This window comes from Pinus tabuliformis, chromosome 7 (assembly GCF_031772625.1).
Source record: "Pinus tabuliformis cultivar Carrire ecotype Pingquan chromosome 7, CPIR1, whole genome shotgun sequence".
Classification (NCBI taxonomy): Eukaryota; Viridiplantae; Streptophyta; class Pinopsida; order Pinales; family Pinaceae; genus Pinus; species Pinus tabuliformis.
In genome coordinates this window covers 236,881,791-236,953,879 of record NC_142293.1, presented here as the reverse complement: position 1 = coordinate 236,953,879, position 72,089 = coordinate 236,881,791, and the positions used below count along the sequence as shown (strand labels likewise).

Sequence of the window (72,089 nt, the reverse complement as noted above, 5' to 3'; positions counted from 1 at the left end):
TAATCAACTGTGGATGTGATCCCTCGTAGGAAAGGAAATTCAAAGTGACTTTGATTTCACATTGATTTGTCAAAACATCCACACAAGAAAAGAGATTCAAAGTGGCACTGATTTCACACTGATTTGTCAAAATGCAGGCAAGAGAAAAGGAAAATTTGTATTCAAGAATGCTCTTAATTTCATATGTACATGCACAGACATATTGGTAGAAAATATTGAAGGGTTGCCTAAGTAATATTTTCCATTCCACTACATTCTTTACAGCTTGTAAATAAATAACTCGGAACAATTCATTACACTACTTGTTATCCTTTATTAATCAGTGATTAAGCTTTTGATATTGAACTGGCTAAGATTTTTCTTCCTTCTGTGAAATTGTGTGTTCTATAATGCTTCTTTTCCATTCACTATGTATAGCATATAAAGTGTGTCTAATGGAGTAGGAAGATTGGAAAGTCTTGTGATCCTTGAACTATGTTACAAGGCAGAAACCCAACGAGTCAGGGTAGGTGCATCCCCACAAAGGGGTCACAAATACCAAAGTTGGTATTGGCTAGTGCATTGAGCTAGAAAATTTCCTTTACCCTTGTATTAACAGTGAATCTGGAGAGGATTCTAATATTATCTTTATAAGATTTATATTAGTTAATATTGATGAATAAAATTCATGAGACATGAGCTAGGATGTCCTTGCAAGGTGGTTGTTGATTATTGGAAGCTATGATGGCCATTATGTCAGGCTCGGTGGTCACACTCCCTTGATCGTGAGCACGATTGTGATCAAGATGGAAGACTTCATAGTCTGGATTGATTGTTTAGCAGTGATAGTTATTAGGCTCATTCACAAAAGCTTCTATTTCACTAATCCTTTTTATAGAGTTGTCAGATTCAATTTCCAAAGGTTTTAATTACACTATAGAGTTGAGTTCTGAGAGAGTTGTGATTCACGGTGTTAAGTATAGCAGCTATGACACTTGAATGAAGACAAGCATAGTAGATGTATCAGACTTTGTTATAAGCTTACCTACATATTATAAGGGACTTGGTTGGCTTTTTTATAATTTTATAAACAAGTTCCATTTGTGGAAATGTGAAAAAAATAGTGATATTGCCACCATGTGGCTCTTGTCATATATGGTTTTATACTTTTTCAAAAAATTCTCTAAGAGTTCACAATGCTAAGATTCACTAGGACCTTAAAAAGTTTTATTATTTAGTGAAAGACTCACCAAGATCTTACAAGATTTTATAATTGAGTAAAATATGCGCCATGCTTGGTGAGAGATTCGCCAAAGAATTATATATACATATTATATTATTGATAAAATCGCCTTCCATTTTTTGTATATACCATGGATATTCACCCATTTATTATACATATAAATTTAGGGGGGGTTCTTAAAATTTTCCCTGCTTCCTAACCTTCAGTACACACCAACCTTGTTGCAATTAGTAGATAGGTCTATTATTAAACCGGATGGTGTGTTGGAAGATGTTTGTGTATCCTTAGATTCTTGGGAATATCCTATTGATTTCATGGTCTTAACACCCAAGAATAATTTAGGAGGACATCCATTAATTCTAGGAAGGCCTTAGTTGGCTATAGTTGATGCTTTCATCGGCTGTAGATCAGGTGATATGTTTATCTCAGATGGAAATTCCACAAAGAAATTTACATTATATCCCCCTACAAGAACAACAATAGATACAGAAACTGAAGAATGGATAGAAGATGAAGAATATATACAACCTATTTTCGCTACTGGACAAGTAAAGGAAGAAGACTATCTTTTAAATTTACTGGAAAATAATGAATCTTCCTCACATTATGATTGTAATCAAAATGAGTATCTCTCATCTAAACAAGTATCATTGCTCTCCATGGAAAAAATTGGTAATTCCTCGATAGAAATGTTTCTAGGAAAAACCTTGAATGTAAATGAAAACCTGGAAGAAATGCAAAAGAATCAATTGATAGAAATTTTGCAGAAACATTCTTCCGCTTTTGCATGGGAATACACTGATATGAGAGGGATTGACCCTAAAACTTGCAGACATCATATCTACATTGAAAAAAATGCAAGACCAGTTAGACAACCTCAGCAGAGAATGAACCCAAATCTAAAAGAAATTGTTAAGGAAGAGTTGCAGAAACTATTAAATGTAAATTTCATCTATCCAATATCTGACAGTTAGTGGGTTTCAACCCTAGTAATCTTTCCTAAAAAGAATGGAAAATGGAGAGTATGCATCGATTACAAGGAATTAAACAAAGCAACATTAAAAGACCACTTTTCGTTACCTTTCATAGACCAGGTCTTAGACACTTTAGCAGGAAAAAAATATTTTTCCTTCTTGGATGGGTTCAGTGGATATAACCAGATTCAGGTAGCCCCTGAAGATCAAGATAAAACCACGTTCACTTGTCCATGGGTAACTTATTCTTATCGGGTACTTCCCTTTGGATTATCTAATGCTCCAGCAACATTCCAAAGAGCAGTCCTCGGTATTTTCTCTAACCTTATTCATGATTCTGTGGAAGTGTACATGGATGATTTCATAGTCTATGGGGATTCTTTCAATGAAGCACTGGAAAATTTAGAAAAAGTCTTAATAAGATGTAAAGAAACAAATATCTCATTAAGCCATGAAAAATGCTTCATGATGTTTAATGAAGGAATTGTTTTAGGTCATCATATTTCAGGAGATGGAAGCAAAGTAGACTCATCTAAAGTTGAAGTCATTTCTAAGTTATCAGTGCCAAGTTGTCAAAAGGATGTTAGAAGTTTTCTCGGTTTTACTGGATACTATAGAAGATTTATAGAAAAATTCACAAAAAATGCATCCCCACTCTTTAAACTACTCACCAAATACTATGAATTCAGTTGGGATTCTGAATGTCAAGTTGCCTTTGAAACTTTGAAAAAGGGAATTTCTGAAGCGCCCATCTTAAAAGGACCTAACTAGAAATTGCCTTTCCATATCTCAACAGATGCTTCAGATTCAGCCTTAGGAGTTATGTTAGGACAAAAATATCTTACTCCTTATGCAATCTATTATACCAGTAAAAATTTAACTCCTGTAGAGTTAAATTATAATGTAACTGAAAAGGAGTTTTTAGCTGTGGTTCATGCCATTAACAAATTCAGACATTATATGACTAGCTATGAAACCTTTGTTCACACAGACCATTTTGCCATTAGATACTTAATGAATAAACCAGTCACCAATGGAAGAATAACTAGATGGTTCCTACTTTTACAAGAATTCAACATAGCCATTCTAGATAGGCCGGAAAAACAGAACACATTTGTCGATTTTCTATCTAGAATACAAAATGAAAACAACGATTAACCCGTAGAAGATAAATTTCCTGATGAATATATTTTTGCAGTATCTACTAAATCACCTTGGTATGCAGATACTGCTAACTATTTGACCACAGGAAAAATGCCATTTCATTTATCCCCTAGAGAAAAGAGAAGAATAGTCCACAATAGCACATCCTATTCATGGATACATGAAGAATTATACAAGACAGGACCAGATCTCATCATCAAAAGATGTGTTCGGGAGGATGAAATAACGGAGATACAATGTAACATTAGCACAATGTAACATTGGAGTAAATGAAGATTTATGTAATTCTTCACTTGCTTCTTGGAAAAATGATTGGTTGCTTGATTCAGGAGAAACCTGCCACATGACTCATAGAAAAGATTTTTTTGAAGATTTCACTGACAATGTTGATGGAGCAGTATACTTTGCATACCAATCAAAAATCAAGCCATTAGGGCTTGGCACAATCAAGCTTAAACTGCTTGATCTTCCAGACTTTCTTCTGCATCATGTTCTATATCTCCCACAGCTCAAGAGAAACTTGTTGTCCTTGGTCCACATCCGCCTGCAGGGTCACTCCATTCATATGTTTGAAGCCAAGCTTGAGGTAAGAAAAGCATTTGACCACTCACTTGTCATGAGGGGAATAGAAGAAGAAAGGCTTATCAAGCTGCAAGGAACCTCTGCTCGTGCACAACATTTCTCATACAATTCTCATCATGAAGAAGGTACACTTCCATCAAGTTTATTATGGCATGCTAGATTTGGACATTTGAACTATGACAGTCTCCACTTGTTGAAGAAAAATGGTGTTGCTGGTTTGCCTACAATTCGTAGGAAACTTAAGCAATGTGATGCTTGCATTCTAGGAAAGCACAACAAATAGTCTTTTCGTGATTCACATTCAAGAGAACATAGAAAACTTGAACTCATTCATTCAGATTTATGTGGTCTAATGCCTGTTCCTTCTGCAAATGGAAATAAATATATCATCACATTTATTGATGACTACACCATAATGTGTTGGGTTTATTTATTGAAGAACAAATCTGATGCTTTTCAAACATTCAAGAGTTTTCATAAATGGATTGAAAATGATGCACAATCTCATATTGGGTCTATTCGCACTAATAATGGAAAAGAATACACATCAAATGAATTTGAAAACTATCTTCGCAAACATGGGATCAAACATCAAACAATTGTGCCTTATAATCCCCAATAGAATGGTGTAGCTGAAATAATGAATAGGACAACCTTAAATATGGTACGATCCTTGCTCTTCTTCAAAAATGTAAAGATAATGTTTTGGGCTGATGTTGTTCTATGTGCTGCATATATAAAGAATAGATGTCTATCTAATGATATTAGAAACAAGACTCCTTATGAAATTTGGTATGGACATGTTCCTTCGGTAAAGCATCTCAGGGTCTTTGGTTCCACCTGTTATGCCTTGATACCAAAGGTACATAGAAACAAAATTGGTGCTAGAAGTCGTAAGTGTATCTTCCTGGGGTATTCAAACACCTCCAAAGCATACTGCCTCTATGATGAAGTAAATAAGAAGTTTGTTGCATCTAGAGATGTAATTTTCCTTGAATCATCCAAAACTAACAATGTTGTTGAGTGGAAACTTGATCGCTTGGATAGATTCGCAAAAGCAAAATCATTTCAAGAATTTGATAATCAGATTCCAAATATTGAAGGGGGGATTCCCATACTAGATCAACATGTGGAATATTCTTATGAATAACACTCTCCCCAGCATGAAACTCCAACAACAGATGATGTTTTAAGTGATGTAACTGATAGGATTGGGAGACTCATTCTTGATTCAGTCCCAACTCAATCAACGGAGCAGCCTGGACCATTTGAGAAAGGTCCCCCAAAGTGGCTGACAAAGACACTTGAAACTGTTCATCCTGACGAAGTTGGAAAGACAGGAACCAGAAATTCAAACCGGCAAAATGGAGGTGATGTAGATGACTCTAATTCACCTGTTGATATGGATGTTTCTTATGACTGTGAATTGAACTTATCTACAAATTTTGAACCAACTTCCTTCAAAGAAGTTGCTTCTCATGATGAATGGAAAGAAGTGATGCAAAAGGAGTATGATGCCCTCATAAAGAACGGCACTTGGGAGCTGGTTGATCCTTCATTAGGAACCAAACCAATTGGTTGCTAGTGGGTCTACAAGAACAAGTATAAAGATGATGGCTCACTTGACAAGCACAAAGCTAGGCTTGTGGCAAAAGGTTTTGCACAGAAGGAAGGGGCCGATTATGAGGAGACTTTTGCCCCCACAGCAAAATGGGCTACCATCCGGACACTCTTTGCACTAGCAACTCAGAACGGTTGGAAAGTCCATCAAATGGATGTAAAAACTGCTTTCTTGAATGGAGATCTAAAAGAGAATGTTTTTATGTCCCAGCCTGAAGGATTTGCTGTGAAAGGACATGAACATAAAGTATGAAAACTTGTGAAGTCCTTGTATGGCCTCAAACAAGCACCATGAGCCTAGTATGAAAAACTAACTGAGCATCTTCTGAAACTCAATTTCAAACATTTTGATCTTGATGATACAACTTTATTTGTCAAGAAAGTTGGCAAAACAGTTGTGTATCTTGTGGTATATGTAGATGATATTTTGATGACAGGGAACAATGAAAGCTACATTGCATCCATAAATAAGGAATTGGGGAAAAGTTTTGAAATGACTGATTTGGGATATGTTCATTACTATCTTGGCATTGAAGTAACCCAACATCCAAAGTCCATATTTCTTTCTCAAAAGAAATACATTGGAGATCTGTTGAACAGGTTTGGCATGACAAAGTGCAATCCTCTTACTACTCCAATGGAACAAAACTTAAAGCTCACATCTATTGAAGGAAAAGAATTTGAGGATGCAACAAAGTATAGACAGCTTGTAGGAAGCCTCAACTACCTAACTACTACTAGACTAGACATTGCGTTTGTTGTTGGAATCCTCTCCAGGTTTATGCAAAAGCCTTGTGAGGGACATTGGTCTACTGAAAAAAGAGTTCTAAGGTACTTGAAGGGAACTCAAGACTTTGGAATCAAGTATACACAGGTGGATGACTTCAACTGGATTGGATACTCTGATTCAGACTTCGATGGAGACAAAGAAACTGGGGTATCAACTTCAGGATATGTTATGAGTCTTGGATCAGGAGCTGTCTCCTGGAGATCATGCAAACAATTAGTTCCAGCAGATTCCACAACAGAAGCAGAATACGTGGCAGCAACTGAGGCAACAAAAGGAATTGTGTGGCTCAGGAAAATTCTTGAAGATTTGCAGGTAAAAAATGTACAATCAACTCCACTCATGATTGACAATACCTATGCAATAAAGTTGGCCAAGCACCCAAAATTCCATGATCGAACGAAGGACATCAATACTAAATATCATCTGATTCGACATCTTGTTGAGGCCAAAACAATCCATCTCCGTCATTGTTCCACAAATGAGCAAATTGCAGACATCTTCACCAAAGCGCTTGGGTGAATTTATGTAAATAGATAAATTAGAAATATGAAGAGTCATCAGGAGATGAACTGAACAGTCTCTCCTTGCTATATATATTGAAGACCTACTTTATGGAATAAACACACGAATCATTTTTGCCTTATGGAGTTACTGCGTGGCCTGACAATTAGTAAATGGACATCGACTCAGGCTTTACCAAAAGCCATTAACAAAGGAGGAATTTGTTAAAATGTTTTAAGAGAATTCACAACTGAAAATGGTCAAGAAGAATTCTTCTTCTTTTCCACCTTAGAAAATTTTACTCAGTTTATTCTTAAATATATCTATATATATAGATATATATATATATATATATATATATATATATATATATATATATATATATATATATATATCAAAGGTATAAACATGAAAACCAAGATGCCATTGGCAAGTTTATACAAAAAAATTAGAGTGAAAACCAATTTCTATTGGCACTCCAAATTTTCCTTAAAAAAAAAGGTAATAATCATAAAGCCCCTTTATTTTTCTTTCACAGCTACAAAATCAACAACTTTCCACAGCTTGGACAAATTTCCACATCTCGGACAACTTTTCGTAGCTACAACAAGTTTCTGTAGCCTAATAAATTTTTAAGCCTATAAGGACACTTGGTCATTTGGATTGAAGGACAGCTGATAGAACAAAGTACCTGCAGGAGATCAAAGGACAACAAATAAGGTTAGCAAAAGAGATCAAAGGTATGTGCTACTTTAATTTAACAATAGGGAAGGTTATATTGTATATATGATTAAGAAGATATAGTACTACCAAATATTAAAATGCAATAATTATAACCTAAGGGTGATGGTTGCATAAAAAAAATATCGTTTTCCACAACTTAAAAGTCATGTCACATCCCCATTCCAAATCCACCAAAGTAATTACCAAATCATCACTTTAAATACGCCTAACAGTCAGATTCATTCCTATAACCCTTACGATAATTCACCTGTTCTTCCCTATTCTTACACTCCTCTGAACTTTCATAGCTACCCCATATTTCCGCCCCTTAGCAAACCCTACCAACTCCATTTTCTTGTCAAGGTGACCACTCTTCAAGGAAAAGCATCCTTTAGAATGGGGATAATTATTCGAATTGATCTAGCAGGAAAGAAATTCTTGGAGGGGTACCCACAGACTAAGGAGCTGTTGCAAACGAAATAATGGTTGTGGTTCATTGAAAAAATCAATGGTTTTCACAGAGAAGTAACCAAGACATTTTCACGTTCATTTGATGGGACTGAGGTTGAAATAGGAGACATTAAGCTCACCATAACAAAATCCATGATCGTGGAGGCTACTGAGCTACCAAGGAGTGGGTAAAAATGGTTTAAAAACAGAGGAATTGATGGCAAGGATTGGAAGGTCTTCCTCAAAAATCTGAACATGGACACTACTGTCTACAAGAAAGGTATTCCCAACACTGCTCTTAAGAATAAATGGAGAAACTTATTACTTGTGCTTCAAAAGTTTATCACTTGTGAGGGTAGGTTTGGGCAAATGTATTTTTATCATGTTAGGATGATGATGCATTTCCTTGAAGATCACCAGATGAACCTTCCCTACTTCCTCCTAAATAGTCTCAAGAAAATGTCTACAAACGTTCAAAAGAAAATTCAGTGTTTAGAAAGCACCATGTATCATCATGGCCTAGTAAAAATATTGGTTGAGTTTCATCTCCAAAGTATAGGGGATAACTGGGAGAGTTTCCTAGTGAGGAACCACTTTGAAGAAAAATCCCCAGAAAAAGAAAGCAGCAACATGGACCCGAGAGGGAGGAAGAGAACCATAGAAATCATAAAGGAGAAGGCACCCTAGACTCAGACAGAAGTATCAGAAGAAGAGCTGCCGATAGTGAATATTTTGTAGAGAAGGAAAAGGGGAAACCCTAGAGGAAAGGAAGCCAACAGAAGTAAAGAAAAATTCTCACAAACTAAGCCCCCCCTCAAGAAGAAAGATCATAGACTAAAAGAAGAAAAGTACAGGGAATACAAACCTCAGGATTGAGGAGGAGTACAAGGCTAAGCACAGTTCCGCAGACAATCTAAAAAACTACAAAGTACATAGACCTTGAGGGCAATGAGCCAACAAAGAATGAACTAACAGAGGATGAGCTAATTGGAAACCTTGAAAGTTCTCCAAATAGGTCACTGATATCATCACCGAGAGTATCACCACAACCATACATCTCACCTCTAAGAAGCCCAATGCATAGTCCGGGTATTGACCATGTTCAACAGGAAATATATGACTATATAGAGTCACTGGAAAGGAAAGAGACAGCAACCAAAGAAACAATTCAGAGTCCTGGAGAAGGGAGCAACCAGGTAAATGAACAATCAGCCTCAGACATCTTAAAGTAAGAAATCTTTGAATTAGAGATGTTGAACCGGTATCTCAAAATAAGAATCAAGCATTGAAGACACAAAGTGAGATCCATATTGCAAAAAGTGACAATCGCATCCTTCATCTGAGCTTGTGGTATAAGAAAAACAAAAATCTCAAGAGGGAAAACAAAATTATGCAAAGAGAGATTATCAGCTTAAAATACAAAATTCTCATGAGGAAACCTAGAATGCCAATAACTGCCAAAAAGAAGAAAACAGTGAAAATTGGAGGTGATAAGTAGAAGGCATAGGTGACTGACAAGGAAGAAGTGTATGAGGACATACAAAATCTCCAGTCTGGGGGAATGTAGAGTCCAAAGATTGTCCTACCATGACATCCCTTTTTTCCTAATACTTCTCTCTTTTCCTATATATCTACCACCTAAATAAAGCCATATCCACCAGGTTTTGATGAAGGTATGTAATAATATGTCTTCTTATTCATGTTTGACTTTATACCCTATTGTTTTGTTAAATAATGAAATTACCTATTGAATCGGCCTATTTCCACAACTAATCCAGATTTTTGTAGCTGCCTCCATTGTTTGCTAGGTTCAGAAGCTCTAGGTTAGCAGTGAAGGATGCAGATGGATAGAGAATGGTTTCCTCATGGATTCCTTCCTATCCACTTGAAACTGTTCATTAAGATAAGCGCAGGAGACCACGATCAAACTCCAAGTCAACTGCAGGATTGTCGCCGAGACAAAATCCAGGTTCAATCAAAATCTTATCAATTTGCTTTCGGAATAGAAAATTGAAGATTTAGCGATATAGTTTAGCTAAGATAAAGATATTAGGCTTAAATTACTCATATTATTATGCTAGAGACCTGTTATAAAAAATTATGGCCGCATTGTGATTACGGTTTGCGCCGAATGATGTAATTTTGAAACAGTGTGTGAATTTTGTTTGCCAGCAGTAGAATTTGGTTTGTGTGTATGCGTTGCATTGATTGAATATTGTGAACTGATATGTGGAGGGCCCCTACAAATGGTGACAGGTCTTAACCAATTTCAACTCAATTTCTTTTCATTCCTTGAATACTCTATTTTGTGTGAAAATGCAACATAATGAATTCGTTAATGATTCATTATTTGCATAAGTACTTGTTGAGAATACAAATTATGGAGCTTAGTGGAAAGGAGTTGCCTTCACTAAGTGAGCCCGCAAGCAAATTATGGCGCAAAGTCTATTTTTAGACATATGGATCATGGTCTATGAGCTGCAGAATGTTGTTTATGGATGATTGGTCATGTTAGGAAAAATGTATGGACTTCTATTTTTGGGATCACAGCAGGAGTGATCAAAGTCTATTTTTAGACTGGCAGTCAAAAATAGAAAAGTCAAATATTATTGTCTCATAATAATATTTAGACTATAAACTTTATCTTATTCTCTTGGAGCACTTTAGTTTGAGCTACAGATGTGGCACATGCAGCTGTCAGAAGGAAATACGCTTTCTTTGTGGGTTAGTTGAGTTGTTGCATGCAAGACTTCAGTTAGAACTCAAGCAGTTGAGTTTGGTGGAGTTGATTTTGGAGTTGATGGAGTTGTGTTCAGTTTGACTTGGTTAAACTAGTCGTAATTAGTCTAACTGAAAATAGACTAATGATGAGTTGTTAAACTAATTATTAACTCATAAAGCAACTAAAGAATACATCAGTTAACTCAGTTGCATGTCAGTGCATGTACAGTTCAACAGGGACAGGTGTTAGAGGTTGAGATTGCTATCAGTTGTGACTATAGTTGTGCATGAGGATTTGCACAAGCAATGTATTGAGTATGCCAACGAGTATTGCGTTGATTTTTCCCAGTAGAATAGCCTGTGCTCACGTGATTTCTAGTGTGAGTGATTCTCAGCAGGTTTATGCAATAGAGGTAGGCAAAGCAGTGGAGCAGATTTGAACTTGTGACTTGTTTGGGTCTGAGCTGGTTTGTGTGTAACAGGTGGAGATAGTGTTGGATACTTGAGAGGAGTATTGTACTATGTAATGTTACATGTTCTCAATCATTAATATACATATAGTGTGGGGTTTTCAGCTGTAAGCTTTCCTCGGGTTACATATTGTGTTAATGTGTGCATGCTATTGATGTTTCATTGTTTTTGATGCTGCTAAATTGATGATCAAAGTAGAGGAGCTTATGTATTGTGCATGTATTCCGAAATAGTGCATGATTAGGATAATCTCTGTTGAATATGTGTTTATTATTCAAAATTTCTACATGGCATCAGAGCTATTGATCATCAAATCTACTATTCAGGAAGTGTTTACATTCTATTTCTTCAGGCAGAGTCTGTAATTGGGCCAGGTAGCCTCTGGATTCATCCTTCCTTGGGAAGGTGAGATATCTGATAAAAGCCCATACAGTCAATCTCTGTACGAGAAATATTTTGTTCTCACGAATCTTAGATCTGAGGCGGTTGAGTTTGGAGCTGGTGGAATTCGAATTTGCAGCAGTGTTTTCTGGGTGTCAAAGAAGCAATGTCTTTCAACGGATTGCGATTGGAGTATGCTCTTGAGGGTAGCTCAAACTATATTTCATGGAAGGATAGGATGGAGGCAGTATTGGATGATAACGGGCTGAAGGAGTTCATAGAGGCTGATGTCCCAAATCCTACTGATGCTACTCAAGCTGATGCTTGGCAAAAGAAGACAGCAAAGTGTCAAAGGATTCTGTTGGAGGGCGTGAAGGATCACATTGTGCCTAGCCTGCATGGAAAGACTTCTCCATACTTGATGTGGAAGGCTTTAACAGATCTATTCAAAAGCAAGAGTGATCAGAGGAAGCTGGTGCTCAAAGATAAACTCGGAAACATCAAATGCAAGAAGGGTGACAGTATGCCCAAGTATCTCACAAAGTTCACTCAATGTCGAGATGAGCTGGGAAGTGTGGGGGTTACTGTTGATGATGAGGACTTGGTGAGCTTGGCTCGCCCTGGTCTTCCGAAGAGTTGGCATTCCTATCAGGACTCTGTCAATGGCCGGGAGAAATTGCCAGGATGGGAGAGACTGTGGTCAGATCTTGTGCAGGAGGAGATCAGGCGGAGTACCAGGGACGAATCTTCATCAAAGGGAACTGATGAAGAAAATTGCGCTTTGGCTGCCAAAGAAAAGAAGGGGAAGAGCAAGAAAGCTTCTCAGTCTGGTGCGAAAGGCAAGAAGCAGGACATGTCCAAGGTGAAGCACTTTCACTGTCACCAGCACAAACACTATGCCACTAATTATCCGCAGAAGAAGAAGAATAAGCAAGCTCCTGGATCTGCAGCAGGAGAGGCTCTAGCCTCGCAGTTTGAGCTTGATTTTTCATTGATCGCATGCTTGGTTTCAAGTGTGATGGGATCGGTGTGGTTCTTGGACAGTGGTGCGTCTTTTCACATGACGGGAGATCGAGATTTGTTTTCTGATCTGGAGGACAAAGATCTTGGAGTGCACATCGAGATGGGCGATGATGGTAGATACAGTGCGACCGGTATCGGTACCATTTCCTTTGAGAGGGAGTCTGGTAAACCCTTCGTATTGAAGGAAGTCATGCATGTTCCAGGATTGAAGAAGAATCTTATCTCTGTGGCGATGTTAGAAGACAAGGGGTATGATGTTGTTTTCAGCGAGGGAAAGGCTTTCCTGCACAACAAGACAACTGGAGAAACCCGAAAGATAGGGGTTCGAGTGAGGAACCTTTATCAGTTGCATGTAGATGGATGCGCAACAATGGCATGCAAGGCAGAAGGATTGGTGAGCCGGGATGATGGCAAGTTGTGGCACAAGAGATTGGGTGACCTTCACCATGGAGCCTTGAAGATACTGCAGCAGATCACTACAGGGTTTCCTAAAGGCACTCTTGCGCAGTCAGATCAGTGCAAGGGGTGTACTTTGGGAAAGTTTGTGAAAGCCAACTTTCACGAGAAGGATAGTCGTGCCACACTGATCCTTGAGAGAATTCACACAGACGTGTGTGGACCTTTCTCAGTTGCTTCGACAGCAAAACACAGGTATTATGTGATTTTTGTTGATGATTTCTCTCGTAAGTGCTGGATATTCTTCATGCAGAAGAAGAGCGATACATATTCAAAGTTCTGTGAATTCAAAGCACTGGTCGAGAAGGAGTCGGGGAAGAAGGTGAAGGCTCTTAGGAGCGATAATGGTGGTGAATACATCTCTGATGAGTTCAAGGATTTATGCAAGGCAGAAGGGATTCGAAGAGAGCTCATAGCTCCCCATAACCCACAACAGAATGGGGTTGTTGAGCGGAAGAACAGAACGACCGTGGGTGCTGCACGGGCGATGTTGCATGATCAGGGCCTACCCCTTCACTTGTGGGCGGAAGCATGCAATACAGCAGTTTATGTGCAGAACCGTTGTCCTCACAGGATACTTGGCATGAGTACACCCGAGGAGGCTTATTCTGGTAAGAAGCCTGATCTTTCTCATTTGAGGATTTTTGGTATTCACGTTTACATGCATGTGACGAAGGATGCTAGGAAGAAGTTAGAGTTGACCGCAGAGGTTGGGATATTTGTGGGGAACACTAATACGCCCCACAACTATCGTGTGTATTTGCCAGACAGTGGTAAGACTGTTGTGCGACGGGATATAAAATTTTAGGAGGAGAAATCCATGAAGTGTTCGCTTGAGAGGGAGCTATAATTGCATGTAGATGAGGAGCTATTAGTTCCTAAGGATGAGCTTCAGGACGTGGATTAGCCACAGGACGAGGTTCATGGAGTGGAAGACACCACTCATGCAGCGCCAACCATCAGAGGGCGAAAGCGCTTGACAGAAGCTAAGCGACTGGCTCAAGATGCAGAGAAAGTTGTAGGACCACCTACAGCCCAACGCAGGTAGAGACAGTCACCTGATCGGTACACTGGATACATGGCTCTTATGAGCAAGTGTGTTGTGACTGAGCCATCCTCTTTCGAGGAAGCTGTGGAGGATCCCGCATGGGTAGATGCCATGGTGGAAGAGTATGATTCTATTGTTAGAAACAGTGCATGCGAGATTGTTCCTAGACCGGAAGGGAAATCAGTGGTGGGTTCGAGATGGATCTACAAAGTTAAGTAGGCAGCTGATGGGAGTATGGAGAAGTACAAGGAAAGATTTGTTGCCCGAGGCTTTTCATAGATAGAGGGGTTCAATTATGAGGAGACCTTTGCACCTGTCGCAAGGTATTCTTCCATACAGATGATTCTTTCTCTCTCAGCGCAGATGGGGTGGCACATTCATCAGATGGATGTGAAGACTGCATTCCTCAATGAAATCATTAAGGAGGAGGTGTACATTGAGCAGCCCAAAGGTTCTGAGATCTTCAGTAGCGAGTCGCATGTGTGCAGGATCAAGAGAGCGTTGTATGGGTTGAAACAAGCACCACGTGCTTGGTACACATAGATAGACAGCTATTTCACTAGACTTGGATTCTCCAAGAGCGAGGCAGATCCTAACCTATACCAGATTGTGGTGGAGGGTAAGTTGCTTATCATTGTACTGTATGTAGATGATTTGATTCTAACAGGTGATGAGCTGTTTATACTTTCATGCAAGGATGATCTTGCTAAGGAGTTTGAGATGAAGGACTTGGGCCTCCTTCACTATTTCCTGGGATTGGAAAGTTGGCAGCGCAGTGGTGGACTGTTTGTTTCTCAGGGTAAGTATGCTCGGGAGATACTAGAGAACTTCAACATGCATGGCTGCAAGCCTATTGATACTCCTCTTCCTGGAGGTTGGAGGAAGGAGGATGTCACTTCGGCAGAAGAAGTGGATGCCACTGTTTATTGACAGTTGGTGGGGTCGCTTATTTATATGGTCAATACACAACCCGATATATGCTATGCAATTAATTAGCTTTCACAAGCTATAATTAAGCCTACCAAGCTCTTCTGGAAGGCGGGCAAGCATGTATTGCATTATTTGAGAGGCACATCGGGATATGGATTGTGGTACGTATAGGAGGATGAGGTGAAGCTATGTGGCTTCAAGGATACAGATTGGGCAGGGAGCCCAATGGACAGAAAGAGCACATCATTAGGGGTCTTCAGTATCGAGTCGATAGCAATCTCTTGGTACAGCAGGAAGCAGAGATCCGTGGCACTTAGTTCAATAGAGGCCGAGTATATGGCATCAAGTTTGGCTGCATGCGAGGCTATATGGATGAGGAAGATTCTGGTCAGTTTGTTCGGTTCTCACTTGGATCCTACTGTGATTTACTGTGATAACTAGAGTTGCATTAAACTCTCAGCTAATCCTGTATTTCATGATAGATCTAAGCATATTTACATCAGGTACCATCATATCAGAGATTGTGTGCAGCAAAGAATCATGTTAATTTCATACATTCCAACGGAGGATCAGGATGCTGATATCTTGACGAAGGCGCTCACCAGGAGCCAATTCGAATACCACCGAGGCAGGATAGGCGTTTTTGATAATCCATATCTTGTTGAGAGGGAGTGTTGAGAATGAAACAAGATGATGGAGCTTAGTGGAAAGGAGTCACCTTCACTAAGTGGGCCCGCAGGCAAATTATGGCGCAAAGTCTATTTTTAGACTATGTCTATTTTTAGACATATGGATCATGGTCTTTGAGCTGCAGAATGTTGTTTATGGATGATTGGTCATGTTGGGAAAAATAGATGGACTTCTATTTTTGGGATCACAACAGGAGTGATCAAAGTCTATTTTTAGACTAGCAGTCAAAAATAGAAAAGTCAAATATTATTGTCTCATAATAATATTTAGACTATAAACTTTATCTTATTCTCTTGGAGCACTTCAGTTTGAGCTACAGATGTGGCACATGCAGCTATCAAAAGGAAATATGCTTTCTTTGTGAGTCAGTTGAGTTGTTGCATGCAGGACTTCAGTTAGAACTCAAGCAGTTGAGTTTGGTGGAGTTGATGGAGTTGTGTTCAGTTTGACTTGGTTAAACTAGTTATAATTAGTCTAACTACAAATAGACTAATGATGAGTTGTTAAAATAATTGTTAACTCATAAATCAACTAAATAATACATTAGTTAACTCAGTTGCATGTCAGTGCATGTACAGTTCAACAGGGACAGGTGTTAGAGGTTGAGATTGCTATCAGTTATGACTATAGTTGTGCATGAGGATTTGCACAAGCAATGTATTAAGTATGCCAACGAGTATTGCGTTGATTTTTCCTAGTAGAATAGCCTGTGCTCATGTGATTTCCAGTGTGAGTGATTCTCAGCAGGTTTATGCAATAGAGGCAGGCAAAGCAGTGGAGCATATTTGAACTTGTGATTTGTTTGGGTCTGAGCTGGTTTGTGTGTAACAGGTGGAGATAGTGCTGGATACTTGAGAGGAGTATTGTACTATGTAATGTTACATGTTCTCAATCATTATTATACAGATAGTGTGGGGTTTTCAGCTATAAGCTTTCCCCGGGTTACATACTGTGTTAATGTGTGCATGTTATTGATGTTTCATTGTTTTTGATGCTGCTAAATTGATGATCAACGTAGAGGAGCTTATGTATTGTGCATGTATTCCGCAATAGTGCATGATCAGGATAATCTCTGTTGAATATGTTTTTATTATTCAAAATTTCTACAGTACTTTCATCTGCTTCATACCTAGCTTAGCTTGTCATTTTAATTGCTTTATACCTGGTACTGCATGGTTACTTCATTTGCTTATTATCTAGCATAGTTCAAACATGTTTATTTCATAGTAGAGATGTTTTTGAAATATTTTGTTTGAATGAAAATTGAATAAGTAAAAGTGTGAGAATTTTCTCCTAAAAAATTGAGTTCAGATAATGTTTCTTCACAATTGATGGAATATATTTCTATTTGCACTTAGTGAATTAGAAGCTGCAGCATAAAGAATCAAGACCAAAAATCTCAAAACAATCTAATACAAATAGGATCACTCGAGCATCTCATCCATAAACTAATTAGATAGAGATTAACTAGCTAATAACTCTAAGGATTGTAACTCTAATATAATTAACAAATACCACCTCCATATTAAGTTTAGATCCTAACAAATACATAATGACATATCGAATAACTTCTAGCACATATTGTGCACATGTACTTCAATAGTCTACGCACCCTGGTTGACAATTTATGATTGACAATTCAAAGACATTGAATTGGCCAAACATTAACCATGGTCCAACATCGCATTGCTATGAATATTGTCTCCATATTAAAATCAATCATGCTCAACCATGGTTCAACATCGCATTGTGACAAAGATTGTCTTAATATGAAAATCGACCATGGTCAACCATGATTATTTTAGGGTTTGTAATATTTGTCTTAGGGTTTATATACCTTGAGTTTATAATATTGTTCCCTTGGGTTTAATATTATTTCCTTGGGTTTATAACCCCTTGTATTTATTATTTCATTGGGTTTATAATATCAATCCCTTGGGTTTATTAATCTAAGGGTTCATATTTGTAGGGTATGACATTATTCATAGGGTTTATAATATTAGTCCTTGAGTGAAATATAAATCCCTTCAGTTTAATTAATTAACAATAATTAATATAAATTATATAAAAATGCATATTATTATTTAGTAAATAAATAATCATCATGCTTTAGTAATAATTATTTTAAATGATTATAAATATTTTTTAATATAACTTAATAATAATAATAATAAATAAAAATAATAACTAGCACAATCGCGTTAAAAATATTAATGTTGTTGATATAGCTGAAGGCTTCTTTTGTATCTACCAAGTCATTCATAAATATTACAACATCATTATTATTATTATTATTATTATTATTATTATTATTATTATTATTATTATTATTTAATTTCTGTATTCAAGCTTCTGTGATCCATAGTGAATTAAACAAAGTCTTTCGGTAGAAATCACATGAGAGAATTTTTTGGCCTACCCGTTTCGAACCAACAAGTGTGGTTCATCATCAGGACCAGAAACAAGTAGGCCAAAAAATTCTCTCATATTATTTAATTATTTAATAATATTATTAATTGGTAATAACAACAATATTAATTAATAGAAATAATCTTAATAAAACAATAATTCAATAATAATTATTATTATTTTAAATTAATTAATTAATGAATAATAATTTTATTATTATTATTATTATTAATGAATAATAATTTAAATATAATAATTAATTTCATTTTATTTAATAATAATATTTTAATTTGAAAGGGGTAGAAGACAATGGCTGAGAGAAGAAGAAGGGATGGAGAAAACGTAAATGAGGAAGGGAGGCGGACAAGACAAGATAAGGACAAGCAGAGAGTCCAGAGTGTTATCAATCAGAGCCAGAGAGAGACAGATAAGCAGAGGGACGGGGAGGAAGAAAGACCTCAAGAGACTAAAAAACAATTTCTCACCAAAGGAAGAGCAATGAGGGCAAACATGCCGGGAGAAGAGCAGCTAGGAGGAGAAGGAAATCGAGGCAAGGATGAAATGGAGTCAGGCAGGGAAGATTTCATGGAGAAGGCGTCTTTCGAGGTCGGTCAGGGAAGTTGTGGCACCACCAGGGGAAGACCATCCCGCACAGGCAGAGGAAGAAAACACTGGGGCCATGGGAAAGCATGACAAACAGAGAGTCAGGACGCCAAGGCACCATCACCAACCCGACAGAAACGAGGACAAAGAAAAATGAAGCAGATGATTCAGGAAGCAGAGAGGACGTATAACGAAGGAGCCGAAAATAACATTAGAAGAATTATTCAGGAGATGGAAAACAATGCATTGGAGGAGGACTCAGACCCGGAAATGGAGGACTGGGGCAACTTACTACCGGACCCTGGAAATACAAGAGGATGTCTTTCCCTATACAAATAGGCTCTACATGTCTACTGGGTGGTGAAACATTTAATGGCAAAGGCTATGGAGCAGGTAGCAGAGGAGAGGGCAGATATGGCTCAAGGAATCCCAAATCTAAGGAGATGAAAAACCTTCAACTCACTCTTCTGATGCAAGATAGCAGGCTGGAGGAAATCCAAATTCTTCTGAAGAAGATAACCACAGTGTTGCTCGAGGAGGACATCAAGCATGAAACCATGGTAGACTGAGTCTTCCAGTTTTTATAAATGTTCCTTCTGTTAAGTCCTTTGAGAAACAGTTCTCTTTTTGAAATGACCTGAATTGTTAATGCTGATAGGAATCTAGAGAAGTTTTTTGGTAGCGTAGTGTATCTGGCTTAGATTTGCAGATTCTGTACTTATGTTATGGGTGGGCATATTCAGACTTATGGTGACCAACAGACCCAGATTCCCCCCGGGGAAGGTTGAGGTCACCAAGTGTTTGTACATATTTTTACTTGGATGTATATAATAGCAAAGGTCTTACATTAGCTTACAATATATATATATATATATATATATATATATATATATATATATATATATATATATATATATATATATATATCTTTTAATTTAATTAATTAATTAATTAGTAAATCATTTTAATTAATTAATTAGTAAATCATTTTAATTAATTAAATTAGATTATTTATAATTCATTTATTATTATTATTATTGCTCTTAATCAATATTTCTACTTTTATCAATTAATAATGTTATTAAATAATTATATAATAATAATAATAATGTTGTAATAGTTTTTTAATATTATTTTTATTATTATATATTTATCAATGGCTTGGTAAATAGAAAAGAAATCTTTCGGTTATACAGCCACATTAATATTTTTAATGTGGTTGTGCTAGTTATAATTATAATTATAATGTTTCAACACAAAATTGTTTGAATAAGATAAAATATTAATGAAAAGAAAACATATATATTGCATAAATAAATAAAAATAATATAAAACATTTTAAAATTATAATTAAGTCCATAATATGTTTATTTTGAAATAATATTTTCACAATTTTAATTTAATTATCAATAATTATTATGCGGATGGTAGGGATTTAATCTCCACAAAATATTCTTAGCAAAATTAGATCAAAGGTTGATATTTATTTCAAAAGTAGTTATGTCATTTATGCCATTTTAATTAAATTGATTAATTAGAAGAAACAAATCTCATATGAATAAGTGTTATATAAAATGAGTCATGATTTTTTGGGCATGTGATATTTATAAGTCATGGTATTATAACAAAGTGTATTTACAAGTTAATAATATCTATGCTAAAGTGGCTGTAAATCTCCTAGGTGAGAATCTTGTTAGATATTTTTTTTAATATGTAAATGTTGAACTTATATATTTATTCTTAATAACAATAATAATATTTTTTTTGTAAGTCAACTGTGTTCTATTAATTCATGCCAAATTTACATCGTGAGAATCTCCAAAGAAAAAAATCACTGGCCTCAATCCTACCGGACTTGTTGGACCATATATTGAAACAAAACGATATTACAAAAATGCACAATGAACTAGATAACTAAAAACAGATAACTTAAAAAGACTAAAAGGTATTTAGAACCTTAAAGTAGCCTACTACCATGCTTGATCCCAAAAGAGAGTCGAAACCGACGTAGCCTTCCCATATCCTGGAGGTGGAAGCCTAAAAGTCTCGTGTACATGGCCTTCCATTAGCTCAAGTCCCCCTTCCAAGTTGGTCCGCCTAACATTAATCCTTCTTTGGTCACGACAGCGAGAGTCCATTAGGTCCAAAATTCTCCACTAATTTTGTTAAAGATCATTCAAAAAGTTGATCACCCCATTTTTCTCATCATTCCAGATTCGAACAAGTTGGTCCAAGGCCACTGTAATCTACTGAAGACTTTTTTTCCAAAATGTCAAAGGGAAGCATGTCCACCCTACCTGGAGACGACACTTGCAAAGGTTCGACTTCTTCTCCAAGGTATCAAATTTATCCCTGATGACCTACCCCTTGGACAAGAGGGCCCACTCCATTTCTTGCATGGCCTCACTGATGAAGCATGGGGTCGAGATAGGCAAAGAGGATCTAACTATTCATAGAATAAAACCTCAGCCCAATGTTCCAGGTTGCGCCACCAACCTTGTTATAGACATTTTTTTGCCCTACAACCCCAAGCATGAAATGTCCATAAACCAAGGGCTCCTAAGTCCCTAAAAGTGTTTTTCTAACCCCTAAAGGAACAAGGTCATCAGATTACAGCTTCTCCCAGAAGTTCTCCATGAAAAACTGCTCATAATTGGTCAAAACAGGATCATTTCAGTTGCTCCACTGGCCAAGTGCATTGCATCTCACCTAAATACACTGTGTGGGTGCGTTGCATTTCAAAAATCCCTTATGTGGGGTGCGATGGGCGAGAAATGACAAATGGCAGTGTCATTCCGCGAGGTGGAGAGGCAATGGAAGCTTCCAGAATCTTCTCCTGTGACACTTGCCTCACTGAATTCGACCAAGGATGAGTAAGAGACCATCAATCTCCAAGTGGAAGCAAGAACTATCATAGGGAAGACACTAATCAAACCATGAGCTGACTCATCTCCATTACAGACATCTATATATGGATCCCTCATCCCAGAGATCCAGAGGCTGGAATTTTGCATATTGTAAGGAATTGATGTTGGTTTCTTGAGACAAACATCAGATTGTTGGGTGATCTAAGCTTTGTTTGAGGTGAAGAGGGGCTTCTTTGCTGGGAGGTTGATGCTAGGTCAGAACAACTGGTTGTAACTCCTCTTGGCTCTTTTTTGTTTTATCAATAAAAGCTATTCAAGTTTTCCTCCATGCTCTTGTGTCATTGATGCTTGTTACATTTGTATGGTCAATTTACATCTGATCCTAGATTGTTTATGATTATAGATCCATGTCTTTGTATAGTGCTATGCTTCTGTGATCTTACAGGTACTTTGTGAAGCTGGGTGTGCAAGGGAGCAGGTAGCTAAAGACTATCAAAGAAGAGGGGAATCAAATCAGGAGATTAGCGCAAGACAAAGGTTGGTCTTTCTGTTCCTCTCTATCTATAATTCATAAAGGAAAAAACAAAAGTAGCTTTTCTCTGTTTGTTTCTAAGGTAGCTGTCACACCTTAGTGGGATAGAGTAGTTCTATATAGACACTTTTCCCTGTAACAAAATGGCGACTCCGCTGGGGAGATAATTAGTTTGTTTGTTTATCATTCTTTGTTGTTTGTTTCATAAACTTACAAGTAGCATTCGAACTACATTTGCCATAACAAATGCAAAGTAGATAACTGTTATTTCAATCCATCTATTGAATCTGTTTATGAGTTAAACAACTGATTCACAAAGTATCTGATTGCCCTTGTGATAGCTCTTAGATCCTCCTTAGATCTACCCCTGATTGTTGCATTACTGATTGCTTTTTGCTCGGCCAAAACCCAAGAACTGAACTGCAAACTGTGACCCGGAACCCAAACAGAGTCTCGTTTCTCGCCCAGAGCAGGTACTGTTTAGAGAACCTGAACTTCAGCGCACTTCCCGAGTGGACAAGGTGCGCTGCATTTCAAATTCTCTGTGTTACAGGTGCACTGATCAGACTAGGCTCTGTGCAGTTTTGGTTTCTGTGATTGTTTATTTCTAGTTCTATTCCTGAATTTTGCTGCCTATGATCAGTATATGTTTGTTTGAAACCCCTTTTCCTTGCTGTTATTCCGCCCCCTTTGTACAAAAGAACTGTAGATGTTTTTTGTGTGTTTGTTGAGTCATTTTCAATTCTCCTTTGCAAAAGTAGCATAATCGTACTGTCGTCCTTTGATTTGAAACTGTCGCAAGTGTCGGTTTCAATCGTAGGAAAGAGTTTGATTGCTGTTGATGGTCGATTATCCTGTTACTATTACTTTTGGTCTGAATTTGTAATTTTCTAGTGTCAAGAACAAGTATTCATTTCAAAATCGTAAGGTGTTGTGATCATCTCCATTTTTGATTTCGAAAAGAAACTTGTTGATATTTGTCGCTTGAAAAGAAATTCATATTTGTGCATCAACTTTCTTTTTAGCATTCATATACTAAGAAAGTCGAAAACAAATACATGCATGTGCATTTGCATATAGACACTTTGATTGGCTTGATTTAGGAAAGTGCATTTAGAGTGTGCTCTTTGCTCTTTTTGAAAAGATTCTGTCTTTCTTTTCCTTAGTAGCTAGGATTTTCATTGCACAAAGAAGATAAAAGTTTGTTTATCATCTTAGATTGCATTTTAGGAATTACATCTACATCTCGCGCTGAACCTGAAAGGAAAACTTCATAAACAAGATCAACTTAAAATAAATTCAATGAATCTAACAAAGCTTTGGAACTTAACGCACAACATTTAGAAGTCTAGGCTAGAGATGTATTCCGGCGTCGTAAAGCCTGGTAACTGTTGTTCTCACTGATGGTTGGGTGATTCCTCCACTTTGAGACAATAAGTGCCAGTACGGACTTGTGCTCCCACGTACTGTCGAGTATATTTTGGGAGACCCCAATAGGCTTAATCCTTTATCCATAGGAAGCCGTGTCTGCCGCCCTATCGATCGCAATGCACTGAACACAGCATTCGGGAAGATTGACTGCCGTACCGTAAAAAGTATTCTGCAGTTTTGCGATTGGTTTGGTAATCCCTCTACCTAGATTTCCAGAGCAGTCCCTTTCGTTCCTTTTCAGACTCCTTAACGGAAAAGGTCCATCTGAGCACTTCTCACTTTAGGCTCATTAAAAATCGAAGGGGACTAGAGTCATCTTTTGTTTTTTCTCGACTCTTAAAAACTGAAAAAACAAAGTTGTGTCAAAGAGTCTAAAATTCATTTAATTCGGAAACATACTTCCCCTTTATTTTAGTTGATCGAGTAATCCGCAATCGTGGAAGAAAGTTAATTGAAACCCTGTCGTTCGCGAAGGCTTACAAGTCAGCTGTCTTTGTCTCTGGAATCGAAGCTAGTACGGACAAAGCGAACTCGTTTAACCGGTTCCAAATCTCCTGTTAAAGTTAGAACAAGTGTTCCAACAACATCAGAGACTCCGGTTACTCCAAACATTTCTGGAATCCCTGCCTCTACAGAATAAGTTCAGCAGCCACAGAAGGACAGTGATATTGATCCTAGTCTGAGAGTAAACACTTGTGTTACCGAACCAATTCCATTTTCAACCGGTTCGGAGAGTCTTGCTCTTCAAACATCTGTCGCTGCCGATTCCATACCTTCTTCGACACCAGAAATATTCTACGGACCTGACGGTCTTCCCTTTCCACCTGGTCTGATTTCCATAGAAGAGATTGTGGAAGATCCTCCAACAAGTACTCCATCTCAATTTGGAATCGTGATCACTCTATATCCTTCTTCATCAGAAGTTATTCTACCGCCAGCGGAAGCTCCTGTAGAATCGCTAGGTAACCTTTTGGATAGACTAGAAATGTCTAAATAACCGTCAACATCTAGGACTATGTCGTCTGACACAGCGACGATAGAACTCCTTGCTATCACTCCAACAATGTTCGCCGGTATACCATCTGTCCCAAATAGATCTCAACCGCTAGAAGGAGCCCACTCAGGGGCCATTTCGACAGTATGGTCTGTTCCTGTTTGTTCATCCGGAATAATATCCGGAAACCGTTATGTTGAATCTCAACAAATTGATCCATTTGGAGGTCAATTTGGGCAGTCCGGCCCCCAAGGGCAAACCATTCCCTTGAGTTCTGGATTACCACCATATGGGGGGCAGTATACCCTTTCATTATCCCCTCCGGGAGGATATCCATACGGGAGTTCACAACAACATTCGGGTTATACTGGAATTACCTCAAGCGGTTGGGTACCAATACTACCTCAACAACCAAGAGTTGTATACTCGATGCAACAATGCTTACCTATGTCAAATATACCAACTACGCCAGCTATTGTGACAGTGTCGCAAGTTCAAGCGCTGCCTGTTGTATGCCAACCTCAGGTTTCTCAGGTTGTAATGCAACAGCCCCTTGACCCTGCAACTCAACCACAATCACCGACTGGTGGAATGACACAGGTTCAGACGGGTACAATTACCCCTCATCTTGGTCAAACTATTAGTATCGGGCAACAGCACATGGCTTCACAACCATGGCTAGTGCAATACCAACAACCGCAATTCCAACAAGTATACCAAGGTTCTGAGCAACATATCTTTGCAAATAGTGGACAGTCGTATATTCAAAACGGTCAAAATCAACCATTTTATAATGGTCATGCCCACCAACCTTACCAAAGTTACCAACATCAAATGAATTATGCCGGTATGCAAAGACCAACTGCTCAGGCAATCCCATCTTATCCTGGGTATGCTTCACCTAACCTGAATCAGCAGTTACCCTTTGTGGCAACTTTAGAGTTACCTGATTTAAATCAGTTAACAAACGATCCAATTGCTTACGCCGCTTGGTGGCCAGCGATTCCGCATAAACTTCCATCAGATATTCCTAAATTTAATGGAAATCTGGGTGAAGATCCGTCGAATCATGTGATGACCTTTCATCTGTGGTGTTCATCAAACACCCTAAACGATGATTCGATTAGGCTTCGCCTTTTTCAGAGGACGTTAACTGGTCCGGCAGCAAAATGGTATATCAAATTGCCTAGAGCTTCATTCGACAACTTCAGTACCCTAGCCACAACCTTTTTAACCCATTTTCAGTTACCGATAAGGTACGAAACGGGAACAGAACTTCTTAGCAATTTTAAACAAACAATGGCCACTCATATATCTGATCATATACATGAGTGGCGACGTCATCGTAGAATGGTGAAAACGTATGTTCCCGATCAGCTTTTAGCTGAATGGTTTATTAATTCATTATTACCTTCCATCACGGAAGATGTGGCAAAAGGGGGAGTCGTCACCGAAGAGCAGGTTATCACTCATGCGCAATATTTGGACTTAATTTACACTCAGTCTGGCACGCTCTATGATAAAATAACTGACGCTCCTAGACCGGAATTCTCAGTTCCTCCTCCAACAATGTAAACTTTGAAACGGGAACTGATACTGTTACCCGTTTCGTAGAGATAGCTAAAAAGTGACCTGATTTTGAAAATGGGTGATGCAGAACGCACATGTTTTTTCTAGAGCATAGTTTTTGGCACTTTAGTTTTTTTTATGTACAACACGTTTTAGAATGGTAGTGATTTTCATGCTGATTTTAAAAAGTGAGTATTCTGCATCACACTCCTTTTTTAAAAGCCCTGTTTTTTGGCTTTAAATTTTTTAATGTATAAAATGTAAATAATTATTTAGTAAATTTGATAATTTTTGAAGTGATCGTTTTCTTCACATTTTCTTGTTTTTTATTATAATTATAAAAAAAAAAATCGTGAAGTTTTTACTGTTTTGCATTTTTAAATTAGAAGGTCGATATTTAGACTTTTCGATATTCGACATATTTATACATACTTAATTAATTTTTCAATCGACATGAAATAATTGTTTCTAAAAAACAATATTTTTTAACAATGGACATAAAAATAACCATTTTTAACATAAATATAACTAAAAAACTACACGTTTTGATAATTTTTTGTTAGAATTGACATGTCAAAATCACAATTTTTATACGATAATTTTAACTAAAAATGGTTAAATAATAGCTTTCTCTATGAATTTCATGTCAAAAAAATAATAAAAATCACTTTTTTTTTCAAAAAATAATGATTAACTTAAAAATCAATGCAAAAATCACATATTACCAATATTGAACGTATAACAACCATAATTGAGTGTTTATTCTTCTCATAAAATGTCAAAGTCAAAACATTGCAAAGCTTGATTTACAAGCATAACTTAAATTTAATCAACAATGTCACGTAATCCAAACTCTTCGTCCTCTAGAGTTTCATCATTGTCCTCTTCCACAATATTTTCTGTTTCATTTTGCTCATTTTCCTCTTCTAATGGGTCTTTGATGTCTGCGAAACTCCCAATGTATGTCTTTCCAAACATTCCATGTAATGGTGGTTGGGATTCCTTTGCCTTTTTTGCCACACGTGATTCACTAAAGTCCCCTTTCTTCAACCCAATTTCTTGCATTGCATCTGGAAGAAATTGAAGAGCATTAATTCTTTGCTGAATGAAATTGCACTGTACTGGATCTTTTTCAATTGCAATGCAATTTCTTCCTTTTTGAAGGCAACATGCTAGTGTTGTACCTAATTTTCAAGCACAAAAGAAATAATGAACTAAATTAGTACAATGACATATTAATTAAAAAAATAACATATTGAAATTCAATTCCATAATATAAAACTTACCTGAGCCAGAAAATAAATCCAAAACCCAATCTCCTTCATTTGAACAAATGTCTATAAGATAGTTAATCAATAACTGTGGTTTTTGATAAATGTTAACTATCTCTCCTTTTGCTTCTTTGTCTTCATATGTTAGTTTTCTCACAACAGCATCATAACTCAGTATTTGGCTATGACTCTTTCTGTCTACCCGATTAAAAATCATAGACATATGGCTATCATCTTTTGCCCAACTATCAATATGAATGAACTCACAATCATTTATAAATTGTTGATCTTCATTGTGAAGAAGATTTGGCTTTTCCCTGTAACACGAAATAGTAAAAGTTAAATTAACTTGTACATAAATAATTTTTTCAACATTAATCAAATATACATTTTAAACGTCTTACCATGTAAGCTGCATCCTTGAATTTGTTTTCCCCTTGAAGCTTGACAATATCATTGCCAATTGTGTGTCTGAATGAAATGTCACAAATCTCCATAATGGTGATGACGTGACTTCTACAAATCCCGCAACCACTTTACTAAAAGCTTGATAAGTATAAGGGTCACTATCATAGTCAATGTTTGGAATATTGAAACCATGGGGAATATCCGCAATGACTAGGGCATAATCCCTTTTAGGTATGAGTTTAGCAATGTCTTCACAGTCGCCTTGTATTACTTGATATTGAATAGTGTCTAGCCCATTCCAAATGAAATGATTAAGAGTTGGATCAATTTGAATATCCTTAATACGTTGCTTCCTCAGTCTTTCGATCTTTATCTTTTCGATAAAGGTTTTGAAACTATCTGGCACTCCATTATCATCATTCCTCATCTTTTATAAAATAAACAAATATATGTGTAAGTTATAAATTAAAAATAGTACACAGGTGAATAAAAATGAATGTATAAATCAAGATACCTTTTTAAATGCAAGATAAAAAGATTTTAATGTTGATGTAGAACTTGAATCTGGATAGTTGCGTACGACATCATCCCAACTATCCTCATTCAACAATCTAACCATTTGTTCTTGAATTTTCATGTAAACTTTGTGACTGCATAGATAAAGTAACAAAAAGTTAATATAATGATATGTATAACAAATACTACCAAGAACAGCATGTTTTATTTAAAATATAATTATAATCTAGAAATAAATAAGAATATTTCAAGAAACTTACTTTTGAAATTCTTCAGACATTTCCTCCAATGATAATTCCCCTGACCTCACACGAGATAATATTGTTTTGACAATTTTCTCATCTTTCACTCCTTGCATCGCCCTCCAAGGTGTGATAGTCATATCGTCTGGAAGATGCTTCATTTCAGGAGCTAATTTACTGTTGCCACATATGAATGACTTAGACTTTTTGACCTTCTGGTTTTTAATGGCAATGTCTTCCCACATGCCAAAAATCTCATCAATCAACCTCCAAACATCTCCACTTCTAAATGCCAATTGGAAAATGTTATCAACACCTCTGAATAAATCACTATGTTTGTTGCCCTTTCCACCTTTTGAATTGGTTTTCTCTTCAATTTGATATCCTATTTCCATACAACATTCCTTTCGGAACTCTGCAGGAACTTTTGTCCTATCCCCACCACATTTTTCTTCAAATTCACTATGAATAAATCTAACCATTTGGATGAAAGTCATAGACATCCTATATTCATTATCTGAATTATGATCCCATGCCACTAACTTTGCTTCTGTATCAGATAAACCAGCGTAAATGATACATTTCATTGTTTCAAAACGTGGGTTATTAGGATATTCCTCCATCAATTGTCTTTGAGCTTCTACAGAATGGTTCCCCCCAAGCACATAATAATTGTATTCAAAACATTTTGACTTATCAAATGCTTCTTTGTTGAGAACTTGAAGTGGATCAACAAGAAGCACATAACTAACCACATGAGCATATGGATTTTACCTCATCAATGTCTTCAAGTTGTGAACATGCAGATGATGTGGCTTTCTAACTTGATATTGACATTGTCCTTCACTTGCTTTATAGGTTTGCCTGACATTAAGCTGAAATGTGCGACCACCATCAATTAAGTTTCTCTTTGTCAAATTCTCTCGAATGACATTTTGTTTTGTTTTGATAATTCCATCTTCTAAATCAGCTCCTGGTGTAATGATTTCTCTGCTTTCTTTTGAAGTTTCACTAGGTTCTTGACTGCTAGTAATGACTGCTTCAAAATCATCAACTCTACTTTTCTTGGTCATAACATTCCCACCAGAGTTATTCTTGGGCATTGTTACTTTTGGATTTTTATGGCTCTTCTCAGTTCCAATGTCATCTTCAGTAATGACAACATATGTTGCATCGTCAATTTCAACTTCATCGTTCTCAAAAGTAACTTGTTTACCCTTGCTAGATTTATCCGCCAGAGACCTTTTTTTCTGATTCTTTGGATGTAGTTTTGTAGCATTATCAATTACTTCATTTTGCCTTTTTTCCATATTTTCTTCTGACACTGAGTAAAAACTGCTGACAACTTTCATGACATCATTCTCAATGAAATGAATGCCTCCCAACCTAATTGAACAAATTTCAACGAAATTCTGCCAAACAAAATATCATATGTCAATAAAAAACAAAGTTAAAAAATATAGTGAGACACTTTAAAAAACGCAAAATATAAATATAAATAATAATACTTACGATGTTATCTGTTATCTCATTTACGATTTGACTACACAACTTTGTAGATACCTCGCTCATGTCATACAATGAATATGATAGTTGGTATTTAACCCTTTCATGTGACTTGGGAGCTTTTGTAAGTACGTAAACAACTTCAGTGTTCGTTACCGAACACATATCTACGACTCTTCCCATCACCTCAAAAATTCCACTATCATTCGGTATATCGATATATAGATATATATTCACATTTGCGCTTTCTCTTTCTTTCACATACCACATTCTTGATGGAAATTTCACCTCTTTCGAATTCTTCCAGTCTAAAATCATCTTCTTATCACTTGAGGCACTTGATAGATTTGTAGCCATGAGCTCAGGTGGAGTTCAATCACCAATGTTTCTTTTAGATGCACCTTTATGAGTCTTTGGTCCAGAAAGATTCACTGAAATTCTCTTTGATGCCATTTTCCTGAAAAATAGAAACACATAAATCAGTAAATAATAAAAACATATTGACTTAAAATAACAACGAAAACTTATCATAAATTTTAATCAACAATCGCCCCCCGCCCGACAACCTCACCCACCCGCCCGCCTCACCCGAACCCCCCTCCGCCCGGGCTCCCTACCTCTTCCCACACCCGCCCACCCCGCACCACCTCACCCGCCCGCTCCAACCCTCCTGGCGCCCTCACCCCTTCGGGTGCCCTCGCCCGCCCATCCGCCCTGTGCCCTCACCCAACCACCCGCCTCAACCGAACCCCCCTCCGCCCGGGCTCCCTACCTCTCCCCCAACCCGCCCACCCTGCCCTGCCTGCCGGACGAGGGCGTGGGCGGCCTGGGTGGCGCCTGCACGAGGGCGCCCCCCCTCATGCAGGCGCCACCCGGGCCGCCCGCGCCCTCGCCCGGCAGGCAGGGCGAGGGCACGGGCGGCCCGAGTGGCGCCTGCACGAGGGCGCCCCACCTCGTGCAGGCGCCACCCGGGCCGCCCGCGCCCTCGCCCGGCAGGCAGGGCGATTCCGGGAATCGCCCTGCTTGCCGGGCGAGGGCGCGGGCGGCCCGGGTGGCGCCTGCACAAGGGCGCCCCTCGTGCAGGCGCCACCTGGGCCGCCCGCGCCCTCGCCCGGCAAGCAGGGCGATTCCCGGAATCGCCCTGCCTGCCGGGCGAGGGCGCGGGTGGCCCGGGTAGCGCCTGCACGAGGGCGCCCCCCTCGTGCAGGCGCCACCCGGGCCGCCCGCGCCCTCGCCCCGCAGGCAGGGCGCTTCCGGGAATCGCCCTGACTGCCGGGCGAGGGCGCGGGCGGCCCGGGTGGCGCCTGCACGAGGGCGGAGGGCGGGTGAGGCCAAGGGCGGAGGGCGGGTGAGGCTGGCGGGCGGAGGGCGGGTGAGGCCGAGGGCGGGTGAGGCGGGCGGGCGTAGGGCGGGTGAGGCGGGCTGGCGGAGGGCAGGTGAGGCGGGCGGGCGAAGTGCGGGTGAGGCCGAGGGCAGAGGGTGGGTGAGGCAGGCGGACGTCGGGCGGGTGTGCGGGTGAGGGCGCCCGGGGGTGGTCGGGCGGGCGGTTGAGGGCGCCCGGGTGTGGGTCGGGCGGGCGGGTGAGGGCGTCCGCGGGTGGGTGGGGCGGGCGGGCGGGCGGGTGTTGGCGCCCGCGGGTGGGGCGGGCGGGGGGCCGGGTGAGGGCGCCCGCGGGTGGGGCGGGCGGGGGGGCGGGTGTGGCGGGCGGGGGGCCGGGTGAGGGCGCCCGCGGGTGGGGCGGGCAGGGCGGCGGGTGAGGGCGCCCGCGGGCGGGTGTGGCGGGCGGGCGGGGTGCCGGGTGAGGGCGCCCGCGGGTGGGGCGGGCGGGGCGGCGGGTGAGGGCGCCCGCGGGCGGGCGGGTCGGGGCCGGTGGGGGGCCGGGTGAGGGCGCCCGCGGGTGGGGCGGGCGGGGGGCGGGTGAGGGCGCCCGCGGGCGGTTGTGGCGGGTGGCCGGGTCGGGGCGGGCGGCCGGGTGAGGGCGCCCGCGGGTGGGGCGGGCGGGGGGGCGGGTGAGGGCGCCCGCGGGCGGGTGTGGCGGGCGGGCGGGTCGGGGCGGGCGGGGTCGGGTGGGTCAGGGCGCCCGCGGGCGGTGGGGAGGGTGAGGGCGCCCGCGGGCGGGTGTGGCGGGCGGGCGGGTCGGGGCGGGCGGGGGGCCGAGTGAGGGCGCCCGCGGGTGGGGCGGGAGGGGGGGCGGGTGAGGGCGCCCCCGGGTGGGTGTGGCGGGCGGGCGGGTCGGGGCGAGCGCGGGCGGGTGGGTCAGGGCGCCCGCGGACGGGGGGGCAGGTGAGGGCGCCCGCGGGCGGGTGTGGCGGGCGGGCGGGTGAGGGCGCCCGTGGGCGGGTGCGCCGAACGGGCGGGCGGGTCGGGGCGGGTGGGTCAGGGCGCCCGCGGGCGGGGCAGGGCGCCCATGCCGTGCGGGCGGGCGGGTCAGGGCAGCCGGGGGTGGGTGGGGCGTGTGGGTGAGGGCGCACAGGGTTGGGTGGCCCACCCGAAGGGGTGAGGTGCCCGGGTGAGGGCGCCGGGAGGGGTTGGGCGGGAGGGTGAGGGCGCCCGGGCCGGGCGAGCGGGTGAGGGGGGCGTGGGTGGTTCGACCGGAGGGGTGGGGCTCGCGAGTTAGGGCTGTCGGGCCGAGCCGGGCAGGCGGGTGAGGGGGGACGGTGTGTGTGGGCCGGGCGGGTGAGGGGGCCCGGGCCGGGCAGGCGGGTGAGGGGGGGCTGTCAGGGCGCCCGGAGGGGCAGGGTAGGCGGGTGAGGGGGGGCGCTGTTAAGGCGCCTGGAGGGGCCGGCGGGCGGGCGGGCGGGCGGGCGAGGGGGGTTATGGATCACCCACTGGTGTTAAGAAAATGAGGTTGACCGGGCCCACCATGTTCACGATTTTTCATGAAACTAATTTAATATGAAAGTTTTCAAGAAAAAAATTTAACTTACCTTTTAATTGCGAGAATTCTTCGTTGATTATGTTGTTGATAGCGATTTAGCTGCTCCACAAATTCACGACCTCTTTCAACGATTTTCAGAAAACTTGGATGTGATGTTAGTAGTAGTGATAATGAAATTTTAATATGTAAGTGAAGTTACAAGGATGTTTTACTGTACAGTTAATATGGGATAATTTGTTTTACAATATTATAAAGTGAATACTATTGATTTGTTTTACAACATGTTGAATGTGGGATAATTTGTTTTAAAATATTTTAAAGTGAATATTGTAGTATTGGAAAGCGAATATTATATGGTTTAACTATTATAATAATTGTAGAAGTTGTAGTGTACAATTTTAATTATGATTTCATAAAAAAATTTAGTTTACATTTTCCAATAAATTGTAGAACAAAGTAATAAAGGTAAATAAATTTAACAGATTTTTTGGAGGGAAATATTTTCGCGAAACTTTTTGGAGGGAAATATTTTCACGAAATTTTTTGGAGGGAAAATTTTTTGAGGGAAAATTCCATTCTTTAAGCTATATAATATCTTTAGGAGACTCTCCATTTGTATCATTCAACATCTTCTATTTGAAAGGGATGGATTGTTCTGATAGTGAAGTTTCAATTTATTCACCATCAACTTCTGCATCGCGTAACAACTCTATTCATATTGATGAACATAGCGGGAATTCTTCCACTATGAATAGAAAGTCACTTCTTCCACTTAGTCTTGATTCTAAGGACTATGAGAGCAGCACTGATGAAAGAGGGGATGGAGAATTTCAAATAAATAAAGAGTCACAGATTCCATTTAGTCCTACTTCTAAGGACTATGAAAGCCGTAGTGATGAAGAGCATGATGGTGAAGTTCAAAAGAACAGAGTGTCACGATGTCCACTTAGTCCTAATTCTGAGGACTATGAGAGCAGCAGTTTTGAAGAGCATGATGGTGAAGTTCAAAAGAATGGAGGGTCATGGTGTCCACTTAGTCCTAATTCTGAGGACTATGAGAGCAGCAGTTTTGACGAGCATGATGGTGAAGTTCAAAAGAATGGAGTGTCACGGTGTCCACTTAGTCCTAATTCCGAGGACTATGAGAGCAGCAGTTTTGAAGAGCATAATGGTGAAGTTCAAAAGAAGGGAGTGTCACGGTGTCCACTTAGTCCTAATTCCGAGGACTATGAGAGCAGCAGTTTTGAAGAGCATAATGGTGAAGTTCAAAAGAAGGGAGTGTCACGGTGTCCACTTAGTCCTAATTCTGAGGACTATGAGAGCAGCAGTTTTGAAAAGCATAATGGTGAAGTTCAAAAGAAGGGAGTGTCACGGTGTCCACTTAGTCCTAATTCTGAGGACTATGAGAGCAGCAGTTTTGAAGCGCATGATGGCAAATTTCAAAAGAATGGAGTGTCACGGTGTCCACTTAGTCCTAATTCTGAAGACTATGAGAGCAGCAGTGATGAAAAGCATGATGTTGGTTTTCAAAAGTATGGAGTGTCAAAGTGTCCACTTAGTCCTAATTCTAAGGACTATGAGAGCAGTAGTGATGAAAAGCATGATGTTGATTTTCAAAAGCATGGAGTGTCACGGTGTCCAGTTAGTCCAAATTCTAAGGACTATGAGAGCAGCAGTGATGAAGAGTGGGATGATGAAATTCAAAAGATTGGAGTACCACAGTGTCCACTTAGTCCTAATTCTGCGGACTATGAGAGCAATAGTTATGAAGAGCGTGATGATGAATTTCAAAATAATAGAGTGTCACTGTGTCCTCTTAGTCCTAATTCTGCGGACTATGAGAGCAGCAGTGATGAAGGACAGGATGATGCACTTAGTCCTAATTCTAATGAGTATAAAGGTAGTAGTGACAAAGGACGGGATGTAGCATCTTCAATAAGTAAGTCACATTTTCAACGTAGTCCTAATTCTATGGACTATGAGAGTAGCACTGGCAATGCATATGAGGAAGAATATCCATTAAACATCGAGTCAAATTTTCCATTCAGTCCGAATTCTAAGGACTACGACAGTAGCACTGAAGAAGCAGAAGATGAAGAATATCCTCCAAGTCAATATTTGAAAAGCAAGGATGATCATAGTGTGGATAACATTCCTCTTAATGATGTTGAAAAGCCTTATACAAATGATGATCAAATGATGGAGATGTTCCCAAGAAACATTGTATCAAGGAGTAGGAGCAGACCTTTTCGTATCAATGCAAGTTGTTCTAGTTATACAAGGGGTAGAGCAGAATATCTGACGAGAAGAAGTTCTATCAGTGCTCTCATTTCAAGTGAATGTTTCCAAAAAGATTGCTTGAAACATATGGATTTCAAATTTGCATTAGAAAGCAGGAAGAGATATTTGTCAATGAATAAAAGCATGCAAAATTCATATTTAGTTGGGTGCATGCAATCTACATTGTCAGGTTATGATTATCATATTGGGACTTTTTTTATCTGTAGAAAAGGTTTCAAAATGTTTCATTCGATTGGGAATTTTCGTCTCTCGAGAATTCAAGAAAATTTGGAAAAGGATCCCACATTTTATTCAGAAGTACGTCATAAAAGACAGTTTGGTCCATTATCAAATACTGCAATGTCATGGATGAAAGATTTCTTTTCAAAGCATGGAGAGTGTATGCCAAATGGAGAGACAATACATATTCCAGATAATTTTTCAAGACGAGAAATCTACAACTTATACAAAGAATATGCAGAAGGTGCTGAGGGACATGGCCAGTTTATTACATATCAATATTTTGTGAAGGTATGGAAGAAAGAATTCAACAATGTCTGTATTCCTAAGAAGACAAAGATGGGGATTTGCAGTACATGTGCTTCTCTTAAATCAAAAAGGGACAAAAGTGAAGGCTCAGAAAGAGGTAAGCGTTTATAACTTTAACTTTTAAAATTATATAGTCATCAACTATGAAAACATATTTCTTAATGAATCTCTTTTATGTTGTGTAGATTTAATTGTCAAACAACTTCAGGAGCATCGCGAACAACAAACAAACGAAAGGAAGAAGTTGTACAAGCATCGAAAAAAGTGCTATGATAATCCGAATAAATATTTGGGTTTGATAATTGATGGTATGGACCAGAAGAAAACACTTTTACCACATTTTGTTCGCACACCCAAAAATTTACAGGAGGAAAACTTTATTCAATTTCACTTGGTCGGTTGTATGGTCTTCAATGGGAAAATGTTGCCAAGGGTGTACTTCACAGCTCCAAATATTCACAATGATGCAAATCTGACCATAACTATAATTCATGATGTGATTTCTCAATGGTCTGGTAATCTTCCTGAAGTTTTGTATCTACAATTGGACAACACTTGCCGTGAAAACAAAAATCAGGTTGTTTTTGGATATCTAAACATGCTTGTTGAATTGGGAATTTTTCAGAAGGTAAAGGTTGGTTTCCTTCTTGTTGGGCACACTCATGACCATATTGATCAGATGTTCAGCCGTTTTTTAGTCACATTGAGGAGGAAGGAAGTTGGTAGCTTACCATCACTAATTGAATGTATTAAGAAATCATACATGCCACAGCCTACTTTTGATGTGTTGGAAGAAACTATTGACATGCGAAGGTTTATTCTGGGATCATATGGTGAGGGGAGATGCATTGAACAACTTAATGACATTAGCTTCCAACATCAATTTCGTATCAAAAAAATTGATGGGAAAACACTAATATGGGGCAAGAAGTATTCAACTACTACAGAATGGGCACCGTCATCAGGATTGCAATTTTTGAAGTTCATTCCAGATCATCCAATATTTGCATCAAAAATATTGTTATTACAATCAGTTGGTGAAGTTCAGAATGCACGTAGACAGAACAGGGCTATAAATTATTCTGATTGCCTGGAAGAAATTAAAAAATGTATTAGATATACATATGAGTACTTTGACATTGCTGATTCAGTTTGGTGGGAGTCGTTTTTCAATAATCAAAGTGATATCATTTCGACAACAATAAATGAAGATACACCGTTGAAAAATCCATTTATTTGGCCACATAATGTGTCGAATGAACATGAGGAAGTAAACATTGTTGAACAACAACAATCTCAAGGTATTATTAATTCTTCACAGGCAGAGGAAAGAGATATGTATATTGGTTCCAGAAGATCTCGTGCACAACGTGAAGCCATGGAAGACCTTTATAGGGGTTCAGTACAGGATATTAAGGAGGGTTGCATGATTGCAGTGCTAGCAGATGGAGATCCCAATGGCTATCCATTTTGGGTTGCTAAAGTTATAAAGGTCTTTACAGAAAATGAGGATGTTACAAGTGTTGAAGTACATTGGTATGCCACAAATACACACCCATTCAATGGTGTGTATAAGCCAGAGATGGTAGTTGACAAAAAAAATGGCGGAAAAAGAAAAAGAAAGGGTACAAATGTAAATCGCCGCCGCACAGACATATTAAAATTGGAGGATGTAGACATACTTGTTTATGACTTCAATTTAACAAAGAGAGGAACTCTTCGCTTCAAGACGATAGAGATTCTGAAAAGGTTGTTACCAGAAGGAACAGTGTTGACATGGGAGTCACCTGAAACCAGTCGTAGATCTAGAAGAATTTTGAAACCTGAAATGTTGGGCATGCATGTGGACTCAGATGGGGCACTAGTTGATGAAAGAGAAGAATATGGAACATCTTCGTCAGCATCCAGTCACTCATCTGAAGATGTGAATTCTGATGGTGTGCCAGAAAACATGAGTGATTTTGAATAGTTGTTTAAGACAGTTTATATAACTGATGTATGCATCGTATCTTCAAATAAAATTAATGTTTTCCATATGGTGTTAAATGAGAAGTTATGAGGCATTTTTATGTTGTTGGATTATATGTCTTAGTTATGATAAATTTTATTGTTTAAAATATCTACAATGCAATATTAAATTAGAGATATAAAATATGTTTTATTCAATATACAAATAATGACTTTTGAATGCATTTAGTGATGTAATTTGTTCATAATGTCATCGTTTTTTTTATTTTATAGTTGAAAAAATTTCAATTTTTTTTGTATCTAGCATGTTATGGTTGAAAACATGTTAAATTTATACTTAGGAAAGAAAAATGATATTCTACCAAAAACATTAGTGTGTTTTTTCCCGCATAAACAACTTTGTTTGACACATAGAAATTTGGTTTTATTAGCATTTTTTTTAAATACTGAAAATTGACCCTAAAAAAAAAATCATTGTTCCAGTGTCATCAGTTTCATTTTGAAGCTATATTTTGCACGAAAATTTCATAGTAAATCTTGTAGTCACTGCCAATTTTAAAACATGTTCAAAATTGACGCCTAAAAAATAAAAACATCGTTCCAGTATACACACTTTTCGTTTTGAGCACTGTTTTTGATGTTTTTTTGGGGTTTTTTGGCCAGAGTTCCTGTTTTGAGTTTATAGTTCCCGTTTCAAAGTTTACATTGTTCTCCTCCTAAATCAAACAATGACTCTCATGCCGTCGATGGCGTGATTGGCGTAACAGACACGAAATCGATAAAGGCTACATCTAAAAAGGCCCGTAAGATTTCTGGTCAAAATGCAAATGAGGAACTTCTTGCCTCGGAAGTAAATGCCATGTCGACCGACAAGGGCAAACAATTGAAGCAACCAGGGGGCAAGAAGAAAAAGAAAGGGAGAAAAAAGAAGCAGGATGAGTCATCTCCTGGAAAACCTTCTGCAAACCCTTCTGGGCAAAGGAAACCCCCTGCAGGGTGTCATATATGCGATGAGGATCATTGGACGAGAGATTGTCCACATAAAGCTAAAGTTAAGAAACTCTTTAAGAGTTCAAAAACCTCAGCGGTATTGACTGATCCGTTTCCAAACGTAGGAACCAAACTGGTTGTTAATCAAAATTCTTCCTGATCCCAAGTGCTTATGTTCTCTATCTCAAAGCAACAAAGTGATGCTTTGACAAGGAATAAAGATTACGGGAATCCACAGCTGTCGAATAACAAGGCTAATGAAAAACCTAGTAGTTCGACAACAACTTTGACCGAAGTTGTGCCACCCATCATTCCTGAACCAATGATAAAGTCACCAAAGGGAGTAGTACACAAATCGACATTTAATCCTTGGGCAAAAGTGGCACAGAATTATAATATAATAGAGGACTTGGCCCAATCGTCGTCCGCTATGTCGACACTTGAGGTACCGTAAAATTGCCCCTCCCAAAAGCAAGCTTTATTATCAGCAATAGGTGGGATTGGCCCAATGGATTCCAATCTTGTGGCCTTTGATCATAAAGGATATGACCCTCAGTTACCAACTCAACTAGCTTTCCTTATTCAAGTGAAAGCCCTCAACAAAACTGTTCATCGAACAATTATTAATGAGGGGTCATCTATGTGTATTATGTCGATGAGTTGCTGGAAAAATTTAGGCTCACCACCCTTGTCGAGATCGTCAACGACATTAAAAGCATTTGATGGACGATCATACACTCCATACGGGATTTTAAGTAACTTGCAAGTTGAACTGGGGGGAAAGACAGTAGAAATTGATGTTGAAGTAATCGACGGAAACCTCGATTACAACATCCTACTGGGAAGGCCCTGGATATATGCGATGGCCGCAATTGTGTTGACCTACTTCAGGAAGATTGCATTTCCCTTTCAAGGAGGAATTACAATCGTCGACCAACAAACATTTCTCCCCAACAGTTCACAAGTTACGGGAAGCATTCCAATGATCCATGGAAGCAATAATTCGCTTCAAAATATCGGAGTAGGTCTCCTAAAAGACCCTGCCTTAATGGGTATTTTTTCCCTACCGCCTCCGAATCTAGCGGAAGTGGCCACAGTGGAAAACCCGCAATATGAAATCTTTTATATCTAATGGATTCAGAAGATTCCTAAACATTTTTTCAGCATGGGTCATCGCCATTTTAGAAATATTGTAGCAATCAATTTTCTTAGCATGGGGGGAAAACCCAAATCAATGCTCATCGAGTGTTTGGATAGATAGGTCTAAGGAATATGGTACCTCTTCAGATCCTTGGTCGCATGTACATTCTACAGACGAAGGAATCATTCAATCAATGATGATAGGAGAGGCACCATGGGAAGATTACCACCATCAAAGATTATTCCAGCAACATTAATCATCCATCAGTTTTTTGATTTTCTATCAAATACTGTAAATCCGGTGGATTCCGAGGACGGTTCTTATCTCGTGTTGACCTCGTTAAAAAATGAAACAAGGAGTCATGAGGATAGTTCTTTTACTGTGTCAACCTCATTAAAAAATGAAACAACTCCCTTTCCAAATCAAGTCTTTGACTTCGATCTCTTAAAATCCAAGTCGATTATTTCAAAGATCTCGAAGGTAAACCTTCATTCCAACCACCGTGTTGAATGCAATCAAGCTTGGGGGGCATGCACCTCGATTTTCGTTATTATGCTGGGGGCATGCAAACTTATCACGAGCAGTGTTACTGCAGGGTTCAAGCTCATTAAAAAATAAACCCGCCACGAGCAGTGTTACTACAAGGTTCAAGCTCGTTAAAAAATAAACCCGCATCGAGTAGTTTTAGCACATAGTTCAAGCTCGTTAAAAAATAAACATAAGACATGAGCAAATATTTCCCCCCACGTTTAAGCTCGTTAAAAAATGAACTATTCCCCGGTAAATAACCATCGTGAATGTAGTACTTTAGCCATTAAAGCCTTGGTCGTGTTTGCACCATCACCTCCACTTTTGCATTGGCCAATCATTCACCTCCATTTGATTGTTTACCCATTTTGAGGAGCAGCTGCAAAGAGTGATTTCACTAGCCATCCTTGTAACACTGTCATGATTGGAAAATTCCAAACCTTACCTGGAATCAGTTGCTACCCATTTTATCACTCATTCCTCAAAAGACGAGTCTCCTTTAAGCTCTTTTCAACTGACTCGTAAAATATGAAAAGATTGCTGAGCCATTGGCCTCTCCAGCTCGTTAAAGGGACACGAAGTGCTATCTTTCCTCTAAATTTTAATCTTTTTGGACCTGAGGGATTATTACACAAAAAGATCGAGTGCTTGTTTTGTTCGGCTCGTTAAAAGTATCGAAAATTCATCCCTTTTGTATTGTTTTATACTTTTTCAGACTTAAGGGATTAGATGACGAAAAAGGAATTTCGGAGTTACCTTTACGTTCCTTTTCAGACTCTCTAAAATTGAAAAGGACTGAGTTATCTTTTTCGTTAAACTCGTTAAAAATATTAATAGCGACAAACTTGTCTATAGACGAGAACGAGTTTCACTATCGCTAGGCTCGTTAAAACATAGTGATGGGTTTGCCCGAAGGGAAAATTATAGAACAAGTATATGTTATCCTCCTCAAGCTTGACAAAAATAAAGAGGTACTGGTCAACAATGACTAGGGAAAAATTGGGAAGAAAACTTGAAGAAACTTTGTTGGTAGCAAGTCGCTCTTGAACATGACACTTCCACTCCGTGTCCGAGTCGGGTTGGGTTGTTTCATTCACCGGTCACATCACCATGGTCCCATCATACCATCCACATTTGGGGTTAATGCTACCAATCCATCACAGCAGTGTCGCCGATATGTTCAAGAGAAGTCATTCAGAGAATTCACCGGTGTCTCACCCACTACCATACATTTATACTCCATTCTTTCATGACCGCCACCCTGAACCTTATATCACCAGATCGTTTTCAACTCCATTAAAATCATTTGCTCCGTTTCGTGTCATTGATGTGGGATTCATTAAGGCCCTCCTGTGACGGATCACTTCTTGTCGACATCAACTCATTATCCAAGAAGTTGATCTAGGAACACCCCATTTAGTACTTTGAAGCTTGCATGCCTCAATGGCAAGTTTCTCACTTCCGGCGACAGGTTTACATCAATGGCCTTCGACCGAAAGATTTTCCGTGGTGTTCTACGCCAAGTCCTTTATTCACACCACGTGAATTGTACTGCAGTACCTTGAGGGTCATTATCATTATCGGTGATTCCTCTCGCACTTGTTAACAACTTACATCATTGGCTGGTAATCAAGGGATGTCTTTCCATGTTTGACTCCAGAACATCTCTCACATGGATGGACTTGTACTTCGAGTGAAGATCAAACGAGATTGAAGACCCCGGATCTAGTTTCATCCATCCGGGCTGCGATATATATTCAGGGAAATAAAGACATCAAATGTACATCATTGCTGCACACATAATCATCCAATCAAAGGGATGATGGCTCTATCAGAATCATCAGTCTACACTCAGACAATTGTCTGTCCTATGTACATGAAAATGAATTTATAAATCTGAGCATGGGAATGCCCGCCTCAGCTAGATCATGAAAATATTATGAAGATAATGTATTGTATTGTATCTTATTACAGGTCTCCTCCCAGCTTGAAAGAACTTTGGACCCTCATAATAAATCATTTCACCCGACATCAAAAGGTAAACGACCTCATGCTTTAGGGGGCAACTGTTATAGACATTTTTGGGCACTACAACCCCCAGCATGAAATGTCCATAAACCAAGGGCTCCTAAGTCCCTAAAAGTGTTGTTCTAACCCCTAAAGGAACAAGGTCAACTGATTACAGCTTCTCCCAGAAGTTCTCCATGAAAAACTGCTTAGAATTGGTCAAAACAGGATCATTTCAGCTGCTCCACAAGCCAAGTGCGTTGCATCTCACCTAAATACACTGTGTGGGTGTGTTTCATTTCAAAAATCCCTTCTGTGGGGTGCGATGGGCGAGAAATGACAAATGGCAGTGTCATTCTGCGAGGTGGAGAGGCAATGGAAGCTTCCAGAATCTTCTCCTGTGACACTTGCCTCACTCAATTCAACCAAGGATGAGTAAGAGACCATCAATCTCCAAGTGGAAGCAAGAACTATCAGAGGGAAGACACTAATCAAACCATGAGCTGACTCATCTCCATTACAGACATCTATATATGGATCCCTCATCCCAGAGATCCAGAGGCTGGAATTTTGCATATTGTAAGGAATTGTTGTTGGTTTCTTGAGACAAACATCAGATTGTTGGGTGATCTAAGCTTTGTTTGAGGTGAAGAGGAGCTTCTTTGCTGGGAGGTTGATGCTGGGTCAGAACAACTGGTTGTAACTCCTCTTGGCTCTTTCTTGTTTTATCAATAAAAGCTATTCAAGTTTTCCTCCATGCTCTTGTGTCATTGATGCTTGTTACATTTGTATGGTCAATTTGCATCTGATCCTAGATTGTTTATGATTATAGATCCATGTCTTTGTATAGTGCTATGCTTCTATGATCTTACAGGTACTTTGTGAAGCTGGGCGTGCAAGGGAGCAGGTAGCTAAAGACTATCAAAGAAGAGGGGAATCAAATCAGGAGATTAGCGCAAGACAAAGGTTGGTCTTTTTGTTCCTCTCTATCTATAATTCATAAAAGAAAAACGAAAGTAGCTTTTCTCTGTTTGTTTCTAAGGCAGTTGTCACACCTTAGTGGGATAGAGCAGTTCTATATAACACTTTTCCTTGTAACAAACCTTCCTTCTGTTTACCTACAAGGCACACCAAGTCCTGAACCACGATCTTGAAAATCATTGTCGAACCTCGAAAACAAACTCAAGGCGTGATAGAAGCCAACTCTACTCTCTTTCACAAACAAAACCACCAAACCAGAATCCTGTCATAACCAAGGCTCATTTGCAAACATGGCAGAGTCACAACTTCTTTATTTCGTGGTTGAGTGGATACCTACAAAATTCATACTCCAACCACCCAACCACCCCGGGAACATAAGAAATCCACACACAAGACTTGAAGAAATTAATAATTCAACGAAATCGATAAAACTTAAAGGAGACCATAAGCTCAAAATGTCAAATGACTGAACACTTCAAACTTCCTCTCTTCGCCATTGTCTAATTAGCCTGACAAGTACATTACCTCATAGCGAAATAGGTTGACACACAGACCCCAGATCCCACACGCTCCACCACTGATTTTCTCCACTATCAGACCCTTTGATTCCACCTTGTTTGTTGCTTCTACCCCTCACAACTTGCTTCACAAGGGATGGCACTGCTAAATTTTCTACCCTACATGCAAAAAAACTCAAAATTCTTCCAAACCAATAGCCCCATAACCTCCTACCAACCATAAATTCATAAACTCAATGCTTGAACCATTTTAATGCCCAACGCTTCTAGATACTTCGACGTCTGTCTGCCAAGAGAGGCATTCCCAACACACTTCATTTATGCCAAATGTCACGTAGACCAGGGTGGCAAGATCCCCGCCGTATCCGAATCATTACCTTATATCACCCCCCATCAGGGAAATAATAATAATAATAATTTAAAACAAAGTTCTAATTTAGTTCATTTTTATGATTTTTTTTATTCTTGGTAATGCGAGACGTATCATGAAATAAGTGGTTTGATATTTCTCATGAAATGATGTTTATATGCATTACAATTTTAGATAATTATGCTAACTTTATTAAAGTTATAATATACATAACATAAATAATGCCACCAAATATAAAGAAATTAATTATTATGAAATTACCAAATAGAAAAACGAATGGGCCACTATTATGAAATCATGAAATAAAAAACCAAATAAGTAACCTCCATAATGATCGATGTGACATAGAGGCTTCTAATCACCTCCTATTTAGAGTCACGTATCCTACTCAAACATGTGGGTCAAGTCTATTCACACATTTCATGGTTTACATGCTCTCTCTGGTAAGCACTCTCTCGTGTTCTCTTCTTGTTTCTTTATTCTTCGTCTTTTTTCTTAGCCCCCACGAGCATCATTTCTATCATGAGAGTTCAGGGTTATCCTTTGGTTGTGTGGTCAACTCGTGGAAGGCTCCAAATGGGATGTTTCCCATACCTCTCGGCTAGATAGCACCACTCTTCTAAATTTCTCATAATTGCTAGAAGTTGACATCCCACCTACCAAATCAAAAAAGAAAGGGATAATTAAACACAAAAAAGTAGGAAAATTCCTCATCCCCTCATAACTTTCCCTTAGTGAAGCTTGTATCCCAATCACTAACATTCATACAAGTTGCCATCTCCTTCGACTTTAGCAATACATAGGGGAGGGACACCAGTTATTGCGCACCCTCCATGCCATGATCACAAACCATGTGATCCATGCCACATAAGTTGTATAGTGCATGTCGAGCTGGTGGAGCCACCTGCTGTGGTGGGTGGGAAAGTTAATGCGGAGGAAATTGGCGTGGTTTATGGTTTTATGTTGGGTGTTTTTCGGAAGTGGTTGTTATCATTGTGTCATCGTTTTCAACCGCAATGTGTGGGCACTAAGCTACCTTGATATTTGTTCGACCTACCTCCTTCTTTGGTCAACCTACACTATGTCGTTGTGTTGTTGGAGGGGTGTCGTTGTTTCGCCTGCTTCGGGGGGTACCATTATTCCTGTCATTGATTCGACTAGTTTGTGGGGGTTTAACCATTATGTTTGTTCTAATTATTGATTATGCACCATGTTCAATGTTTCCCCATTCTCATGGTACACATTGGAAATGTATATTAGGCTATGATGGAGCCCACATGAGATTTCATTCAGTTCGATGGTGCACATGTAGGTTTCGGGCTCTAGCCAATTTTCATGAGCATAAGTGGGAATGACCAGTTTTATCCATGAAATTTTGTCAAGTTTTTTGTAGTCTGCTCCAAAATTGACTTTACCATATCTCTGTTGGATGTAATCTATGGCGAGGTGCTAGAGTTTTGATGAATATTGCAACAACGTTTGGGCATGGCAGTGACTTCATGGTTGGCTCTCTAATATGATATCTTATCTTACAAATTACCACTATCGTTTTTATCAACACATTCCATCCATATACTAGGATTTGTAGTCCATTCTTGGGTGTTTTGAAAATGTGTTTTCAGATGTAAAATTAACTTAGGGTTTTTAAAATTATGCACAATTGTTTGTAAATTATATTCATATGCACTGTAGGGTTTTTAAATGTTTGTCTCAGAGCTTCATTTTTTGGATGTAAAATGTATGTAGGGTTTTTATAAATGTTTGCTTCTCAACCTGTCTCAGAGCTTCCTAAGCCCTATATCTCAGAACGTCAATGTAATCTTTGGGAGCCTATGTTTGCTTGACCTGTATCTTTAGGTGTTTCAAAAATGTGTGTTTTTGGATGTAAAAATGTATGTATGGTTTTTAAAAAATGTATGTAGGGTATTTTTTAGAAGTTTGTTGCTCGACTTGTCTCAGAGCTTCTGGAGTTCTATGTCTCAAATCACGCGATGTAATATATGGGATCCTATGTTTTCTCGGCCTATATATTTGGGTGTTTTAAAAATGTGTGTTTTTGGATGTAAAAATATATATAGGGTTTTTTAAAAATGTATGTAGGGTTTTTTAAAAATGTTTATTGCTCAACCTGTCTTACAGATTTTGAAACCCTTCGTCTCCAAGCACTGATGTAATCTTTGGGAGCCTATGTTTGCTCAACCTGTATCTTTGGGTGTTTCAAAAAAGTGTGAATGTCTATAGGGCTTATGTATATCAATAAGTGAATGTTTGTAGTGACTCCAAAGTCTGAAAATAGGTGAATTTTACTTTCCATTTCTCCATTTGATTCAGTTGTGCCAACCGTGTATGCCTCTACTCCTCTAGACAAAACTACCACAAGATTTCTCAACACTACCAATATTCCCAACTCTACTAATATTACATGAACCTCCTCCTTTATCGAGAATCATTTCACTAGTGGAAGCAAAGGTAATTTGTTTTCATGCAACTATTAAACTCGACTAGGTTAAAAATTTACACACCTAGAATGGTTATCGATACTTAGAGGAAGACTATATTTTCCTTTCTAAATATGCATTGCCAATTTTTCTCATATCTACATCCTTTGCACTCCATCAAATAATATCTTTGGGTGTTTCGAAAATGTGTGAATTTATGCAGGGCTTATGTTTTTCAATAGGTGAATGTTTGTAGGGTCTCCAATGTCTGTCAATATGTGAATTTGATTTTCCATTTATCCATTTGATTCAGTTGTGCCAACCTTACTTTTCACATGTATACTATAATTTTGTTTATCCTTGCCACCCACTAGAAAGAACTTGGGTCTCTCCTCGTTCTCCTCAATAGGAGGATCAAATTGATGAAGGAGGCACCTCCATTTTCAGACCTTTCCATCCCACCTACACTTGCTACAAACTTGTTTCACGTCTGGTGTTTGAGGGTCATGTTTTTTTCTCTAGTCCCTGAAACTGAGAGACCATCATAACTTATTTTAAAGGGAATCATCATTGAATGAGGGATGCTACTATGTTCAATGCATTCAAATATTTTCATATGAATTCCATATCTATATATTGAAATTACTTATTTCAATTATTTTTTGCTAGATATAGTAATTATTTCACTATTTTCCAATTTGAAATGCATATAAATATCTACAATAATATTAACAACCAAAAATTAATTCTTTGGTGTTTAGTTCGAAAAAGTAATTATTTTATGTTTTTGGTTCACTATAGTTGTAACAAGAATATAGATGATTAGCCATATAAGCTTATTTGTGTGTTTGTCTTGAATTTTATGGTCCTCACCTTTACTAGGCATGTATATTGTGTTCATTAGAGATGGTTTCATATTTAGTAGGTAAGCCATGTTAGGTTGTTAATAAAATGATAAGAATGAATTCATTTCAATATTTTATTCACAGATTATATATGAGCCTGAGGGAATTGAATCACTCCAAATCTTAATTGTTTCTCTTCTAAGTTTTATTGATTTAGAAAGGAATACCCTTAGTTACATTTAAGGTGAAGTTTCTTGTCAAACTATAAACATATACTATTTGGGTGCATGAGTGAATATCCTAAGTGGATGCACGAGATAACACCCCATGTTCTACTCAAATACAAATGAATAGAAGAGATAAAGATGGTTGAATCAATCATATTAAAAGCAATTCAAATTTACAAATACATAAAGATATATCAGTATATATATATATTTTGAAACATTATAATCTACACATGTTAAGATGGTAGAACATTGGGAGAGTAGAACATTACAATTACTTTTGATTACAATGTCGCAAACATTATGGAATAAACTGACCTAGGATTTAATAAAAAATTGTCAAGTAACAAGAAATAGAGGCAATTCTTACAAAATTCACATCCTAATGTGGTTGCATCAAAAAAACTATGACACCCCTTTGCTTGATGGCCTCTAGAATCTTCATTGCCCAACCTTGTTGAGTTCCCTACTTGAGCTAAGTAGGTTTGCCTACCTAATAATGGTTGATTATGATGTGTTGGATTGTTTCCATATGATTGACTCCAATTTTACCCTTGTAGCCATGGAGGAATTGAGTACCCATAGACCACACTTGTGCTACTAGCCCCTACATTAAGTGGACGTGTCTAATAATCGTACATAGGATTGACACCTACACTAGTAGGAATGTGGCAAGTGGGAATATGCCCATTTTCATAGTGAGGGACTTGGATGTTTATGAGGTATTGGAATAATGGTGCATTATATGCAATATGGTCTAATGTGTTTGGAATCATCCCGATTTCATTGATTGTGCTTGTATCATTGTCAACCCTATATGTCATCCCTTGTTATTTTTGAAGCAATTCTTGAGCCTTTCTAGATTCCTTTTCCATCCTTGCCAAGTATTTTTGAAGATCCTTCTCTTGCCTTACTTTCTCTATTTCAAGCCTTAACTCTCCTCGACATTGTAATGCAAAAATCCTTGCTTCCTTTTTTGACTTGGCTAAATCCTTCCTTTTTCTGTTTAATTCTTTAATTTCAAGTTTCTTTTGTTCAGATTGAACTAATAGTTTTATATAGTCTTATGAGGTGAGTAACTATGAGCTTTGGCCCAAAAAATTACTATATGTTGTTCCTTTCCTTCTTTTCATTGAAACTCTCTCTACTGGTAGCTTTAGGAACAGACCAAGTAATTTCTCCTTCCCTGGCACTTATTGCTCCTTTCTTGACACTTGTCTTTCAGTATCTGGGACAAATGATTGAAATATATTGCTCTCCTCATATGATTCCTCATTATGTACAATATCTTCTTCCATTGATCTATTGTCCACAAAAAAATGAACAATTTCATTGTTCAATTTTATTGGTTGTGAAGGCATGTTCATACTTTCTTCATTGGTTCTTCAGACATTATGTTTGTTCACATTCATCATGGCTTCTTCCAACCATGATGGTGTGGTTACTTGGCTTGGAAACATCAATTGGTCAATGGTGTTTCCTGGTGCAATATCAACAATGTCATTTTCAACCAATTTTTAAACCACATTCTCATTGTCAGTTTCATAAACAACAAAGTCATTAAGAATATCACATGCAGAAGTTGCATGTGCTTCAATTGATATAACAACCTCCATGTTACTTTCAATTGGTTTATTATTATATTATGTTTCACTTATATGTTCATCACCATCACCATAGAAATGTCCTTGAGATAGGGAAATCATATTATCATATGAAACTTCATCTTCATGTTCATCCACTTCTTCTTGTGCATCAACATGTGCTTGGACATTTCCTTCTTCCTAACCATCCACATCGAATTCCTTGATACAACCAATATCATGCATAAGAGCATCATAATTCAGTGGCCAAATTCCAGTCCTCCTAAATCCAACCTTCATATTTGATGGTGTGAGAGCCCTTTTAAAGGATTTACTTGCAAGCTTAGCTAGATCAAACATTTTCACCTCAACCCTTGCATTATTTTCCATCCATGAAGCTCACTCTAACTAGAAATAGTTCTTGAAAGTCCAAAGCACACTCACATTAAGGGGTTGAAATCTACGAGTGGTATGAGTAGGTAGTGTTAACAGGGCGATGCCCAAATTTTTAGCTTCCTCAATTGTTTGCACAACAATGTGGCTTGCATGTTGATCTAGTAGGTGTTTATTTTCATGTGAGACACCACCTGATTTAGATGCAACAAAGTGAAAAATACAATTAAAAAAATAAATAATTAGTCATCCATGCATGGGGATGCATAGCTATGCATGCACCTAGTTCACAAATTTGTATGTAGTTTTTTAGTTGAGTTTTACCCTTGAATAGATAAAATCCTAAAATTGAAGCACCAATTACATTAACACAACATAGAATAGTTATCCACTTCCCACTCTTAGGAAAAATATTTGGCACATTTTGGCTCCTTCTCTTGGCAACTTTATGCCACAATTTATTCCTTCCTATAAATCTATTTCCTCATAGTTCCTTATATGTTACGGAGCATAAGAGTGTTTCTCGTATGCATTAGAAAGAGTGTTCTAGAACTTAGACACAATTGCAGGGCATAAATTTAAAGCTTTATCTATGTGAAGGCCCTCGATTGTACATAATGCAACGTCTAGATGCCTTTTTAAAAACCTAAACCACCATGATTTACCAACAAACCCATCTCTGAATAGGTTTTAACTCCCTTGATAGATTTGACCAACTGTGGATTTTAGTTGTATCAACTCCGGCCCATGTCCCAATTAGGTCATCTCCTTACACCATTGAACCACCTTGGCCTCCTCCTCTTCAGTCATAATTGTAAGAGGCCCTCTAAATTTTTTATGAGTGAGCCCATTTATCAAATAGTGTATTGACGAGGAAGAAATACCATTGTTTTTTGTAGATTCCCGAACTAAATATCCATTAAACTATAATTCATCAATTGCAACTAACATGTCTTGTTTTGTCCATCCTCTTATAATTCTAACCTTATTAGTTGAACTTGCATATTGAACTATGGTTGATGGTGGTTTTGTGGTTTATGGTGGGACAACATCATCTTCTGTCGCTTGGTCATCCTCAATGACATTGTTGTAGCATTGTTGACATTAACATGATCTACCATGTCCTCATCGAAGTGCATCGTAGTTGGGCACCCCTAGTTACTAGCCTCCTTATTTTCCTTGTCTGAGAAACATAACTCTTTCCATAGCTACAACTACCTACAAATTTATTACATGCATTTAGTTATCAACAATATATTATGCTATCTTATAGAAAGGTTGAATTTATGCTTTCCTACAAGTTATTAGTATTTTTTCTTTCCTATAGGAAATTAACAACATGTTAGTTTATTTACAATTTCTAGTATATTGCAATAAAGAATTTGCAATAACATGGATTAAAATAGAGACATAATTCATAATTAAAAAAGTCTAATTAAATACTGGACTGTCACACGTATACGACAAATTAGTCTACACTCACCCCAATAATTACAAAAGTAATAGCTTAATACATTTCCATACATATTCCTTTTTTACAGTATCCTTGTAAAATCAAATCTATGAGAGAAGGAATTCATTATGTGCACTGGTGTAGGGTTCTAACTAACCATCTTGTAGCTCTTTTGTCAATCACGTGGGAAGTCAAATGGGGAGATTTTAAGTTTATGGTTTTGTTGAAGCCTCGAAAATCATTGCAACAACATGAGGGATGACCACCCGTCCAGACCTTAAAGCAGCGCCTTTTCCATTTGGAATGGTGGTTCCGACTGGTTCAACTAGGTCCAGTTACCTTCTCTCAATCTCCAATGGCTTTAAAATATGACTTTCATTCACCAATGGAAAAAAGACATCAGATCATCCTTCTTGTTGATCAGGCAAGAAAGTGATCCTTAAGTTGATTTAGGGCTCAGCCAATCCACTACTAAAGTTTGCCTCTTTGGGAAGAGGACTTAAAAGAATGTAGAAATTAATCTAAATGCAAACTTATTCTAAGATGCAAGCAAAAGAAACTATCTTAATCCTATCTCAATTAGGCAGATATAGATCTAACCCAACCAAGAGTAGGTATTTATAATATTGGGATTGAAATGTGTCTTGTTTATAATGAATATCGTGTTAATGAAGTAGTTCAATTAACTGACATTATGGATACCAAAACACATCCTATTGAGACATTTTAACTAAAATAATCAATCAATCAACACTCAAGAAGAAGTTCTCAGAATGATCTTGATCATTTAATCAGTGACTTGAATAATTAAATAATAATATGCAGAAAAAGTTCACAACATACCACTATTTATTAATCAGTATTAAAAGACAGATTTATGAGTAAATAATTACTTAGAAATAAGAATTTAGCCCATAAGAGCATAAATAAATAACAACATAAAATAGAGGCAAATTACCCATACTGAAAAAAGTGCACAAATATGTAAGTAAATTGACACAATTCTTGTTATCATAAAATAAAACCAGCATTTAAAATAATAGTATTTGAAATACCAATTTATTGAATCCATTTCTCTAGCTCCAGTCTCTAATAGTCCTTTACAATGCCTAGGCTTCTGCTTTCAAAAGCAGAGCTACAATAGTGCAAACTCTGTTCATTATACATAACTCAGGATGTAAAAGAAAAACCTCAATAATCTCCAGATCTGAGATTCCACTCCTCCCACCTACAACTCTAAATCCCTATTACAAAAGTGCTTTTAGAATTCCAGAATTGCAGAGGAGAGCAGCCCTTATTACATTCTGCAATCTGCTATTTATAATATTTGCAAAGGAATTCTTGAGATGAAAGTTTGTTGAAGGTAAATTTGTCAAATCCAATTTTATTTGCTCAAAAATTCTAATCTTCAATTGCTGGAGCATTCTTATTGACTGAGATCTTTTTCTCCATATCTCTTCTACTGTTTTCCTGCAAAAAGAAATCAAAATGAATTAAGATGCAACAATAAAATCAAAATACTATTTCTGGCATTAAAACAAATCCAATCAAATTTAATTTAAATAAATCATTGAAAATAAAATATAAGCTCTATTGATGCCTGGGATGGTTTAATTGGCCAAGGATATTATTGATGAGTGAATCTGCAATTAGAAGAGGCTTAGGACAAATGAAAATGCAGAAAATAACTCAGAGAATTGATTTTGTTTTAGAAATTCGGAGCTTGATCTTCTGCATGATTTTTTATCCAATTAATGACCAAATCTATTAGTGAAACCTCCTCAGAAATGTTCTCCTTGATTTTATCTTTCCAATGAGCTGTCCTGAGCCTTATTTGGCCAAGTAAAACTCAGTCTATGAGCTTCCAAAGTTGATAAGTCAAATCTAACATAAATCTGGAAATTCTGTTGCTGGGTTAAAAATCAGAATTTTAATTAAAAATCTAATCCTAAATTAGAATTCTAATTAATTCTAATTTAATTATTAATCATAAACTAAACTAATTATTAATCTAACTAACTATTATAATTAACTAATATAATTAACAAATTAATCTAATTAATTAATTATAAACTAATTAATACTATTCTAAATAATATTTAAATTTAAATTTAATTTAATTAATTTAAATGTTATATTTAAATTAATTAATGTAAAATTAATTATTTAAATTAATAAATATTAAAACTAATAAAAATAAAGTAACCTAACTTACTTCCCTCATATTGTAACGTACTCATTTCAAAACAACGGATTAATGAATGAGCCCAAAGCGAAAGTCAACTTTGACTCATCGCATCGGAGTAACGTTGAGTTGGGTTCATAAAGTTTGTATAAGTTGAAGACTCCTGATGCGATGGAGCATTTGCATTGAAACTTAAACACATGGTATTTTAAACTTTGGTTAATGCTTGAAGAGCCATCGCATATCGGTGATCGGGGAAGGATGGTGTTCGGGGTTTTGTTAAAATATTGCGATAAGAAATATGCGATGCGATATAAAATCTTTTTTATTTTATTTTATATATATTTTATATATTAAATTTTATTTTAATTAAATTAATCATATTAATTTAATTAATTCGAAATTAGTTATGAAATTATCTAAACTACAGCCACTCCGAAAATAAATAAAAAGAATAAAAATAGCATTTTTAACCCAGACTAGATAAATGATGGGACTTCAAAGGAGTACCATTTTCAAACCAGTTGACCAAATGAGGCGAAACAAATGTCAATGGGAAGCTTATAAAAAATTGATTCTAACAAATCAATCAAAACAAGAATACAAAGAAAATGAAAAATTAACAAAAGCATAGGATAATCAACTAAATAAAATTGTTAAAAGGTGTTTAATCAAAATTTTATAGAAAGGGTCCCCATTATTTGAAGTGAGCACATCAATAATGGGGGGTTTGTGTTTTTACCACAACAGGTTTATATGACTACAAAGAAATACAACCACATCACTCTCAAGACTGTTGTCCATTACAATTAGTTGTAAGTATATTGGATTACTTGTAGCAAGCAGCCAGTTGTATCTGATTGGGTATTGATAGCTTCTAAAATATTTCCTAGTAGAATTGGAGATAAACATTTTAATGCTTATGAGATAAGGACTTTAATCCAAATACGAAGAGTAACAAGAATTTTGGGTTTGGTCGTTGTTTTGGGCATATTATTAATGGTATTTGATTGTATTGAGGCTAACATAGTCACAACAAACCAATGCATTTCAGAGCTACTTTCCAAATTTGGACTATCGATTGGGTTGATTCCTGACTCAGTCAATAACTATTCTCTTGTAGATGATGGGAGATTGAAGGTTGAGCTTGCTAAGCCTTGTTATGTCTGGTTCAATTACCTTGTCTATTATGATAAAATTGTCATAGGAAAGGTGAGCTACAAGAAGATCACCAATTTTTCTAGTATTCAGGTCAAACAATGCTTCATATGGGTTGTTATTACTGGCATGGAAGTGGATCTCCCTACCTCAAACTTCATATACTTCAAGATTGGCACAATTTTTAAGAAGATTGAATTTTCCTAGTTTAAAATTGTTCCAACCTACAAGGATAAACTTGGAAAGGAACCCTATAACAAGGCCAAGTTTGTAGTCAGTCTAAGAGATATTTAGTGATGGGAGTTGTGTTGAATAAAATTAAAAGATGATTGCATTAGTACTACCCTGGCCACAAACTCCGCTCCTTTATAAATTACTGCAAGTTTCAACAAAATGACATTTTTAGGCATTTAGATCTAAAATGAACAAGGTTGTGAATATCTGGGTGGTAAAATATCATGTTGGAATATGTATTTGGAATACAATCATGCTATATTAGCTTAATTTTTCATTAGGAAGGTTTTGTAACCACCTCCTCCCACATTTACCCACTTCCACTGGTTTACCTGGGATAAACATGAGCTGAGGGTCACTATGATAAAACTCAACCTCCTTTATGACCTTAAAGAAGTGGGGTCGACAACTTAAGACCTTATTGACTTCCCTCAAGTGTTACAGGACCTCTAGGAGCTACCCAACCCCTCTAGGTGTCCAACCCCTGAGCTAACTCTCTTTTTCACTGACCTAGAGCCCTATTCGCTCCCTTGAAAAGGCCTCCAAGCAACTGTAAGCCTCCAGTCACTCCCATAGGCCTACTACACAACGAATATGGACTTTTCCAATTGAATTTATGCTAGTGACCCCAAATTTTGAGCCACTTTTTTAGGGCTAGGACTCAGGCCTCTGTTGAGAATTCCATGAAACTTCCATAGATGATGAATAACATGGAAACAAATATTTTAAACCAATAACTTCTGTTGTCTCTCTCTCTCGCTCTTGGACACTTCGAGCATTGTTAGATCACTCTAGCATTGCATAAAGTAAAGTAAAGGAAGGACCAAAAAGGAAAAGGAAAGCAAAGATCAAGTAAGGAAGAGCATGATCAAGTAGCTACAATGGGATTGCTTGAATGTATCTATTTGCATGTGTGATTTCCTTGCTAGATTTGGCATGCATGGTACATGCATGTGAGTATTTGGTTCTATTATTGTCATTGGCATGGGTTTTGCTAGGTGTGACAGTGATTTTCAACCTTTCCTTACCATTTTCGAATAGCCATGATGTGATGGGTTCTCTTGTATTTGGTTTAGCTAGATTATTGGATGGTTTTGAAACTAAGTGAGGTGGTCTCTGAAATAAAGAACAAAATACCTAGGAATCCCTAGATCAGAGAAGGTGGGATTGCAGTAAAGCCAGATGTTGTGTGCCTCACTGGGCCTAGGAATCCTTGAATAGTGAATGGTGGTATATATGGTAAATCATAGAGGTGTGTGCCCTCAATCAGGCCTAGGAATCCACGACCAATGAATGGCAGGATATATGGTAGATCCTGGAGGGTAGAATCTTGATTAGGCCTTGGAATCCTCGATCGTTATATGGCCGAATATACGATAAAGCCTAGAGACTAGGAGATAGAAAAATTCCTCATGGTGTAGGTGGAGAAACCTTGTGGCATCTGTGCTTGTTTAGGGCCTAGTGATCCAGTGGGGATTGTGGTAAAGCTTGAGGAAACTTGGATTGGTTTTTTTTGTGAGTCCCACATTCATGCTTGGAATATGGCACGGGGGTGATTGGCTAAAAGAAAGATTTAGTTTATCCAATCTATGGTCTGGTGGTTTGTGGAAGTCTCGAACTTAGTTGGCTTATGCATTCATTAATAAGATCTCTTTCTCCTTGTTATTTCATGTGTAAATATGCTGGTTAATATGTGATTCTTATGGCTATTATATCCTTGTTATTTATGTTGGTTATATGTTGGTTATGACCATGTTTTATGATAGACTTGATGTATGGATATCATCATGTTTTGATTTTAAAATGAATGTACAATGAATATATGACTTAATTGATGATAATGCAACTATTGTGATAGAGAAAAAGTGCTTCTTTACAAATCTCATATAAGTATGAGACCCCGATGCTTAGATATGTTGTTATGACCTATAGATTACATATTGGTGACATGTTTGATGAAATGATTGTCATGTCTAGTAGGGTTCAAATCAATTACTTGTACCAATGATTGCTTTCTTAGCCTTATTCCATTGTTATTTATCATTTCTGAAATTTTCTTGAAGTTCTAGACAATGGCTTAACTCCCGGCCTTGAAAAAGTGGCATAGAATTCGGGGTCACTGTCTCAGAACTAGATGAAAACATCCAAAATCATTGGCATGCCTTGTTGTGGGAGTGATTGAAGGCCTCAGTCACATGCATGACTTATCATGGGAGCCACTGAGGTGTCCCGATCAGTGAAATGTCAAGTTGTATCAGGGGTTGGTCACCTGGAAAGGTTGGTTGGCTCCTGAAGGTTTTGTAGCATGTGTGTAAGGTAGGAATGGTTTTTTTTTGTCAATTACACTTCCTTAAATGTACATGGGGATTTGAATCACATCATAGTAGCCTCTTGTCACATGTTTACCCCAGTGGACCGGTTAACTTGGGTAAATGTGGGATGAGGGTATTACAGAGTGGTATCAGAGCATGGTTCATCCCTTCGACTAGATGGGTGGTGTGTGTTGGACATGCATACATATTGGTCGCATATGTGTTCTTCATGATTGTTAAGTATGTGCTTGTTTTGTATGCATGGTGTTGGTCATGGTTACATTTGTGTCGCCATGTGAAAGTTGATGGTGTTGTTGTTGGATGTGTTTGTCGTGAGTGTATGTCTATCATGGTTGTGTTGTCGTTTTGTATTTTTGAGGTTGAGGGAGTAAACACGTAGGATAGCATCAAAACCACTTTAGAAGCTAGGATCTAGCCCCACCATCTTTAGAGAGGGATCTCTCTGTAAAATTTATCTATGTTTTATGTGAATTTTAGGCTAGTTATTACTGTACTAATTGTTTTTTATTGGATTGTTTGGTTGATTAAATTGCTATAATTTCATTGGGATATCGAGTCAAAAGGTTAATTGGATCTGCATCAAACTTTGAAGGAGTTTCATAGGGCAAGCTAGGTTGCACTAATTGGATCTTTCAGAATATTAAATGGATTATGAAACAACATAAATGTAGGGTTCAGTAGAAACTAAGGAGAAATGAATAATTCCTTAATTTGACCTCAGCAGAAAACATATAAATTACTAACAGCCAGAATAGGGTGCTCTAAATAACATATCCTATTCATCACAGTTTCTGTTATGTAATTAAGATTTCCATAAATAACAAAGAAAGACAATGATTAAACACATAAACTGAAGAAGAACATCACCATTTTGTACACCACATGAATCCTGTGAAAATGTCCCTGTATTATTGATGCTTCCAACAACTTTCAAAAATTACAATTTGCAGAGCGAAATTATATTCAACGATCAACCCTTAATACTTAAAAGTGTAAAGTATTTATACAAATAATTACGAAATCGTTGTCTCAACCGAAAATGTATTATTAGCATAATTCTAAACAATAAAATCTATCTTTGGCAGAAAGATAGGCAAGGTAGACAGTGACATGACAAGGTGGCTCTCTTTTGGTGGATTCAGTTGTTGAATCAGCCTGAAACTGTGTTGCTTGTAGGTGGTGAGTCTCCAATTATGATAGAAGCATGATCTTCTGTCTCATTTTCTACATCTATCCTAGGAGTGATCTTTTCTCTTTTCCTGTAGTTGATCCTGAACTCCTTGGCCTCACTACCTGTTGTTGATGATGATCCCTCCTCTCTGTGTCTTTTACTTGTTTTCTCCTGAGGAGTGGGAGTTTATAAATTTGAAGTAGAAAACAATTGTTCTTCAGCTTCCTGCAAAGTATTCTTTGCCCACTCTAACTGATTTTCATACTTTTCTATCTCAGGCCTTGAGGTATGGATATAGGGAGTAGTTTTGTTTTCTACTCTCAACTTGGAAATGATACCCCAAGGGTCATAAGACCATGTAAAACTCAAGCTAAATTTCATCTCCTTAAGAATTTTGTCTGCTTCTTCTCCTGTTGTCTTGGTATTGCATATGAATGGGCCCACCTGTGTCTTTATGCAAAACTGGGACTTCTTCTTTGCCACCACAAAGTGAATATCATCTGAATTTAACATTTGTTTGATGTATTCTAGGGAAAAAATCCTCATGGGGAGGTATTTTGGGAGTTTATATGGTGCTAATTCGCATCCATAAACTCTGATTTATGTATAGTTTTAGTATAAATACCAATCTCCAGTCTTGGCCTGACCTGTTAAATGAAAATCCCTTTTGATTTCTTCACTAATTCTGGGTTGTGTAGAGTTGTTTAGGATGTTCATGGCTGGGTGAACAAACTCCTCAATGAACTATTTGTATGAGAATTCTTGTTGCTCTTTCATGACTAATGAAGTCCAAAATATCACAGGTTGCTGATTTCCCTCATCATCTAGCTTCTGCATAGCAAAACTGAACATGACTGCTTGATAATAAATAAAAATATAAATTAAAATTGAAGTGTAATTAAACACTTGTTATGTTGGAAATTTCAGAGACTGCACATGGATGTTATCAACCAAGAATTGGTTGAAATTAAACAAAATGGATGGTTTACAATCTGTGGCAATAATAGAAAGGAAGCATAGAATGGGTTCATCTACCCACTGATCAGAATAATAACCCAAAATATATGAAATTATGGTTATAATATATTTATCTTGATTAGGGATGATTGAGGAAGGGTATGGAGGATTTTTCTTTGGTAATTGGGCATTTTCTGGTAAGAAGATCTCAAATATTTTGGCTCTTGTAGCGAAATCAAGCTTCTTATAAAGCTGGGTGAGGGCTACTAAGGAAAATGGGGCATTGTTTTCCACAGGGGGAGCTAGCATCATTTGGTTTATAGATTGGGAAGTAATTGTAAACAGGATGTCACCAGATGGGGTCATAATAGCTTTTTGGTTGGGAACATAACAGGCTTGGTATTTTCTTGTGAATTCAGGGGCATGGAAGGTCAAAGGGAAAATATTATGAGGAATCTTTGACTCCCATAATCCGATTTCATCTGTTTTGTCAGCATGTTTGTCCTCCAACCAACAGTATAGATCTAAAAATTCACAGTTGCCCTATGTTTCACCGATCCTATAATCCCTATCAGCTTAAGGAATGTGATCTAAGTCTATGGATGGAGGGATTAATGGATTAACATGTTTCTCCTCATTTTTTCTCTTTGGAGGCATCATTATATCAATGAACAATTAGAAGTGATGGAAGGAAAAATCTTACGAGAATAAAATTTGATGTTATGAGCCATTGGGGGAAGGAGACAGAGTGTTGTCAATTTCGATCTGGTATGGTTCAGCAACTGTTTTGAGAATGGTCACTTTGTAGAAACTGTGAATTACATGGAATAAGCAGTGAAAGGGACGAATGAAGACTATTTAAGGCCTTTTAAGTAAGAATGGAAATTTTCGTTGGAGGGTGGCGTAGGACTGATGGAGTCGAACAGTTACCTGGGAAGGCAAATTAAATGCCCAACAGTAATTCTGTCGGGAAAGCATTTAATTGGGCAACGACTATGCAACGTGGTGGAGGTGACGACGTAGGGACATGATTACACGGATGATGGGAAGGTGGTTTTTAGAGGGGGTAGAAGGTGGTAAGCGGTATGGTAGGGGGGTGCGAAATGACGGGAAGGCACCACGTATGGATGGGGCCCGATGGGGAATGTTGCCTTTTCACCCCACGGTGATAAAGGTAGGATGGAGAGGGGGTGCCGAAAAAAGATAAGGGTCATCAATCATGGAGATTGGAGAATCACGAAGTTTTAAGTGCGCCCCACTTTAACCATAAAAGAAAAAAGGAATTTTGTCCATATGCACCTTTAATTTCTTACTTTTGAACTTAGGATAAAGCTTTGAAATATAAAACATGCACAAACATTTTATCCCCATCGTGCTCCTTTTTACAATATCATTAAGACTTAGGGAAAAAAGGAATATACATATATTTATAAAACTAATTACTTTTGCCTACTCTTTAACTAAACTAACATTTTTATTTTTCTAAAGGGGTGCATTTAGACTAGAAAACCCATATTATTTTCTTTTATGAAAAATGAAAAACTACTTAATCCTATCCCTTATTTCTCCTATTGATTCAGATTAAACGGTTGAATTAATGTCATTTTCTACCTAACTATTGATTTACCAAGATTAAACTGTTTGTAAAATCTTTATTCTCTAATCTAGTTTACAGAAATTCACAACATGTTTAGCCATGATTATACTGTATGGTTAAACAAATAACTAGTCACTATGGAATTTTAAACAAGCTGCACACAACATTTATTTATCAATCATAAGAGAACTATCTATTTGTAGTGGCATTTAAATTTGCAACACTTTTAGTATTATTTTATTTTTTTTGTTTTTGTTTTTATTTCTTTTGATGGGGTTCAATCTTTTATTCTTTTTTCAATGTTTTCGTTTTCCTCTTCTTCTTCTTTTCTATTTATACCCTCTTTTAACTTTTATTCTATTTTTCTTTTATTTGGAAATTATTTGCAGATTGACAATTATTTACAATATGAGTTTTCTGAGATAAAATACTCAAACACCTTGAGATTCTATAAATTACAGGACCCTAATAGGTTGCATTTGTGTCGCCATGTGAAAGTTGAAGGTGTTGTTGTTGGATGCGTTTTTCATGAGTGTATGTCGGTCATGCATTGGTTATGAATTCCAGGGCTTATATGTTGTTACGCATACACTAACATGGTTATAGTTGTCATGCATGAGATCATGGTATGTGGTTGGTATGGTCATGAACGGTAACTAGTTGATGATAGAAATGATGTTTATGTATTGATATGATTATGATTATACATGTGTTCTGTTAATCTAGTTGATCTTGCAGATGAGATATCCTCCTTTGAACTACACTGAGGTATGTCGATTATGTTATGCTTTGGTTTAAGTTGACATAGTATACTTGCAAGGAAGAAGATCAAGGATGACTAGCAAGATGGTAGACTACATTTCACGAGACACCCTATGGATCAGATGAGAAGAATGGTGTTGGGAACTCTCTTGATATAACCAACACATTGAGAAGATTGAAGGAAGAAATAAAAAGTTTCAAGGAATATAACGATAGAATCATGCAGGGACAAGAGAAACAACCAAAATTTAATGCAGTCATCCTTTAGAGTTTGTCAAAATTGCAGAGACAGGTACCACTTTGGATCAGCCATGGGCTAGAGGAGAGGAAAAATGGGCCATACGGCAATAGATCTCATGGTGGGCACATGTTGGATAGGGATGACACGATTTGAGATGGAAGGTTTTTGGATACTCTGGATAGGAGAGGAGATGAACACATGTTCTATTCTAGTTTTGGTTCAGACAGGCACTATGATCGTCATCATTGCCATCCTTATAGGAGGAGTGATAGGGGATATTTTCTAGATGAGTTAAAGAAAGATAAGCCACCTACCTTTCATGGATATTTGAAGAAGCCAGAGGATGCAGAAGCATGGCTACTTAGGATGAAGAAATTATTTAAGTTTCATGAATACACAAATAATATGAAGGCCAAAATACTTTCTTCAACCTCAAAGGGAAAGCAGACATTTGGTGGGAAGATGTGAAGTGGGTTAGATACATCGGGACAGAAGACTTGAGTTGGCATGAATTCAAGAGAATTTTTAGGAAGAAGTACTTGTTAGAGAGGTACTACGATTACAAAGCCAAGGAATTCTAGGAACTAAATATGGGATCGATGACAGATGAGGAGTACTCGACTAAGTTCCTAGAGTTATTGAGGTATGTACCATTTCTTAAGGATGAGAAGGGAAAAGTTCAAATATTTTTCAGTAGATTTCCACTAGCATTTAGGGATCGGATTAAGTATGATGAGCCCAGGCTTCTTGAGGAAGCTATTTGAAAATTGAAGCATTGCTATGAGTAGTGAAAGTGCAAGAAAAAATATCACCAAGGTTGGAAAGGGAAAGACAAAGTTAAAGGTAAATGACAGCCAAAAAGAACAAGGCCACGGGATGCAAGTGAGAAAGAAAATGTTGTACCTTACAAGAAGTTTAGTGAGTCATAGCATGGAGGGAAACAAAATAAAGGTGATGGTACAGTGCAATTGAAGTGTTCGACATGTGGTAAGGAGCATCTTAAGAGGGATTCTCAAATTAGGGTGGTACGCCTCATATTTAAAGTGCACAGGAAGCACATACAATTGGAGATGTTGAGAAGATCATTCCACATATTTATGCAGCGCTGGATAACAAGCAGGCAGATCACCAAGCAACTGTTATCGAGATACACGGTAAGTTTTGTTGTCAAGTTGTTTATATTTTGACTGAACCTCGATCTAATTATATTTATGTTAGTCCTAATCTAGTGGATAAGTGTGGTTTGAATAAAAAATGCATGCAAAATCTTGGTTGGTATAGTTGGATATAGGTACAAATAATAGAATGTATCATTGGGTAAGATCTTGTGCATTTGAGTTGAATGGTATGCCTACCTTAGCACATTTGAATATATTGTCGTTGGGATCATATAGTATGCTTTTGGGTATGGGTTGGTTATATCTTCATAGGACCAAAGTGGATTTTTATTACAAGTCCATTGAGTGCTTGGATGACAATGGAGAAGAGAGGATCTTGCAAGGTATGAAGAAGGCAACATCAGTTAGAATGGTGATAGCTATGCAGGGAAATCGCAGTCGCAGAAAAGGGTGTGTGTTATTTGCAATGCATATTTCTAGTGATAAAGGTAAGGATGTTGAGGATGCAGAGGTACTGAGCAGGTACCCGATCTTGCATCAATTTTAGGATGTGTTTCCAGCAGAGATTTCAGAGTTCCCACCTCACAGAGAAGTGGACTTTTCCATTCAGTTGGTAATAGGGGCAACACCAACTTCAAAGGCACTGTACAAGATAAGCACACCAGAGTTAGTATAGATGAAGTTACAGTTGAAGGAAATGCTTAACAAAAGATAGATTAGGCAAGTTGTATCACTGTGGGGTGCACCTGTATTATTTGTGAAGAAGAAGGATGGTACTCTCAGATTGTGAATCAATTATAGGTAGTTGAACAAGGTAACCATCAAGAACAAGTATCTATTATTGAGGATGGATGACTTGTTCGATCAATTGAAGGGAGCAATAGTGTTCTCAAAGATCAATCTGAGATCCGGATATCATCAGGCACGTATCAAGGAAGAGTACATTTACAAGACAACTTTTCGAACTAGGTATGGGAATTATGAATTTGTTGTAGTTTCATTTGGTTTGACTAATGCTCCAACTATGTTTATGTGCTTGATGAATAGTAATTTGTGTCCTTATCTGGACAAGTTTGCTATTGTATTTATTGATGATATATTGGTATATTCTAAGAATGAGGAAGACCATGTCAAGCACTTAGCACCAGTGTTGAGATTACTAAGAGAGCATAAATTGTATCCCAAGCTTAGAAAATGTAGTTTCTTTTAGACAGAGGTACATTACTTGGGACATGTTGTTTCCAAGGAAGGAATAGCAATGGATCCAGAGAAGATAAGGGCTATCATGGAGTGGGTAGCTCCTATAAATGTGGATGAGGTAAGATCATTTATGGGGATATCAGGTTATTATAGGAGTTTCATCATGAACTTATCTCGCATTTCATATCCTTTTACGTCACTGCAAAGGCAAGGTGAATGGACAGAGGAATGTGCAACTAGTTTTGAGAAATTGAAGTAGTTGTTAAAAAATGCTCCAGTGTTAAAGATTCTAGATCTGGACAAAGATTTTGTGGTGTGTACAAATACTTGCAAGAGAGGACTTGGTGTAGTATTCTATGAGTCGCGAAAACTGAATGAGCATGAGAAGAATTATTTGACACATGATCTTGAGTTGGCAGCGATCATCCATGCATTGAAGATGTGGAGGCACTATCTTCTTGGAAGGAGTTTTTTATTGATGAGCAATCAAAGTGGATTGAGTTATTTATTTTACCAACCGAATCTGAATTCCAGGCAAGCTAGATGGTTGGCCATGATTAGTGAGTTTGAATTTGAGATTAGGTACATCACGGGTAAGGAGAACAAGGTTGTAGATGCTCTTAGCAGGAGAGTACATGTGAATCAAATAGAAGCTATGAGTTCTTATGGGATAAAATTACAGGATCGAATCTTACAGGAAAGAAAACAGGATGTTAGGTACATGGAACTTATTCACAAGTTACAATAGGGTACATGTGGTCAGGATGTGGACTATCATCTTACAACAGATGGTTTGGTCAAATTTAGGGACATGATTTATGTGTCGAATGACAGTGAGCTCAAGAAGACTATCTTGTGAGAGTTTCATGAAAAATCGTATTTAGGTCACCCAAGATACGAAAAGACATTAACAACATTGAAGAAGTTTTATTAGTGGCCAATTTTGAAGAAGGAAGTGGCAAAGTTTGTGGCTACAGGTTTGGGCTGTCAGCAAGGGCAAGTCGAGTGTAGGCATCCAAGTGGACTACTGCAACCAATTTCAATTCTAGAGTGGAAGTGGGAGGTCATTTCCATGGACTTCATCACAGTTTTGTCGAGCACATCTAAACAACATGATTCTATCATGGTTGTGGTGGACAGGTTTACTAAGGTAGTGCACTTCATTCCAGTGAAGTCTACTTATTCAGCTAGTGATGTGGCACAGGAATTCATCCGATATGTAGCAAGATTTCATGGTGTTCAAAGAAATATTGTGTCGGACAGGGATGCTAAGTTCACTTACAAGTTTTGGAAGGAGATGTTTGTAGGTTTTGGGACAGAGTTGGCCTTCAACACAACTTATCATCTGCAGACAGATGGACAGGTAGAGAGGGTCAACAGGATATTGGAGGACATGTTGAGGATGTATTTGATGAATAAGCAGAGGAGATGGGCGGAGTACCTTCTGTTGGTTGAGTTTTCTTAAGGTACATTACTTGATTAAGAGGTGACTACAATGGTGATAGTGAGTGCGTCACTTGGTTTTTTTCTCTAAAACGTGAATAATGTAAATCCTTTTTGTTCATAGTAACTACGAATGTATAGTATAGATATGTGTTTATGAGAGAAATACATACATATCCTATAGCCTAATTTTCTTTTGAATCATAGACTGATCTAGATTAGCATGTCAAGCCTCGTATGAAACAATTATCAATATAATCCTTCTTTCTAATAGAAATCATGTGTAGGAATTAAAAATAAAATAATTATATTTAATGAACACTGTAATTTTATTATTTTCATATATACTCTATTATATATATATATATATATATGATAATGGATTAATGTTGTATAGTTTAAAACCTTAATTTAAAAATGATGAAAAATACTTATGAACGGAAGACAACGAATATTCATTTTACTAATTATTTTGTTTGAACTGAGTAAACATTTTAACTTTATTATTATCTGTTTAGGATGCTTGTCATACACACTGCAATGAAATAAGGTCAATATGACAAACTAGCCACCCCAGTGAGAGAGCTAAAATATCGTAAATTTTTTTTTATAAAAGATCTTTAATCTCACAGTTCAAGGAAAATTTGCATGCTTAAAATTAATAGAGAATTAAAAATTTCAGGAAACTTTGCATGGTTTAAATTAATAGATATTACAGCAGCAATGGAAGAGGAGTAGTAATCAGGTTATTAATGGAAGAAGAAGAAGAAGAATTGTTTAATTTCGTAGTTATTTTCATAATTAATATTAATTTGGGTGTTTTTTTATTTTAATAGCATTTCTAATGTATCTATAGGAAGACAAGCCATATAACAAATACTTTGATATTTAATATCACCACCAATCTTATCAAAAAATCATTGTCATAAACATTATAATCAATGGAACCCTTCATATCCTTCATAAATTGATTTCGATTAGATTGAGATTGAAATGAAAGAACATGCAGCATGGAGGGGGTAATTTTGTAGATGAAGAGAAGATATTTGTGTATTCTTTCACCAACTAATCTACTTGTTTTTGTTGGATAGAGGGGCCCCTCATAGAGGCCTTGGTAGTTGTAATGATTTTATATTCTCCTTCCAACCAAGGCATGAAGAGGACTAACCTCCTAATGTAAGAGATTATCTTCTTGCACTACTTAGTAGTGATTAGAGAGGTTAGAGTAGTCATGGTTAGTACTTGTGCTATCATATATTGCTAATCTCATAGGGTGACATTGATACTAAAGAGCCTAGATTGGTAAACACCGTGACGCTTCCACATATATAATTGTCAAAATATAATGTCACAAACTTAAAGTGGGGGCAAAATCACATGGTACCCATCTTTGAAGTGCTTGATAGCATTGTTGACTGATGAAGATGTCTTGTCCCTAGCTCAACCAACCAGTGATGTGTGGCTCGAGGTGTGACATCCTTAGGAGCTACATATTCTTGAGAATTCTTGTTGATATCAACTTCTTGTGGCAAGCACTTTAGCAATTAGGTGCAGTAGTGTCCCCTTCACCCAAATCTATGAGTGGAAGAGGCACTTGTCTTTGTTAGGCTCCTTGTGTTCCACTATTTGGACCTTTGCGATGGAAATAATAACATTGTGTTTTACATTGATGATGTGGTTTATCCTATCTGGGAAGTCTTATCGTATCAGGGTTGAATAAGAGTCATATAAGGCTTTTAACTTAGCCTATATCAATTGTCTAGTGTTACATTTATTATTATTGTGTCAATGAAATTTGTGGTAGTCACACCATTTTTCCATGTCCTTCAACTTCTCGTTCTTCTTCTTAGGATGTGCCTTTTATTGCTTGTATTTGAGTTGATTATATTTTATCTGTATTTTGTTCCTAGAGTCAATGATGTCATTAGCCTTATAGTGTTGTGATTAATTTTTAACCCCAAACTTTTCTTACCCTTCCACCAAAAGATATTCTCAATCCTGACGTTGTAATGACAAGTGGATCCTGGTGAAGAGATGTCAAGAAACTCAGATTTCTATGTGGATGTCTATGTAGGCCATTGCTATAGCATTTTTGAACCAAGCAGTCCTAAGAGTCTTGAATACCAAGTTTTATACATAGGTTATGAAATGTGTTGGTGTATCACACAATTTGGTCTTTACCATGGTGTAAATTTTCCATCTTGTCATTTGGTATTCATAATTTTTAACATGTAAATACTCTTCTTTGTGGGTATTGATTAAATCCTCTCATGTAGGTTCAACATAATACAATTCAAAATTATCTCCCATATGTTACACATAAAAAGCCTCCCACTAACATTCTCTCATCTCTATCCTATGTCACTCTAGGGCTCCCTAACATACCAACTTGATAGAATCTCTTACAACATTACTTTCGTTTTTTTCTACCGTTGGAGACTAGTTGGATTGTCAAATGAAGTCTTTACCATGCTTGGCTAGTTTGAGACCCAACTCCATGTACGTAAAGCTTGTAGGGACATGGATAGGAAAATTATAGAGAGTATATTCCTCTTACAACGATAATCCTTATAAGATTAAGAATGAAATGAAAGAAAATACAATATTGCAAAGTAAAAAATATATATGTTTTGAAAGAGCGTTATTATAATGAACACCAACTCTTATTAATGAATCAAATGGTGAAACATTGCAAACGATATAGTAATACAAAATGGCTAAACTAGTGATAAATTACACTGAGAAGAGATGTGATGAAAACACCATAACCAAAAAAAGGTTTAACTTACATTTTAATAATTTCAAACAAACCTTAGTAGAAAATACCCTAAAATGCAAGACCCTAAACCTAGTATGATTAAAGTTGAGCTAGAATGTTGACCTAGATAGATGAGATGCTCAAGAAAAAGGGAAGCCTGGATAAGGTCATAATTTTTAAATCCATGATTTTTTTTAGCCTTCTTTAGTTCATTATAAATAACATTAACAAAATGTGTCAACTCATTAAGCATTTTGCATTAATTGTGCCCAAACAATCACAGGAAAGCCCCTAAAAAATGTAGTTGGAAAAAATGACTCAAGAAATACTAGTGTTGTTGAGCAACCTTGGATGGCCACCTAAATCATAAAAACCACTCATGTTAGGGGAAAACCCATATCAACTAGGCCCTTCAAAACAATGGCTACTCAACCAACCAAATAACCAAATATTTTCACAAACATGACCACTCAAAATCACAACACTTCTGAAATTCCTTAACATGAATGTCAAAATGTATCTTCCTTGCATACAAGGCATCATTGATAATATTAAAAAAATCCTCATGAAAAACACATCAAAACCATCTTAAAGCGTACAAAACCTTTAAGAGCATATTTAAGAATCTGTGGGACAAATTTGACCCCCTCTTGCACCAAGGTGTCTATGAGATTCCTTGTTACTTGCGAAGTATTATATCTAGGCCAAACCTATTGATCTATAAAAAATAAAAGAATATATTTTTAATACCATCCACAATTACACCACCAAATTTTACATTTTTACATCCACATAAACCTATGAAGGAAGAAAAACAACAACGCTACATATTGTTGGAAAAAATTCGATATCAGGCATAAAAGCCAATATGTCCATGAGTGAGAAAAAAAATATGAATAGCCATCCCATACCCGGAAAAAAGAAAAAAAAACAAAAACAAAAACAAAAACAAAAAAACAAAACAAAAAACAAAAAAACAAAAAAACAAAACAAAAAAAAAAACAAAACAAAACAAACAAACAAACAAACAAACAAACAAAACAAACAAAAACAAAAAAAAACAAAAAACAAAAAAAACAAAAACAAAAACAAAAAAACAAAAACAAAAACAAAAACAAAAAAAAAACTAAAAAAAACTAAAAAAAAAACAAAAAAAACAAAAAAACAAAAAACAAAACAAAAAGCAAAACAAAACAAAAAACAAAAAACAAAAAACAAAACAAAACAAAAAACAAAAAAACAAAACAAAACAAAAAACAAAAAAACAAAACAAAACAAAAAACAAAAACAAAAAACCAACCAAAACAAAACAAAAAACAAACAAACAAACAAAAAAACCGAAAAAAAAAAAAAAAAAAAAACAACAACAACAACAACAACAACAACAACAACAACAAAAAAACAAAACAAACAAGCAAACAAAAACAAACAAAAAAAACAAACAAACAAAACAAAACAAAACAAACAAACAAAACAAAAAAACCAAAAAAAAAAAAACAAAAAACAAAAAACAAAAAAAAAAACAAAACAAAACAAAAACAAACAAATAAACAAAACGAAAAAAAAAAAAAAACAAACAAACAAACAAACTACAGAAAGAAAGTGATAGCAAAAAATATCAAACAAAAGACATAGTTTATCGTATGCTTACAACAATAACAAGATTGTCCATGAAAGTACAACAACAACAAAAATTGACAGTTTAAATGAGAGCTCAAAGTAAATATATGTGGATCCATATGAAAATAGTCTCATGTTGCATATAGAGGTTGGCTTGGATCCCTGAAATAATGTGAAAGTATTCATATGATTTCTCATTAACATATTCATTAATTGCCCAAATATTCTTTTCCAAAAGGAGACCATGTTTTGAAAAGTGATCTGCAACATGATTCCTTTGCTTGTAAATATGAGAGCATAAAAGAAAAATAAATTTATCAATAATACGCCGATCTCTTATAGAATAGGAAATAGATAGAGGTTACTGCAAACATTAGTGTTATTAAGTTAGTTGATAGAAAGCATTAAGTCCTCAAGAATGTCTAATTCTATGCACCCCTTCTCTTTGGAAAACAAAAGCAAGTTTTTACAGGCCAAAAGTTTCGCTTGACTATTTGTCCCTAGTCCCAAACCCATTCTTCTTTTTAATAATGATATAGTGAAAGGAATAAAATAAATCCTCGTCCACTATTGTAGCTATTGTTGATAGAGGTACCATAAAAAAATACCCACGTCTAAGAAGTATCAATGCTTTCAAGAATGATCACTCTAGGGGATGCAGTACCTCTCTCCTACGGGAAGTGATTTAAAATGGCCAACACCTTTTCTGCAATGTATGTAGGAACCGAATTTTTTTCCTAGAATACCGCCCTTTTTCTCTCTAACCATACCCACCAACAAACAATGAGGGGTGGAGCTTTAAACAAACGACATATGGTATTTTCACACCAAGAAAGTCAGGAAGCTTCTAGATCCACCCCTTCCTAAGGAATAGAGTGACTCAGAGCAGTGCTACAAAACTTCCAAACCTATTGGAAGAAAGGGAAATACATAAAAGATGAACAACACTTTCCCGACTATTTTGACATAACAAGCACCAACCAGGTCCGCACATGAACCTTCTCTAGAGCATGTCCCAAGTGGGAACCCTCTTCATCATAAGACACCACATGCATAATTTTGATTTTGGGGGACACTTTGTTTTCCATACCACCTTCCACCACCATTTTTCCTCCTCTTCCACTCTATCTTCCATAAAGAAAATGAATCCCAACTTTATAGTGTAGGTTCCAATTTGGGAAATACACCAAATAAGTTCATCAGGTCTGTCAATCAATCTAATGTGACCATCATATAGCACTTGTAAGTACTCCTACCATGAAACCTAATACTCCCCCTCCAAGCCAAGTTCCTTAGCAATAGTCATCCCTGCCACAAAATATATGTAAGACTAGGATTAGCAATATGAGCAAGTTCATTGTAACCTCTGCCTCCGAGCATATTAGTTAAAAGAGGGGGGTAGAATATGACTCATGCAACTACATATCACCCCCACCAACCCGCCAAGAAAACTTCCAATGATATCAAAAAATTTGATATTTTCCCTCCAAATGGTTTATATATTTGATCCGGGTTTGTCTGGCATTCTTAACCAATCTTCTAAAGAACTAGTATCAATGCACTTGTGGATGACCACTAAAGACCATATGCTTAGTATTACTACACTTAAAATTGAGTAGCCCTAATTTCATACCCTTACCTCTAATGGATTTTACGCATTTTACTATTTTCTTCTCTATTCTGCAAAGTGTTTCAACAATTTATCTTTCTAGTAGGATGTTCTAGTAGCATCCATTTTTTCTCAAGATGTTGAAGTCAATTTTGCAGAATGTTCAGGTAAATGTTGGAAGATGTTCTTTATAGGGAATTCAAGTGATTAAATTAATTTTATAGTTGCAACCCTAGTTCCTATTAATTTCTCAAATTAAATGTTGCAATTGTGGTAATATGACTAAAATGGAAAATTTAATTGTAAATATTCAATTGTATCGTGCCTTCGTTTGTCCTAAATTGTCGTTATTAATTAAATCTAAATCAAGTGACTTTGAATCTCCATGACATGACATACAAAATATGGCATATGCATCCATACCAACAGAGTACACCATGAATGACCAACAAATCTATTT

At 37.6% G+C, this 72,089-nt stretch overlaps 1 pseudogene; it reads left to right on the top strand.

The window, feature by feature from the left end:
• Nucleotides 1–18,844: 18,844 nt before the first annotated feature.
• LOC149246729 (uncharacterized) lies at nt 18,845–54,880 on the top strand (annotated as a pseudogene).
• Nucleotides 54,881–72,089: the final 17,209 nt, after the last annotated feature.